At 35.0% G+C, this 65970-nt stretch overlaps 13 protein-coding genes across 25 annotated transcripts in view; 6 read left to right on the top strand and 7 right to left on the bottom strand.

Annotated features, from left to right (window-relative positions):
• LOC8288982 overlaps positions 1-3704 on the top strand; it is a 7165-nt gene extending 3461 nt beyond the window's left edge. For all 3 annotated transcript variants that reach the window (XM_002511329.4, XM_048373376.1, XM_015722138.3), the window contains 6 exons: positions 142-284; positions 409-578; positions 1050-1358; positions 1460-1515; positions 1840-2057; positions 2385-3704. In XM_002511329.4, coding sequence (XP_002511375.1) covers positions 142-284; positions 409-578; positions 1050-1358; positions 1460-1515; positions 1840-2057; positions 2385-3571 — 2083 coding nt within the window. In that variant the 3' untranslated portion in view covers positions 3572-3704. The remainder of the gene's footprint in view (positions 1-141; positions 285-408; positions 579-1049; positions 1359-1459; positions 1516-1839; positions 2058-2384) is intronic.
• Positions 3705-10029: 6325 nt separating this feature from the next.
• LOC8288984 (glutaredoxin) lies at positions 10030-11267 on the top strand. Of its 2 annotated transcripts, XM_002511331.4 has the most exons (5): positions 10031-10163; positions 10260-10394; positions 10623-10711; positions 10820-10918; positions 11025-11267. In XM_002511331.4, the coding sequence occupies exons 2-5, from the start codon at positions 10291-10293 to the stop codon at positions 11108-11110; spliced, it is 378 nt and encodes a 125-aa protein (XP_002511377.1). In that variant the 5' UTR covers positions 10031-10163; positions 10260-10290; the 3' UTR covers positions 11111-11267. The 2 variants fall into 2 exon arrangements, with proteins under 2 accessions (XP_025014345.1, XP_002511377.1); XM_025158577.2 differs by having other exon boundaries at positions 10030-10394.
• A 220-nt stretch (positions 11268-11487) lies between these two features.
• On the bottom strand, positions 11488-15550 carry LOC8288985 (anthranilate phosphoribosyltransferase, chloroplastic). 3 transcript variants are annotated; one of them, XM_048373016.1, is made up of 10 exons: positions 14862-15547; positions 14614-14757; positions 14338-14499; positions 14156-14239; positions 13004-13192; positions 12584-12674; positions 12448-12507; positions 12115-12233; positions 11859-11993; positions 11488-11767 (listed from the first exon to the last, which is right to left on the bottom strand). In XM_048373016.1, exons 1-10 carry the CDS (start codon positions 15123-15125, stop codon positions 11744-11746), a joined length of 1272 nt encoding a protein of 423 aa, XP_048228973.1. In that variant the 5' UTR covers positions 15126-15547; the 3' UTR covers positions 11488-11743. The 3 variants fall into 3 exon arrangements, 2 of the variants coding, with proteins under 2 accessions (XP_048228973.1, XP_048228972.1); XM_048373015.1 differs by having other exon boundaries at positions 11488-11770; positions 14862-15543; XR_007215522.1 differs by having other exon boundaries at positions 11760-11993; positions 12443-12507; positions 14862-15550.
• A 1200-nt stretch (positions 15551-16750) lies between these two features.
• Positions 16751-18791, bottom strand: LOC8288986. Its single transcript, XM_015724226.3, has 3 exons — positions 17804-18791; positions 17380-17433; positions 16751-17138 (listed from the first exon to the last, which is right to left on the bottom strand). The coding sequence occupies exons 1-3, from the start codon at positions 18789-18791 to the stop codon at positions 17089-17091; spliced, it is 1092 nt and encodes a 363-aa protein (XP_015579712.3). The 3' UTR covers positions 16751-17088.
• A 1030-nt stretch (positions 18792-19821) lies between these two features.
• Positions 19822-22487, top strand: LOC8288987. The gene is made up of 5 exons (XM_002511334.4): positions 19822-20145; positions 20608-20712; positions 21144-21399; positions 21588-21665; positions 21968-22487. The coding sequence occupies exons 1-5, from the start codon at positions 20107-20109 to the stop codon at positions 22093-22095; spliced, it is 606 nt and encodes a 201-aa protein (XP_002511380.1). The 5' UTR covers positions 19822-20106; the 3' UTR covers positions 22096-22487.
• A 294-nt stretch (positions 22488-22781) lies between these two features.
• Positions 22782-27067, bottom strand: LOC8288988 (U3 small nucleolar ribonucleoprotein protein MPP10). The gene is made up of 13 exons (XM_002511335.4): positions 26252-27067; positions 26113-26156; positions 25585-25681; positions 25332-25442; positions 25047-25184; positions 24365-24433; positions 24217-24258; positions 24024-24092; positions 23777-23848; positions 23630-23683; positions 23404-23545; positions 23200-23265; positions 22782-23107 (listed from the first exon to the last, which is right to left on the bottom strand). The coding sequence occupies exons 1-13, from the start codon at positions 26906-26908 to the stop codon at positions 23097-23099; spliced, it is 1572 nt and encodes a 523-aa protein (XP_002511381.2). The 5' UTR covers positions 26909-27067; the 3' UTR covers positions 22782-23096.
• A 205-nt stretch (positions 27068-27272) lies between these two features.
• Positions 27273-33223, top strand: LOC8288989. The gene is made up of 5 exons (XM_015724209.3): positions 27273-29136; positions 29868-30854; positions 31325-31550; positions 31937-32079; positions 32730-33223. Exons 1-5 carry the CDS (start codon positions 27652-27654, stop codon positions 33015-33017), a joined length of 3129 nt encoding a protein of 1042 aa, XP_015579695.1. The 5' UTR covers positions 27273-27651; the 3' UTR covers positions 33018-33223.
• Positions 33224-34605: 1382 nt separating this feature from the next.
• Positions 34606-40995, bottom strand: LOC8288990. Of its 6 annotated transcripts, none has more exons than XM_048372876.1 (10): positions 40706-40995; positions 37814-38741; positions 36635-37050; positions 36428-36461; positions 36076-36306; positions 35820-35909; positions 35609-35674; positions 35433-35524; positions 35295-35342; positions 34606-35057 (listed from the first exon to the last, which is right to left on the bottom strand). In XM_048372876.1, the coding sequence occupies exons 2-10, from the start codon at positions 37970-37972 to the stop codon at positions 34940-34942; spliced, it is 1254 nt and encodes a 417-aa protein (XP_048228833.1). In that variant the 5' UTR covers positions 37973-38741; positions 40706-40995; the 3' UTR covers positions 34606-34939. The 6 variants fall into 6 exon arrangements, with proteins under 6 accessions (XP_048228833.1, XP_015580616.2, XP_015580624.2 ...); XM_015725130.3 differs by having other exon boundaries at positions 37814-38727; XM_015725138.3 differs by lacking the exon at positions 37814-38741.
• Positions 40996-41138: 143 nt separating this feature from the next.
• Positions 41139-44573, bottom strand: LOC112535715. The gene is made up of 6 exons (XM_048372877.1): positions 43661-44573; positions 43411-43524; positions 43230-43310; positions 41986-42158; positions 41823-41919; positions 41139-41717 (listed from the first exon to the last, which is right to left on the bottom strand). The coding sequence occupies exons 1-6, from the start codon at positions 44009-44011 to the stop codon at positions 41607-41609; spliced, it is 927 nt and encodes a 308-aa protein (XP_048228834.1). The 5' UTR covers positions 44012-44573; the 3' UTR covers positions 41139-41606.
• A 2373-nt stretch (positions 44574-46946) lies between these two features.
• LOC8288992 (probable BOI-related E3 ubiquitin-protein ligase 3) lies at positions 46947-49904 on the top strand. 3 transcript variants are annotated; one of them, XM_015722319.3, is made up of 4 exons: positions 46947-47408; positions 47805-47914; positions 48401-48759; positions 49021-49904. In XM_015722319.3, exons 2-4 carry the CDS (start codon positions 47809-47811, stop codon positions 49546-49548), a joined length of 993 nt encoding a protein of 330 aa, XP_015577805.1. In that variant the 5' UTR covers positions 46947-47408; positions 47805-47808; the 3' UTR covers positions 49549-49904. The 3 variants fall into 3 exon arrangements, with proteins under 3 accessions (XP_015577805.1, XP_002511385.1, XP_015577809.1); XM_002511339.4 differs by lacking the exon at positions 46947-47408 and having other exon boundaries at positions 48372-48759; XM_015722323.3 differs by lacking the exon at positions 46947-47408 and having other exon boundaries at positions 48173-48759.
• Positions 49905-50719: 815 nt separating this feature from the next.
• LOC8288993 (phosphoenolpyruvate/phosphate translocator 1, chloroplastic) lies at positions 50720-55154 on the top strand. The gene is made up of 9 exons (XM_002511340.3): positions 50720-51307; positions 52484-52606; positions 52700-52852; positions 53093-53178; positions 53336-53420; positions 53560-53679; positions 53781-53849; positions 54539-54668; positions 54807-55154. Exons 1-9 carry the CDS (start codon positions 50897-50899, stop codon positions 54881-54883), a joined length of 1254 nt encoding a protein of 417 aa, XP_002511386.1. The 5' UTR covers positions 50720-50896; the 3' UTR covers positions 54884-55154.
• A 1556-nt stretch (positions 55155-56710) lies between these two features.
• Positions 56711-59144, bottom strand: LOC8288994 (transcription factor MYB98). The gene is made up of 3 exons (XM_002511341.3): positions 58244-59144; positions 57977-58103; positions 56711-57577 (listed from the first exon to the last, which is right to left on the bottom strand). The coding sequence occupies exons 1-3, from the start codon at positions 58867-58869 to the stop codon at positions 56963-56965; spliced, it is 1368 nt and encodes a 455-aa protein (XP_002511387.2). The 5' UTR covers positions 58870-59144; the 3' UTR covers positions 56711-56962.
• A 2133-nt stretch (positions 59145-61277) lies between these two features.
• On the bottom strand, positions 61278-64410 carry LOC8288995 (GDSL esterase/lipase At5g62930). Its single transcript, XM_002511342.4, has 6 exons — positions 64208-64410; positions 63944-64021; positions 63703-63843; positions 62741-62817; positions 62054-62218; positions 61278-61571 (listed from the first exon to the last, which is right to left on the bottom strand). Exons 1-6 carry the CDS (start codon positions 64337-64339, stop codon positions 61403-61405), a joined length of 762 nt encoding a protein of 253 aa, XP_002511388.2. The 5' UTR covers positions 64340-64410; the 3' UTR covers positions 61278-61402.
• Between the last annotated feature and the right edge of the window lie 1560 nt (positions 64411-65970).

The raw sequence follows: 65970 nt of genomic DNA, 5'->3' as shown, positions 1-65970 counted from the left end.
GTGCTACTCTCACACTCTTAGGGAAACTAAAAAATGTTAAATATTTCATTTCTGCACTTCATATTTAGGTGTTTCGAGGGAAAGAATATCTTATCATGTTTCTTTATGATATTTTGACATATTGATTTTAATTGATGCCAGCTTTCATGAAATAAGTAGGAGCAAATATATCGCACAGATACACGCCGATGGTGATATTATATCTGTTAATGTTCCTGAAAATGTAACTGGAGATGTTGCTGGAAACAACAATCTACCATCTAACATTCTACAAGTGAGACACTGTAAGGATCATGTTTTTCACTTTTTGCTTCTACTGATTTTAAGCTTTGTATGATGTAAAGTTTTTGAGGTGTTTTCCCTGGTTACTGGAGATTAGCTAATTAACATTTTATATTACACATTCAGATTCTGTACCTACAATATCTTCCGTAATTTCGGGTATTGCAACTGCTGTATTCCTGGCAGCATGTTTGGCTTCTGGCCTGCTCACTGTCTCCACAGCAAGCCTTCAGTCTGTTGGAGCATTTTCAAGATCAACTTCTCTGCTGACTTCGGATCCTACTAGGATTCTTGTTGTATGACACTTAGAACTTAAAAAAATTATCCCATTCAATTTTGCCTGGATACTTGGATCATAATTTAGAATTCTAATGCTTATAACATTTGGATAACTATAGTGATATTTAGAAATCTACTTTCTCCACTTTCTTGATAAAATCACATATCAGAAAGATCAACTGAAGCAGATGAATACACACTTCAATCATCTCCAGACTCCTTGACCTTTAAGAGTGCAAAATCTCGCATCGGAAATTCCATGTTTCAAGTTTCAGCATACACACGATTGTCTCTCTAAATGATATCATAAATGATGAAGTTTCAATTGATGTTAAGATTAAATGAAATTTTAATTGAAAGAAATTTCTGATATGTAAATGTATATCCTTCATTTAAGTCCTATCTCTACAAAATGTATTGATTAAAACTAATGAGTTTTCCATCATCATTGTAAGACTAAGAACATCTTATACTTTCCTTGTACACAGAGAATTGCATGCTACATTCAGGTTTTTGCACTTTCTAGATGGTTGGCCGTTACACTGCCGGTTGAATATTATGAGTTTGCAAGAGGTTTACAATGGAGCATTCCCTATTTCAGTCTCCCGTGGGAGACTGGGGGAATTCACCCTATCATGTTGGGCTCAAACTCCTCTACTGCTTCACATTCCTATATTTCCTATATTCATGATTCAGAAGAATCCCCGAGTGCGCAATTGGAAGAAGTGCATTCAGACATTGCCAGTGCTGTATATGGACTGCCACTCACTCCAATGGAGTACAGATCATTCTTTGAGGTCAGTATGCATTCTTTCTCTGACTCATATCTGGATGCTTTGGCTTTAAAAAGCTGTAGCATTTATTTTAAATGGTATAATTCATTGTCCCTTTTTTCCAGAGCCAAAATATGAAGCCGGAAGCAGAATATATTTATGATCCGCAGTATTCAAATGGGTGAGTAGTGGTTTTTCCTATTCCTTTCAAGTTACTCTTTGCCATAATGAATGACAAAATCTGATGACTAAAGGAAGATGACTTCGGAACAGCTAAATTATGGTAAATGGTCAAATGCCAGCAGAAATGCTACTTCAACCGCTAATTTCTGGGTGTTATTGCAGGAATAATTGCTACTATCTTGTGCAACTGCATACTGGTGGTTATGGCCACACAGTTCTATGTGGATGCTTAATACCTTGTTTTGTCTTTTCATTTGTTATTGATAAATTCCTTGGTTGAGCCTTCCAAGATTCTGGCATCTTATTCTTTTAACTCTTGTAGGTGGAGGGTTTTTGAGAGAAGCATGTTCTGGTTAGCTATAGTTGGTGGCAGTTTCTTACTGCTACACGCTCTACTACTCTTTATTCTCAAGTACAGGAAGAAAAGCTCTGAAAAACAGAGGGGGGCTTATGGGGCATTAATACTTCCAAGATTCGAGATTTTCCTCATAATTCTCGCATTGCCTTGTATTTCTGAGGCCTCTGCTGCTCTTGTTAGAGGTACTAATATATTTTCATTGCCTATGCAAAAAAGCACATCATAGCATGAAAGGGGACTTACAAAATGGTTGCCAACGACTTATTTACTAATGAAATAATGAATTTGATTAACTATGTGGCTTCTTTTTGGTGATTGACTAACTTGAAATATCTGAAGTCAGCAAAATGATCCATCGTTCAGTACATTTTTGATATGATGATGATTCATCATAACCAGTAGTTTATATACACATTATCAAAATTTTCTTTTTTAATAATTAATCTTTCATAGAACTTGAACTTGCAGATTATTTTACAGTTCAGCTCACATCATTTTTGTGGTTGAAGGTGGAACTCCATCAGGGACTGTTGTGGGCATCCTGCTGCTGGGTGTTGTGGGTTTTTTGGTTTTGGCCTTGTTCATGTTTCTCTCTGTTGGGATCACATTTGGGAAGCTACTTCAGTACAAGGAAGTCCATCAAGAAGGCCAGATATTTCATTGGTATCAAGACATCATCAGAATATCTTTAGGTCCAGGTAAAAGAGGCCAGTGGACATGGAAAAACCAAACTAAATCTTTTTATCTAACCATGTTTGGTGCTTTGTTTGAAGACCTACGAGGTCCCCCTAAATACATGCTCTCACAGATTTCTAGAGGTACTTCCAGCAAGCAAAGGGATCAGATCATTGCATCCGATGATGAAACAGAAGATGCTGAAGCGCCATGCATTCAGAAACTGTTTGGAGTACTTAGAATATACTACACACTGCTTGAAACGGTCAAGCGAGTTTCTTTAGGCATTGTTGCTGGTGCCTTCTTGAATAACTGGTCCTGCAAGACTCCGTCGCTTATCTTATTGTGCATCACCTCCTTTCAGCTCTTCTTCCTAGTTCTTAAGAAGCCTTTTATTAAGAAAAAGGTCCAACTGGTTGAAATCATCGCTATTTCCACACAAGTTGGTGTATTTGCTGCTTGTTTTGTGCTCTTGGAGAAGGATTTAACCACCAGGGATGAAACTATAGCTGGAATTTTCCTGATTGTGCTCTTCTTGATTGGATTCTTGGCACTAATGGTCAATGAATGGTATGCATTGTATAGGCAGACAAAGCGGCTGGACCCTACCGAGCAGTCTTTCTCGACAGGTTTAAAAACTGCATCAATAGGTTTTCTCTTGTTTTTCACTCCACAGAAAATGAGCGGAAACCTGGTCTGCAGACTATCACAGAATCCGCAGCAAGATAGAGAAACGGGAGGCGAGAGTGGTTCTTCTGCTGACAGAAATAAAAGCTCAGGAAGCGGGACCTCGAGTACGCCTGACAAACCATGGCAAAAACAGCTAAGAGAAATGGCAAAGGCAAGCTTTTCTACAGAAAATAGTGGAGCTCCAATTGACCCTTCAACCAGCCGCACTAAATGGAGTGGATTCTGGGCAGCCAAAAGCAGTGGTGAGTCATCAAATAATTCATCCTCAGATTTCAAGTTGAAACCAAGTCGGTTATACAAAGATTTAGAAGCCATTTTTGCATCCAAATGAAACACTATATATATTGCTACCGATTGTTCAACAGATATTGTATATGAAACCACTTATTCAGAATTTTCAGATGAACCTTTAAAAGGGCAATTGTGGCCGCTTTGTGGATAGCCGGCCATGAGATTGGATAACAGCTCAAGTCTTGTGCGAGTATGTAATTTTAGTCAATGTAGAGCTCAGAACATGCTGCCATTACCATCTGTAGCCTGCCATTCAATGCATAAGATGCAATTTAGAACATGTTTCTTTTTAAAAGCATTACGGAGGATATTTAAATTAATTTTATATAATTTTACTCGTTAAAAATAAGCTGGAATGTCCTTAACTCCATGAAATAGTTTAAAATATCACAATATTTAACTTTTACTTGATAATATTGTCAAGATCCAAGCTCATATATGGACTTTAATGGGGAAGATAAACTTGTGCAAGCTCGAGCATATATAATTTTAGTCAATGTAGAGCTCAGAACATGCTGCCATTACCATCTGTAGCCTGCCATTCAATGCACAAGATGCAATTGAGAACATGTTTCTTTTTAAAAGTATTGTGGAGGATACTTAAATTAATTTTATATAATTTTACTCGTTAAAAATAAGCTGGAATGTCCTTAACTCTATGAAATAATTTAAAATATCACAATGTTTAACTTTTACTCGATAATTCTGTCAAGGTCCAAGCTCATATATGGACTTTAATGGGGAAGATAAACCAAAAATGGATTTAAGAAGAAGAAGAAGAAGAAAGAGAAAGAGAGAATTTGAGAGAAAAAAGAGAAAAGAGAGAGAGAATATATGTATTAATCTGTTGCCCTTTACATTGCTATTATATTCCCCTCATATAGTTGATTAATTGAGCAAAAGACAAAATATCTAGCTGTCACAACAGTTGAATTTGTAACAGAAACAATGACTGAAAATAGAACGAAATAACAGAATTGCAAATAAAAAGGACACTGTCATTGAATCTTCAATTATTGCCTCATTCAATTCCTGAGATGGGGACCACAAGACTCTCAACATTCTTAACAAAATTCACCTCCTCAACCTCACCCTTCATACCAGCCAGTATCCTGACATTACCCTTTTGTTGCAGAATTTCCTTATCCTCAAGAAAGAATTTAGGAAATTGATTCTGCATAAACTCCAAATCTTTCCAAGTAGCATCCTCTGGTTGCATTTGAACCCATTGAACCAGCACTTGCTCTATTTGTAAATTTTTCCTTTTAATTGTTCTTCTTTGCAGAATAGCTTCAGGAAGAAGCTTGAATTGACCATTCTGGTGCACTGTTGGTAATTGGTTACTCACTATTGGTTCACTTCCAACATACCTTTTGAGCAAGGATACATGAAAAACAGGATGAATGAAAACTGAATCTGGTAACTCCAACTTGTAAGTTACTTCACCAATCTTTTGTAATACTTTGTAAGGTCCATAAAACTTAGCAGAAAGTTTAAGGCATCTCCTAGAAGCCACATATGTTTGTCTATAGGGCTGCAACTTAAGAAGCACCAAATCACCAATTTCAAAAGTTCTTTATGTCCTTTTGTTATCAGCAAATTGCTTGTATCGATTTCTGGCCTTCTGCAACAATTCTTTGATGGTTGCATTCATCTCCTGTTGGTGGTGAATGAATTCATCCACGGATGCCACAGAGGTTTGAATTGCAGGAATATCAAGTACTTGAGGGGGGTTTCTACCATGCAATGCTTGAAACAGTGACATGCCAAGAATTGAATGACAAGTTGAATTATACCATCACTCAGCAAGGTATAACCATTTGCACCAATTACCAAGCTTCTTTAAGGTCATACACCTAAGAAAATTCTCCAAGCACATGTTAACTCTTTCTGTTTGCCCATCACTTTGTGGGTGGTAGACAGTACTAAGATTAAGCTTCACATTTGTCAATTTAAACAATTCTTTCCAGAATAAACTTGTGAAGATCTTGTCTCTATCAGAAGTAATGTCCTTAGGCAACCCATGTAGTTTATATACATTGTTTAAAAATAGTTATGCCACCTTCTCAGCCGTGAAAGGGTGTGTGAGTGGAATGAAATGAGCATACTTTATGAACCTATCAACTACCACCAAAATAGTGTTCTTACCTTCAGATTAATGAAGTCCATGGAAATGGAACTCCAAGCTGCATTTGGAATTGGTAGGGATTGAAGGAGGCCAGGAGACTGACATTCTCGACCTCGTATCTTTGGCATATATCACATTTCATAACCCATTTGTAAGCATCATCCTTCATGTTTGGCCAATAGAAATGACTCTTAAGCCTGGAATAAGTGCCTCTAATTCCTGGGTGACCTCCCACAGATGAATCATGCACTGCTTGTAAGATTCTAATTCTCAATTCTAGGTCATCGCCAATAACAATTCTTCCTTTATACCTCAGTAATCCATTAGTAAAAGAAAAGGTGGCTTGGCTGTAGCATTGATTAGTAAAGCCTCAATAATGACTTGAGTGAAATCACCAGCCTTGTAGCTATCAATTACCTTTTGAGCCCATTGAGGATTAACCACAGAAATTTGATTGTAACAGCTCTCCATGTTGCTCTATGGCTAACCCTTCCTAGATAATGCATCAGCTACCTTATTCTCTACCTCTTTTCTATAGAGAATACTGTTATCAAGCCCCAATAACTTGGACAGACCCTTTTGTTGCACATGAGTGTGCAATTTTTGCTGAAGTAGGAACTTAATACTCTCTTGGTCTGTTTTAATTATGAAATGAGCATTACCTAAGTAATGCCTCCACTTAGTCACTGCAAAAAGAATTGCCATTAATTCCTTCTCACATACAGAAGCTTTCAGCTGTTTTTGACTTAAGGCCTTGCTTATGAAAGCCAAAGGTCTTTAATCTTGCATCAACACTGCTCCAATTCCCTTGCCGCTTGCGTCAGTCTCTAGAACAAATGGCCTTATAAAATCTAGTAAGGCTAATACTGGTGCTTGACACATTGTGGACTTCAAGGTTTAAAAAGCCTCTGTTGCCTTATCACTTTATATGAATGCATTCTTCTTCAATATTCAGTCAACGACTTGCTAATGACCCTATATCCTCTTATAAATGTCCTGTAATAGCTTGTGAGACCTAAGAACCCTTGCAGCGATTTGATATCTTTTGGTATTAGTTAGTCTTTCATAGCTTCTATCTTGCTTTTCATCAGTACTAACTCCCTCTTAGAAAATGACATACCCTAAATATTCCACCTTGTGTTGAGTAAAAGAGCACTTGGATTGCTTGACAAATAATTGATGTTGTTTGAGAACCTGCAAAACTGTTCTCAAATGATGAACATGGTCCTCCAGAGTTGGACTGTAAATAAGAATATCATAAAAGAAGACCAACATAAATCTTCTCAAATAAGGTTGAAATATATGTTTCATTAATGCCTGAAATGTTGCTGGGGCATTGGTAAGCCCAAATGGCATCACCAAAAACTCATAATGGCTTTGATGAGTTTTGAAGGTTGTTTTGTGCACATCTACAAGCTTAACTCTAATTTGATGATAACCTGCTCTCAAATCCAGCTTAGTGAAATATCTAGACCCCTTGAGCTCATCCAGGAGGTCCTCCATAATAGGAATAGGAAACTTATCTTTGACAGTAACGTTGTTAAGCTGTCTATAGTTAACACAGAACCTCCAAGTTCCATCTATTTTCTTGACAAGCAACACCGTAGAGGCAAATGGATTGGTACTATGTTGAATTATACCTGTCTTAAGCATCTCAGAAACCTGCCTCTCAATCTCAGATTTCTAAAAATGAGGATACCTGTATGGTCTGATATTCACTAGCTCCGCTTATGGTTTTAAGAAAATTGAGTGATCATGGCTTCTCATAGGAGGAAGGGAACTAGGCTCTTTAAATACTTCATCAAACTCTTCAAGTAACCCTGAAATCTCATCTGGAACTTCATTGGATTCTCTAATGGCATGATACTGACCAAGGCTGCCCAAATTATCCACTGCATCAAATGGTAAGGAAGTGCAAGTGACAACAAAAATGTTACCCGCTACATTGCCCACCCTTTCTTAATCATCTTTTGCAATTTCTTGCAGGTAATGGACTTCAAAGCAGCCTTTTCTGGCGTTCCAATCAACTCCACTTGTTGTGCCCCAAGTTTAAAGGACATCTTCATATTGGCAAAGTTAAAGATCATTGGGCTGTGAAGCTTCATCCAATAAACACCTAACACCATGTCATGACCTCCTAACTTAAGAACCCTAAAATTGAAATCAATTTCATGTTCTTGCATTTTCCACCTAAATTGCTCACAAGTGTATCTACTAATCATGTTTTGCCCATTTGCAACACTCACCCACAGTGTTTTTGCCTTTATAGAAGGATACCCAATAGACCTCACCAACCTGGAATCCACAAAGCTGTAAGTGCTGCCACTATATATGAGTATTACCACCTTTTTATCGTTGACTTCACCCTTAATCTTAAGTGAATTAGCAGCCTCAGTCCCTTTGATTGCATGCAAAGAAATCTCTACACTATCTGAGATCTCCTTTGATGGTTCTTCCTCGGAACTATCTTCCACCACCTCCTCTTCATTTGTACCAGTGATTGCATTCAGTTGCTTTGGCTTACATACATGCCCTGCAAAAAATTTATCCCCACACCTATGAGAGAGTCCAAAATTTCTTCTAGTAATGAAGGTATTTTTGTCAATGGCACTACCGGGGTTAGTAGAAGTATTTTCAGGTTTCAGGGGATATTTAGGATATGGGTTTGGAGTAGAGCTGATAGTATTTGTCTGCTGTTTAAGCACAGCAACAGTGGTAGCCCTTGTGTTCCTAATGCTCTTTTGTTTCTTAAACATGGCCTGAATGGAAAGCTCTTGCAACTTTGCCTGCTCACAAGCTTGCATCAAGGAATTAGGCTTAAATAATTTTACCAAGGGTCTCAATTCCTTATTAAGTCCACTTATGAAACTAGACACAAAATAATGCTCATCCAAACCATGGGTGATATTTGAGCATTAGGGATTTCAACTCCTCAAACTTCTCCTGGTATTCAATCAAAGTCTCCTTTTGTTTAATCTTGTTAAATTCCTCTACTACATCTTCCACAGTTAACTCCCCAAACCTCTTGCATAACTCTTCTAAAAAATCAATCCAAGAACTTTTAGGATGTTGTGCCTGCCACCCTTGGAACCATATATCAGCCTTCTCTCCCAGGTAAAGAGAAGTCAAATCAATCTTATGGTCCTCTGGAATTGAAAACAACTGAAAATACCTTTCACACTTCCTAATCCATAGTCTTGGATTAGTTCCTTCAAACTGTGTAAGCTTTATCTTAGGCATCCTACTCCCATATTTCATAAAACTAGAGCTATTCCCTTATCAACTCCAAAAGAATGGCTAAGATTAGGTGCAGGTGGAGGTAAAACTCCTTTACCTGAATAATTATTAGAACGAGAAATGCTAATGACTTTCTGGGTGGTTGGTGGTTTGCTGATGTTTAGAGTAGACTATGGTGGAAGAGATAGAGGTGGGGGCCTGGAAGTATTGCCTGGATTGAATGACTTCATCATTTCCATCATCTGTGCCATTTGTTGCTGCATAGCTTGTAGAACATTGCTTTGTTCCTGAAACTTCACCTCATGAATTTTCAGGTGGTCAGAAATCTCAGATCTAAGATTCTCCCCATATTGATCCAGACGAGTAACCTGTTCCTCGACAGTCTAGAGCTGAGTAGCCACAATTGCAAGTGCCTTACTTTTTCTTGCCATTTATCTAATGGAAACTAAAGTTATTTCCTCAGAACTTGACTGCTCTGATACCACATTGTCAAGGTCCAAATTCATATATGGACTTTAATAGGGAAGATAAACTAGAAGCAGATTTAAGAAGAAGAAAAAGAAGAAAGAGAAAGAGAGAATTTGAGAGAAAAAAGAGAAAAGATAGAATATATATATTAATAAGCTGCTCTTTACATTGTCATTACATTCCCCTCATATAGTTGATTAATTGAGTAAAAAACAAAATATCTAGCTGTCACAGCAGCTGAATTTGTATCAAAAACAAATACTGAAAATAGAACGAAATAATAGAATTGCAAATAAAACCAGCAATGCCATTAAATCTTCAATTATTGCCTCATTCAATTCCTCGTGTGGGGAGCACAATACTATGAACATTCCTAACAGAATCCACCTCCTCAATATGTGTGAACTTCGGAATATACATCCCTCAAAAACAAAGATATTATACATTTGATTCTTCCCTGAAAAGAAAGAAAAGAAAAAGAAGACGAAGATTTTTCAGTCAAATGGGTCGCCAAATCAATACCAATAATTTCATTTTCTTTCCTCTTGGCAATTGCTGGTGATGTCAGTAACTGTGCCTGTACGGATTGCTTTGTTGTATTCAATATTCATTGCCGTGTTGCCAGAAAAGAAAAATAAAAAAAGGATCGATCCGAATTTTTGACCTTTACTCCTTGTTTGACCAGGGATACAATAGGTCAAAAACCTGGTAAAGGAATAACAAAGATCTCCTCATTTGGGACATCATTGGTATCTGGTTCTTTCCAGTCATAAAAGGAGATAGCAACTTGTAGCCACCTGTGAGTAGCCTTTATCTGCCACCAAAAACCGAACACAAGACACCTGTTTGCTCCTCATATCTCGGCAACCTTTATCTGCTTTCTGTTTTCTTGCAGGGTGTAATAAAATAGAAGACATAGGAGGAAAATGGGTTCTCTTTTTAGTTCTACCAAAAAGACTAAAGAAGAAATTGAAATGGCACTTAACAAAGCCAAAGACCTCTCTAACTCTGCTCCTGTTGTCGTTTTCAGGTTTGCCCAAATTCTCTCATGTTTGTTTTTTTAATTCTTCCTTCAATTATCAGTTACTGTTCATGGATTTACTACAGAGTTTTGATTAAAGCAACAAGCTGTGAGTAAGTTTGCTGAAATTTGATAATATAAAACAAAAAAAATCCAATCTTTATCTTTACCTTTCCTCATATATCTACTCCAGTGGCTTTTTTTTTAAAAAAAAAAGTGTTGTTGTCTTGATTGCAGCAAAACCTACTGTGGGTATTGCAATAGGGTGAAGCAGCTGCTGACACAGCTAGGAGCAAATTTCAAGATTATTGAACTGAATGAGGAGGGTAAGAAAGATTCTATATACTCTTGTCAATACAAATCTTTTTATTGTTGCAAAATCTATGATTTCACGTGCAACTTTTAAGGTAAATTTTTGTGGTTTTGAATTGAAGCTGATGGAGACGATATTCAAGCAGCTTTAGCCCAGTGGACTGGCCTAAGGACTGTTCCTAATGTGTTTATTGGTGGTAAACACATTGGTGGCTGCGACAGTAAGTGCCTTTCTTTATTTAACCCTTCTTTCTCTTTTTCCCTTTTCTGTTTTTCTCTGACAGTTTTCATGGCTGCTTACTGATTCTATCTCTTTTTATGTTGAAGGCACGCTGGATAAGTACCAAAAGGGGGAGCTGTTGCCTCTTCTCAATGATGCTGGCGCTATTGCTAACAACTCTGCTCAGCTGTGAATGGCCTCAACTGTCAACTATGGATGGTCATGTGGAACTAGAAAGACGAAAATAAAAGGTGTCCCGCATGTTGTGCAAGGAACAAATAGTTCATAAGAAAACATATGTTTTTCCTGTTATATGTTGATCTTAATAAATATTATGATTTGAATTTCAATCCCATACGTGTTAAATTTGAATTTTTGATGTGGTTCTTGCTCTAGAGTGAGTCTCCAGTATTCAACATTGACGATGCCTTTGTAAGGTGAACGCCACCAAATAAATTTGAGCAATTAATAGTAAGTAAATTCCAGCAGAAAGAGTTTCTACCATAAAGTTGCAAATGATGTATTTTTGGGGTATAAAATTCTGTGCTTGTTACCGCCAACTACAACACCTGGTAAAACACCGTTCAAGAGTCGGATTGAGAGGACGATTATTCAAAACATTACATTGCAGTTTGATATTTCTTTCCACTAAAAATTAGTTACAAGCCAGTTGTTTAAACTTTGAGCTGTCTTAACACTTGTGCCACCAGGTGAAATACAAAGTCATTCTTCTTTTTGATCTGTTCCTTGTAGAATTGCCAACTGCGCTGTCAGGCTTATTTTTCGCATGTATAAACTCTTATGATCAAGTACAATTTCAAGCTGTCTAGACGAGCACTTCACCTTTCATCTTCTGCCGTCAAACAAAATGGGTGAGAAAATGTTGGTGAAGATCAATTCCAACAGCAATGCCAAAGAATTCAAGATAAAGTTGCACTTACATTTGAAATGTTTATCCACGAATCGATTGTCTTCATAGCTTTTCCAGACAATTGTGTCTCACGAGCCATACCTACTCCTTCAGCTAGAGTACTCGCACAACCACTTACCAAGAGAGCTGCTGCTGCATTTAGAATCTGTTGTAGTATTCTTGCATTAGAACTTAATTCACAAGATTACAAATACAACCCACAAACCATGCAACTGGAAAAGAAAACAAAGTAAGAAAAAAAAAAAAAAAGTGGTGAAGAAACTCACCAAAGCATCGGCAATGGACCCTTTCTCCCCTGACAGAACCCGTTTTAGTATTTGTGCATTATAGTCTGGACCTCCACCACGCAAGCTCTCTAAAGTGCAGCGGGGAATGCCAAACTCCACTGTCCAGTAAACATTTATATGTATAATATAATCAGTAATGTAAATGATCACCATCCATGATTGTGCATAATTAAGCACTCTTTAAGTAGGAATGATGTGTTCCAAGATTCAGTTTTTTCATGACTACTCCATTTGAGTGCTAGTTCTGTCAAATAAAATCATGTCTTCAAAGAAAGAGATGAAACAAAGGACAAGTCAAAGAGAAGACCTTACATGGATCAAATGAAAATTTCTCAATCTTTTCTGGTGTGATGTCTAGAACTATCCCTGGTCCTGTAATAAAAATGGAATCATCAAGTCTTAACAGTTAAAAGATTAAAAGTTTCTATACAGCAGAAAGCAGTCATACCTAGGGGACTCATTTCATCTAAGCCCTCTGAGTGAACAACTAATGCTCTTTTCATCCCAAATCGTTGCAATGCTTTCGCCATTTTGTAGACCTATCCTAGGAACAAAAGAATCCTCTTTAAGAAATTATTTGCCAAGAATAAAGATCTGTAAAGACGTGCAAGTTACTTGGAAAGGAACAACCACAAAAATTTCGTGTTAAGTTGATGTTGCTCTTCCAGCATCTTCACAAAAATCTTGTGTTAAGGATTGATGTACTATATTTTACTCTATTGATGTTTCTTTCCTTTTCCTGGGTAGTGTATTATCCCTACTTCCGATTTTATCTGAATAAGCTCTCCTTTTTCTGTTTGACATTTTTGTGAAAAGATGATGACATATCATATTTACCATTGCTGAGGTTCATGGTACAGGCACTTACTAAGTCTTCCTTGTATACACCAACAACTCCAAAAGGCACACGTGCAGGATTCAACATAGGGCCCAATATATTGAATACTGTCTTTACTTTTAGTTTTTTCCTCACAGCGCTGACAATCTTCATTGCTGGATGGTACTTTGGTGACATCATAAAGCCAATTCCTGCTTCATTCACACACCTTGATACCCCCTGATTTCATTTCAAAAAAACAGAGAGACAACAAACTAGATCAGTATATTTACAATATCATTTAAATGGATTTGCGAACCTGCAGTCTGACTGTCACCTAACTTATGATCTAAAACGGTAATTCATTTAGAGATCCGCAATAAATGAAAAACCAAAATGGTACCACTTCTAGAGTCAAAGAACACTTCTACTACCTAGTAAATTTTAAGGAATGAGGAACTAATATTAAAAGTCTAGGAAAAAATGCATTCTTTTACCTCTAGTTTAGATTGAATTCCAAGAGAAGTGTATACCAAATTAACTAGAACCTTCCAATACCTACCTTTTAGTTAAGAGATTCAATATCAAGAACACAATCCTATCCACAGTTCAGAAACATAAATTATAAGAAATGGGCAAGAAAAATGCTTAAACTGTAGCAAAAAATGGTAGATTACCAATAATAGTTCTTATACACGGACCAGTTATTGGTTCAAGCAAGTGATGATTGTTAAATTTTGACATTGTATTGGAAAGTGTAACTAAATACTCAGAGATAGTTCAAGAGTTTCAGACAGCCAAAAAATTTTAACCCTATACTATCATATAGGATCTAGCACATGGAAGAAAACACCAAGCTTTCCCACTAAAAGAATTTGTATGCATGTGATTAACCCCTTAAGGTCTGAAGAATATGCTTTAAATTGATAGGTGTTTCTAGGTTTTGGCACGAGGATGGAAAACCTTTCACCTTTTTACTAGATAACAGCAAGGATTAGTAGCTCGGTAGAGTAAATAATCACAATGTGTCCACAGTTTAGGACCGCAGAGTCATGAACCTCCATTTAATCACTTTAACATGAGTTCCTCACACCAGAAAAAAAACTGTTTGAATAAGTATACAATGACATTGCAAAGCAAAGCACTATAATAAAAGTAGTATCAACTGCAGGTATTAATGACTTTCATTCATAATGGACCTACCTCTGGGTCCAGGTCAATTACTACCCCCAATGCTTCCAGTACATCAGCACTTCCACATGCAGAAGAACTTGAACGATTCCCTTGCTGAAGCAAACCGCAAAATAAAATAAGTTAGTAATGTAAATTATACAACAAGACAATGGTACAGACATTTATTATGCTACTTTAGAAAAAGTTCAGACCTTGGCAACTTTTGCACCACAAGCAGCAGCAAGTATTGATGCCCCTGTGGAAATGTTCACCGTATTAGCTCCATCGCCACCAGTTCCAACAATATCAACTGCATCAACTAACCCCTCAACTTTTCTAGCATGTTTAATCATTGCCCTCGCCAATCCCACAATCTGTTACAACTTGATTCTTTATCATAACATAATTCATGCCAACAATAAAATATTTCATACGAAATAGTTGGTATAAAACTACAATGACATAAACTAAAAACAAGAAAAACTTACTTCTTCAAAAGTCTCTCCTTTGGCTCTGAGCAAAACAAGAAAAGCACTGATCAATGCCTCATTAACATCATCTAATAAATAATCAAGTGATGCTTCTGCTTCAGATTCTGATAAATCCACCCGATTAATCAAAGACTCTATCAACTATCACAAAAAAAAAAAAAAAAAACCCAAAAATCAAAATTAAAAGAAACATAAATTAGAAAAAGAAAAACCCAGAAAGAGAAAAATAAATTCAGGAGTCAGACCTCATTAAATGCAGTAAAAGAAGGTGCCGACGAGTTTTGACAAGCACTGGGAGATAGAGCAGTGACAAAAAGATCGGTACTTTTTTTACCTCTTCCATACCTGTAGTGGGTTAACTGCTTAGCATTTGCACAATAAATTTCTGTTGCCAAAAAAACACAGTTATCTTCTCGAAGATTGTAAATTGGTTTAGTGGGTCTGCGAGTTAATGAACCAGAGACAGGAATTACTGGCTGAAATGAAGATAAACAGAATTTTAAAGCCATCTTTGCGACAACACCCAAAAATCAAATCTTCAAAAGTAAATAAATAAAACGAGAACAAGAACAAGAACAATAAACAAACTCTCTACACTTTGCAAAAAAGAAATAGTGAGAGAGAAAGAGAGAGAGATTCTAGAGGAAGTGAAAACTGAGAAGAAGAGAGAAAGGAAAGATTTTTATAATAGGAGGTTGTTGGGTTGGGCTGGGTTTGACCTGTGCATTACCATATGAAGAAGGAGGAGGGGGAAGAAGAAGAAGCTGGTGAATTATGCAAGTAGACTAGTCAGGCATTGGAGTGGAATTCAGAACTCTATCATGCCAATTATGATTTGGGTAATAATGATCATAATCTGAAGCACTTTCTAGTTTTATTCAGTTAAGAAAATTTCTAAGTTTTGTTAGATAAATTTAAAATCTCACTATGCAAATTTGATATTTCGAAAATAATTAGGTATAAATAAATAATTGAAAGAAACAATTTACTAATGCAATTTGCATAATCATACAGTAATTCATTTTCAGGCCCTAGGAAAGAATTTTAGATCTTTGACATTGCCTGTAAATGAATAAAGATCTAAATTTTGGGCAGTAAAAGATTATGCTCTTAATGACAGTAATCAGTAAATCAATAAATAAAATTGTTATGAAAACTCACCACAATATCATCTCTTAATTTTTCTGATTCTTTTGTTATATATATTCTATTAAATAAACAAAAACAATAAAAAAGAGGGATGGTGATTTGTCTACTCTTTCCCATTTGTGTTTTTATTTTTTTTTTTTAATTTCAATAATTTCTAAATTTCTAAATGTGATTGTTTTTCAATAAATTTTAACTTCAATAATGATAATTTTTTTAAAAAAATTCAAAAATTTTCTTTAATTTTTATATTTTATTATTATGATATTTATTTATTTTTTAAAATTTTTATTGATAGCCCTCTTATCAGAATTTTATCATTTTTTTATATGAAGCTTTATGGTCTTCTTTAATATAAGTTTTGATAATATTAAATAAAAAAATCAATCATAATCATATAAAAATAAAAAAGATGACATCACGTGAAGCATATTTAATAAGAAAATCTTTCAAAATATGATTAAAAACTTATGGTGAAAATATTTTTACTTTCTATTCTTGTATTCTTTTATCATTCTTATGATGATTTACAAACTTATTTCATTCTTTTATAATTTTTTAATATTTTTATATATATTACAATGATCTTTAATTTGTATAATTTCCAATGTTAATATATTTTTTGGCTAAATATATATTCATACCTATAAACTTTGGCTATTTAATTAGTTTAATATTTGAATTTTTGATTTAATTTAATAAACACTTAAATTTATTTTTGTGATATTTTAATAGTATTAAACAAAGATGTTTAAATATTATTAGAAAAATAAAATTTAAGTTTATATTAAGTTAAATAAAAAGTTAAGGTTGTTTAAATATTAGAAAGTAAAATTTATATATTTATTACATTAAATTGAAAATTAAAGTGTTAAACTGAAGTAATCGATATAAGTTCTGGGTATGAATATGTATTCATTTTGAGATTTCAATAACATAATTTGATTTGGTAATTGATACTATCATCTGTCAAACTGCAGGTACTAACCCAATTGAAGTGCATTTTCCCCAAGGACATTCAAGATATTCATTAAGTTGGCCAAGTGCTAAAAGAGCATTAATGCTACATTTCACAAAGAATATACAAAATGAGGTACGAAACTTAAGAGGAAGATTTTAACCAACACAATTATAAGAAAGTAGCAATTGATAAATAAAATATATAAGACGAAAATATTTTTGTATTCTGTATGTCTGCTTTCTTCTTGTTCAATAACAAGTTTTCTCCTTCAAAAACTTTCTCTTGTATTGTATCTCTCCTCATTTTGTTTCAATTGGGCAGTTGAGAGACTTTCCATGAGTTGATATTGGTGGCTCTTTCCTATCTCAATATCTAGTACTGGCAGCCATCGATGCAAAGATGCTGATCAAAGTTCCTGCAAATTAGTATAGAAAACAAAATAATTTAACTAATGACCAAATTTAATTTGATATTTTATATATATATATATATTAAAAATGTGGTTTAGAGTATAAATTTGGATTGATGTTTGTATTAAAGCCAAATTGTCGACTTCTAACCATCAAGAGATTAGGTAAGTAGGTTTATCATCAATGAAGTAGTATCAGTACCAATAGATTAGGTAAACAGATTGATTAAGAGAAAATCATCTATACCTGCTACTGTGCCCACCCTGTTCCATGTTCTGCTTCTTGTTTGTGATGCACTAACTGCACATGATCATTTTCATTCACACGATGCAACAACAAGATAAAACCAAACGCAAATGCCAGCATCAATAATCATGTCTAAAGCTGATGATTGTATGTATAGCAAGAGGAAGGTAATAGTAATACTGGCATGCATGATATAAGGCCTAGTTTAAACAAATAAATCTATCCAGAACTGGGTCTCATATTTCCAATCTCATAATATACAATTCTCTTTCTCATGAACAAAATAAGTACTGTATTATAGTTCAAAATCTAAATGGCCTTTTTCATTTATAACATATGGTTCTCTCTGTATTAGCAATGCAGTTGGAAAAAGAAGCAAAATAAATTAGAGAAACAGAATATTATCCCAGAAGTATAATGTTACCTGAGTCACAGTTTGATGTGGAATTGAAATTCCCACACATGCACAGCTGCTTAACCCCATCAGTACCGTACCCGCAAGTTCCACCAGTTGCCTCGCATGCTCTACAGAATTCCTCATTTCCTTGAACAGAATATTTCACACGTATCCCGTAAGACCATTCACCTGGGCCGTCAACTCTTAATGGTGCAAGACTATACGCACTGCTATATCCTTCACATTCAAGCTTACTCAGATTTATTGCTTTAATTGCCTCAAATGCCACTGCGCAACACTCCGGCGGGCCGGACCCAAATGTCGAGCCCACACGCCTGTGCCCTACGAGACTCCAGGCTGGGCACCCATAGTACTCCTCGCAACCCATTCCTGAAACGTTTCGACAAGGCAAGTGCTTCCCCGGGAAACCTTGGAAGAGCGGTGATTGAGCTGAGCAACCAATTAGCATGAACACATTATCGGATGTTGGATTGAAGTAGGGTGACTGCCAGGGCTCGACGGAGAAGCCGTTGCCTTTGCCGCCAAGAACAATGGTGTCACATGTCGACAAGTGTGGCTCGTGTAGGGTAAGTGATTGATAAGCATAGTCTATTTCTAATACACGATATGACCCTGAACTTATATGAAACATTAACACATCATTCATGCAAAATAACAGGTCTCTAAAGCCAGGATGACCGCAGCCATTTTGGAGGGAAAAAGGGTAGTCTATAGTAATGTTTCCACAATAAGATCGGCATGAATTTACATGGATGTTAGATGAAGATATATGGACGATTAATGCTGAAAAGATTGCAGCAATGATCAAGAAGATTGCAGTCATGGCTGTGACTGAGCTAGAGAGATCAAGAAAGCGAGAGAAACTGTGACAGAAGGGAAAGAAGGGTTTGTTTGTTTTGGTGAAGTGGCCGGGAGAGAGATAATGATACTTTGCTTGGACAGTGGGGAAAATATTTATTGTTGTTGTATTGATTTTCAGAGACTTTATGCACATGTAGCTGTTGAGGAATCTTAAGGGGTTTGCTTATTTTTTTTCTGAAAGAACTGATTTGAACTTTTGATGGGCAGCTGGCTTTTTGATGGTCTGCTACTGCTGTATATTTATTTGCTTTAGTTTGCTTTTCTGAAAGAACCTGCAGAGTGATTAGTGTGGACATGAAATGATTTTGGTGGGTCTGCTTTATAATCAAGATCCATTTCTTGCTTGCACTTGACCATAATAGTGGAAGTGGAATTGATCCAAATTTTTTGGTTCAAAACAAGAGAAAGAAAAACCTAGTTCTTCACATTTCATTTATTCCCTTACATTCTCTTTTCTTTTTCTCAACTTTTAAGTTAATAACACAAATAAAGTGAACGAGAACCGATTATATGATTCCTGGGTATTTTGCTCGAAGTGAAGACCTGCTAACCGATGATGAGTTCTTCATTATTAGGTCCAATAAAATGTACTTCATAGTATATGCTAAGTCATGCAATGACACTTATTTGACGCATCCATATACGATACAGAAGCAGTTCAATTTTTTTTGCATTATTAACATTTAGACCGAAACAAAAAGTCATAATGCTTTGATCATTATATTAGAAAAGATGTTTTGAATTTAAATCTTTCCTTAATATTTTTTGTTTTTAATTTTATCCCCTTAATTGTTCGTTTAGGGAGGTTCTCTTATTTTATTATATATTCTATGACATCTTGATTTTAAATTATTTAATAATTAATCTAATGACATCAGCACATGATGCTAATAATTTATTTTTTTAATCTTTACATTTGAAGTTTTATATTTAAACACAAGCTTACAATTTTTACAAGCTTTTGACTTCTAACTTTATGCTAACAATAAACAGATTAATTTGTTTAAATTTAGTAACTTAACAGATTAATTTACAAGCGGCTGCTTTGCTTGAAGCCCACAATTACGGAGAAAATATTAACTAATCAATAATTTCGAGTTAAGAACTAATCTTAATTAGGGCAATTAAACGACGGCGTACTTATAAGGTGCTGTCTACGACCCAAACGCACAAGCGCGTGATTCGATATCGGCGAAAGTCAGAAGAGAGGGTAAGTGGGTAAAAGAGCAAAGAGATAGTAAGGGTACATCGGTCTTTTCGAAGTTCACTAGCCAGCTCCCCGGGAACGCACAGCCATGGCGGTTCTTTAACCGCACCACATCAATTACGTTTCCGTTTGGTTGCTGAGAGACTGAAAGAAAGTTCAAAACTTTGAGTAGGCGTTACAATCTCTTGTTCGGTATAGAGGAATTACTCGTTTGAGAAGTTATAATCGAGTTGTTTGATCAATGGAAACAGCTGAGAAATCTCAAGAAACTGTCTCCAATGTAAGATACAAACAAACGGTCACGCTTTCTATCTATATTTAACACATAGTTTCACTTGAATTGATTAGTTGTACTTGTTTTTTACTATTGTGTCTAAAAAGATGCCACTGATTCTGTTTTAGCTGCAATTTGATTATTTGGTGCATTTAGTAGGTTGGAGTTTTTTTTTGTTTTTTTTCCGCAGGATCTTAAAAAAATCAAAGAGTTGGGGTCATTAACATTTCAAGCTCTTTTTTTCATCAAATTTTCTTTTTAATGACATTTTCTTTGGTTATTACCTATTGCTATCCAGCTTACAACAGTGTACATTCACAAGTATATAACTTGATAATCTTTCTCTGTAAAAAGATTCATGATCATTGATCATTCGGAATGCAGTGCTTGTCTGTCAAGTTAAAATCTTAATTTTTTCTTTCTCTTGCTTACCTGGGTTTTTCCTTTTTAATAATTTTATTCTATTAGGAAACACCAAAATTGGCTGGAACTGTGAACTGGGGCACGGCAACAGTCATTGGTGTGTTTGCAGGCATGTTATATGGTGGTAGCAAGGAGGCAGCTGCATCAGTTGTAAGTTCTTCTTTATTAGAACAGTAGCACTGCAGTTATGTGGTCATTGTGATTGTTTAGATAGCTTTTCACTGAGACATCCATCCATGATTATTTTCTTGCTCTAACAGAAATATTAAAATAGAGACCTGATTTGAATTGTGGATATCCATTTGGGAAAAAGGAGAAAGAATGGGGAAATGAAACTGTTAATATTAACTTGGATTGAGATATGCTTGACTTTTTTTTTTCTTTTTAATCTCTATGACTAAGAGAATTTTATGGTTACACCTGTAATGCGAGATGATAAGAGACATTGGTGCATTGTTATGTTAAAGAATGCAAATGAAACATGTTGATAGCAGTTTTTTTGGTAATGCAAATAGGTATCGTTGTTTATATATGCAAGTAAATTTTGAAACTTTCAAGAACTGACTTCATCATTACGACAGAGTAAGGATGCAGAAGTAATGTTGAAGCTTGGGAGCACTCCGGACAAGCGAGAGCAGTACCGATTGATGAGAGATGCAATGGAGAAGAGGTTTATCAGAGTCACTCGTGGTTCAATAGTTGGTGGAGTGCGTCTTGGAATGTTCACTGCTGCATTTTATGGTTTACAAAATCTACTGGCTGAGAAACGGGGTATTCATGATGTTTTCAATATTGTAGGTGCTGGTTCTGCGACTGCCGCTACATTTGGTGTAATTTGTAATAACTCTTGTCCTCTAAGGCTTCCTTCAGTTTCTAATGTTGGGAATTTAGTTACTAAATTGTTCAATTGAATGGTTTCATGTGGTGAAAAGATGGTTTATTTCTTTTGATTTCAGCTTATTGTTAGTAAAGGATTAACTGATATATACAGCCTTTTTTTTTTCTTTATTAAAATTGCATATTAGTGCCTGGATCTCTTCGATGGCGTGTAAGAAATGTGCTACTTGGATCAGTTATGGGTGCAGCGTTCTGTTTTCCTCTTGGTAATGTATCACATTTGCGTTTTTCATTTGCTATGTTGTTTTAGTTTAAAGTAAAATGAAATTTTTGTTCTCTATATGCTCTTCAAATAACTGCTATTAGGTAGTTACTTCTTGTGAATCCCAACTTGTGGTGGATTGTTCTCTAGGTTTTGAATCCCATTATATTACTATTACATGTTATGTTATTCTGAAATGGAGAGCATTTATGCTTTAATTGACAAGTTTAAAGATGAGTTTGGAAAGATTACTCCTACAGTGATTTCGGAGGGAAACTTCTAATATAGTTATGGATCTTGTGACAGGTTGGATCCAACTGAAGCTTATAGAGAAAGCAAACAAGGAAAATCCTGATTCAGGTACAATGGGAGAAGGAAAGAGTGGTGTTGGTGCTGCAATTGAGAGGCTCGAGGGAAACTTAAAAGCTGAGTAGATACAAATACTTTGTTGGCATGACCTCATTGGTGTCCCAGTGGGAGGTTGTCAGTTTCAAGAGAAGAAATTCTTTCGGGTATCAAACAAGATGGACTACCTTTGCCACACACCTGATTCTTTTTCCTCTCTAGATAAGAGTTGAATTTAGCTATACTTAAGAAATTCTTGTAGGTTCTTTCTTGAGCATTTTTAAATCTTTCATTCATAGGAAAACAATATTTAGCTTTAGCATCTAACGGGTGAATTTTCTAGGGAATCTTACTTTCGCAAAACGAATGCCTAGCTGATGTTTTTGGATGTGTTTGGTAGAATACAAATTGAAATGGCAACTGAAAGGGCAAAATAATTATTTTGAATGTGATAATATATAATTTATGGTTTAACTGAGAATGAATTTCTGTTCTTTTGCTATGTTTTCCAGTTATCAAAGCGAACCCATGTTAACCATTCATATCAGGCAATAATCACGTTGACATTCTCTGTTATATTAATCGGACTCCATTATTTGGGCGCTTGTAAAACATACATAAAAAAATTAATGTCATCGACCGGAAACCTCATTTGATGCTTAGACCAGGGTTTGGTACAGATTTTAAGAAGGGGTTCTGCTGCATTCACCTGCCAGTGTCTCTCTCAATTCATCCTCGCTTCAAGTACGGAACCATGAATTCTAGAGCTACAAGATTAAAAGAATAGGAATAATACTTTGATTTCTAGTCCATCAAATATCCCGCATATTTCATTTAACTAATTTTAATTTTACACCAAAATTTCAAACCAAAAGGCGAAGGCAGCTTTAGCATAATTCAAACCTCTCATCCTTGGTAGTAAGTGTTTTTCTCTCGCTGCTTTTTAACTTCCATAAGCAGCATGAATTCAAGTGAGGACAATTTCATCAAGTAAAAAGAGGCTCTATGTTTCTTCTTTTGTCCCTGCTCCATTTGGCAGTCATAAACTTGAAACCTGTTCCTTGGCAATGAATGTTTTGGGAAAAACTCATTACTCCTTGCCTGCAAATTAATGAAGAGTTTATGGTGAGGGACTCTCAAATTTGATTCAGATCAAGAAAATAAACCACCAATGAGTGCAGATGAGAGGTTACCATCATTGTGATCTGGCAAGGTGGTGTTGTCCCGTGCTCTCTTAGCCATCCGTTTTACTCCTTCAGCTGTCATACCAAAAAACTGTTAACATCACTGGAAAGCTACCTCTTAATTGGTATACCATTCTTGACAGTCAGTAACCAATATATAGATCAACTAGAAAAAGTCTCTGAAACACTACTGGTTATCCTATCAAAGCTCACCCTTAAATTTTCTTTTCTTCTTAGCCCTCCTTCTCTTCCTCTCTGCCTGTGTAAGTTCTGCTTCTTCTTTAATATCCCCTTTGCCGGAGAAAACTTCCTCAGGAGCCAGCATGGCTGCATCTGAAACCGCCATTGGTGCAATCTACCCATGAAAGATATCATGTGTATCAGCAAGTCTTAATTCACAAGCAAGTTTAGACTAAAGACAATAAGTAAACCTTCTTACCTCTTCCATAGCAAGAGCAGGAACATTTACTTGTATAGACATGTCCTCTATAACCTATTCAAGTTCATGTGTAATAAATTAGTTTTAAAAATAAAAAATTTCTTGATATTCCTTCTTTAATCTTACTGTAGTGATTGAGATGCGTACTGGTTTTGGAGCAAAGTGGAAGTGAGATAGAGCATCCAACTTCAAGCACAGTTTTTTAAACAGAATGCTTGCCTAGCAAAGGAAAAGTAACGGGTAAATCAAAGATATTATTCAATCCAATTACACAGATGCACAAGGAATGGCTTTGGCATGGATGCTACAGAGTCCATTCAACTATATGACAATTAGCACTGAAAACAGTAAGAGATTATTATTACAGATATAGAATACAACATAAACAGTTTACCTCCTTCTTCTGTTCATCCGAGAAAGATATTGGAGCAGCAGCTGGATTTGTCTTCTGAACATATTCTTCCTGTAAATAAGTGTATAAAATTCAGTATTAACAAAATCAGAAGAGAAAAGCCAAACTTCCATAGGATAAATAAAATGATAGGATCCAGTCTGCAGAATTAGCCATGATCTAGTGATAGACAAACCTCGTAAACTTCAGCAAGACCCTTCTTGCTCTTATTCTCATCCTGCATAGTTTAAGAAGAATGCAGCTTGCGTTACTAATTATGTATGATAACAGAAGTTATAACATGAACTTAGAAAAATTACCCCTTTCACCAGCATTATGCTTACCATTTCTTTTACTTCTCTTGGTGCTGTAGAGGGTAAACTAGGAAGCTTTTGAATATCATCAAATCGTCCCTAGAAACATCACAGAATTTGCTAGTTAGAAAGTTCAGAGACAGAGAGAGCAAAATTAATTCTCAATAATCTACAGTGACCAAGGACAGTGCACAATGAGAAAATGAAATCTCAAACAGCAAGCAGCCTGGAAGCATGAACTAAATAGACCAAAAGACTCAACTCCAAAATTTTCCATAAGACTTCCAATATTGTTAGTTACAGAAGAAAGAAATGAATATCCAAAAGCAAGCACAGGCGATAATAAACCAATCTCTTCAGCATTTTGTACATGTTTCCTCCATTAAATCCCTCAAAAGTTAACTGTTACATGTGACTGCAGCATTCAAGGATAGAAACAATAACTAAATTATGTAATATAAGGATCTCCCTCAACAATAAATTTTATTAACTACAATTTTTACCTTCTAGTTGGATGTGGTACTTGTGTTTGCCTATTAGTGCTCCAAAAACACATAAAAGGCATCACGATCAAGCATTAACAGCCAATCAATTTAAACATGATTCATACATCCAAGAGATTTTTGGAATTACAAATCCAAAATAAAGGTAATAATGTGGCACTGACAATTAATATAATTGAGAAATTCATCCAGTAGAATATGAAGATTACCTCAGCGATCCTGCTCTTAATCATATCTTCAAGTGATGCAGTAACCTCCTCTGTGATCACAGGGGCAGGCCTTACATTATGCTCAAAATCCAAATCAACTTCTAAGGCACTGTTCTTGGGCCTGTCAGCAGCTGTCACCTGTTGCCAATGACCATAAGAAAAAAAATCAAACCGCTAATGCATAGATTTGATCTATGTCAATAAACTAACTCAATGGCAATGCACAGATGACATAACCACAGAAGTGATTTTCTGAGATGCATAATGCAGAGATAACAAAGTCACCTCTCCACGCATTGTCCAAGTTTTTGGCTCCAAATTTGCTTTCTCCATCTGCTCTATCTCAGACTTAAGCTTCTCACGTTGCTTTTGATGGGTAGAAAGATCACCTTCTTTCTGTAAGAGAACAGACAGCCATGCGAGAGTTACATCTTACATCTCTACATGTGTGTGCTTTTTAATCATAAGATTAAGCTGCCAGGACACTCGAAAGATTTTATTCAATATAACTAGGTACTTTTTAAAAAAAAAATACTACCTCAACTTCTGAGCCTGAGTCTTCATCAGATCCATCATCCAAATTGGATTTCCTTTTTGAGTCTGTCTTCTTTTTAGCGCCAAAAAAGTCTTCATATCTAAATATCAGAGACACATGAGTACCAACAAATTAGAAATGTAATCCAACTTGCAAAAGAATAAGGTATATACAATGTAACGACAAAGTGTAAGAGCCATGACAAACAATTTGACCTGTGATTCTCCAATAGCTTTTCCAAACCAGTTTTATAACATCAAGTTACACCAAAAAAAGATGATAACATTAGCCATAATTTAATACCCTGGCAGCAGCCATGCAACTGGTTGATGGTGGCCTCTTATTGCAGAAAGGGTGATTTCCATTTTTTACATTGTAAAAAGTGATCATGCTAAAGAAAATAGGAATCACTTTGGTTCTCAAGTATGATAATATACTTGTAAACTAACGTGTAACTTCACCTATACTACCAGAAATCATATTGTATCAGAAAATAAACTGCATATAGAAAGAAAATTGACTAATGACAACCTAGCATTGCCCAACTCCTCAGCATCTTCATCTTCATCATCAAGCTGCAATAAGAAAGAGGGAAAAAGATATACAATTAAATCCAAAAGCAAAGTCTTCCATCTATAATTGCAAATGCAACTACCTACGCATACATCACCTTATCATCCTCATCATCACTCTCATCCTCCTCCTCATCCTCATCATCTTCTTCCTTGTCAGAATCATTAAATATTTTTTGCTTCTTCTTCTTAATATTCATAGAATCCAAACCATACTCCCTAGCTTCATCCTCTTCCAAATACTCCTCTAATTCCTTAATTTTCAAAAACTTATCTTCTATCCCTCCTTCTCTTTCCACGTTCTCTTCCTCCTCGTCATCATCATTATCATCACCATCCTCATCATCTTCAAAATCTTCCATGTCTGCGTCCTCATCATCATCCTCCTCAAACTCATGAAGTTCTTTGCTTTCCTTATTTTCCCCTTCTTCTCCAACCTCACTCTCTTTCTTCTCAATCACTAACTTGATTTCCTCTGGATTCTTCTCCAAGTTCCTAACTTGATGGCGAATGCTAGATAGTAAAGGCTGCGTTAAAAGGTCTATTTGCTGCCAAATCTGCTCTGCGTCAAAACCCTCAACTAAAAGCTTATCGAAAGGAGATTTAGGCGCGTGGGGTTTCAGGCAAGAGAAGAGGTGTTGCGATGCCGCACGCGATGTTTGAGATAGCGTAGCCGATGGAGTGAGCCACAGTGGAGGTTCTGCCGATTTTAGGCTGTGCAGGGCGTCCATCCCTGCTTTGCTCGCTTCCGACATTGTTCAATTTCAATTTGATCGGTCTCTGCGAGTTCCCTTTTTCTTTTTTCTTCTTCTTTTTCTTTATTAAAATAAAAGTTCCGGTTTTTGGGTGTTAGGGTTTAAGCTTCTGTCCGTGGGGGAGGTTTAGCATTTATGGGTTTGCAAGTACACTAATTGGAAATGCGTACAGCAAAACGCTATGAAGACGACAAACGGCATTCCTCAACTAGACACAAAGAACGATGGGTCGTTGAAATGTAAAACTTGAAACGATAAGAAAAATCACGAAACGGCATTAAGAAATAACGTGCACATCCAATGAAGGGAAAAAAGAAAAAGTTGAGATACTAAAATACGCAAGTAACCAACCATTCGCATGGTCTTTTGAGAGCAGAACAGAAAGAACAACCGTTGAATTTAACAGTTAGAGAACAAAAAGCAAAAAAGAGGACAACAATATAGTCCCATAAGAAACAACATTAACATTTTCCTTAACATTTACACCCATTTTCCTAATCCTAATTCTTACAACAACGAACTGTAACAAAAGTTTCTATCTTTCTTACCACCAGATTTAGTTTAAAGAAAAAAAAGAATGCATCTTTCACTCTAATTTCACCTCAACAAAACCCTATTTCTTTTTCTTTTTTTAAACAAAAAGAAACATCAGGCGAGTGGCTATCCGAATTGATTTTGGGATCATCAGTTATTTCTAAAAGCTATAATTTTTACCCCTTTTTATTGGCAATAACAATAATCAGATGATCAATGGAGAAGGACCCGCCTCTCCCGATCCATTCGATTCATTTACGCCAAAGACTACCGACGATGTATCGCCTGGATCGCTATCGCGGTACTCCTCCTGCGGAGGAGAATCAGAGTTTGAGAGGTATTGTAGTGCGAACTCGGTCATGGGAACGCCTAGCTTTTGTAGCTCGTTCGGGCCTGCTAATGATCGTATAGAGTCTGAGTTTGGGTCTTTGAAGAGTTTGGAGAATTTTAGTTTGGGAGGTAGGTTAAAGTTTGATAGGAACTCGGAAGAGCATAAACTTTCTGATTCTTTGATTTTGGAAGATGTGATGACAAACAGTGGGGATGGCGAGTTCGGATTGCGTGATGGTGAAAGGAATTTTGGAGAACCTAGTGGAATAGATACTAGGCAAGAGAGTTTTAATCCAGTTGGAGATGGGGATAATGGTGGCTTATGCGGGTTGGGTTTGGATTTTGATGGGAGCGAGCTGGAGGAAGATGGAAGTTCATCTAGGCATGAGCATTTTGAAGATGTCGATGATGATTCTATGTATGGTTGTGGTTCTGATGATGAGAACAGGAAGAATATCTATACTCACAGGAATATAGGGTATAACAAAGAAGAAGCATTTGAGAATGAAGCTCAGAATCCACTGCTTATTAATTCTTCCGTAGCCTTTGGTTCAGATGATTGGGATGATTTTGAGCAGGAGCAGGAGACGATGTTGGGAGGTACTCTTGTTTCTTTGACTTCGGACCAATTTCAGGAGCATAAAGAACCGGATTTTGAAACTGAACGAGGCCTCTTTAAATCCAAATCCACGTCATCTGCAGGGTTACTGGTTGTTAACAATGTGTCCAGGGACCCTGGGGGCATCAGGCAGGTTGAAGGCGATGAACTTAGTTTTCGAAATTCTGAACTCAAGCAAGTTGAAGAAGTGAGAGATATGCCTGTAGCTATTTGTCAGGTCCAGGGAACTCATGAAGTAGCCAGGGATGGTAGAATTATTTCAACCAGATTGTCTAGATTAGAGCAAGAAGATGTAAGAGACATTTCTGTTGCCTGCAATATAGTGCAAGGTGCTATTGATACAGCAGATTGTTGGAAGAGTTGTTCTAATAGTGATTTATGTGGGATGGAGTTGGATCCTTTTGAAGAAAAAAATCCCATGGGGTTAGAATGGAACATCTTGGATTACAGTCTGGAAAGGGAGTTTCTGTGTGTGAAATCTGAGGAGACCATTGGTGTTGATGACAGGAAAATTTTAGAAAATCAAGAGACTGGGGATGTAGAGGTGGAACTTGATCCCCTTAATGAGGCAGCAAAACAAATTTGTTCTTCTCCAACTGACTTCTTTGAGAATATAAGTGCAGAGTTCGTTGAAGACTCCAAACTGGATTCAACTCAATTGTCACATGAAAGTAACAGGAGCAGATCATTGAAAATTACTCCTACTTCTGTTGATCTTTTGGAAGAGCATCCCGCACCAATTAAGGTCAGTCTCTATTAGTAACTAAGTGATAGACTTTTACTGCTCATGGATTTGTGTCTTCCCTTAATCTCTTGATAAGCAATGTTTACTCTACAAATTTCAGAAGCTTGTCATTACAAAACTAGATTTTTTTAAGTAATGTGCTAGATTATGTTCCCTTAAGTTTATTATGTGTAAAATATTCAAAAGAATCGCTGTGATAATTTGTGTTCTGTTGATTAGAAGATCTGGAATGACCAATTCTTGCAGAAAGCTCTAGCATCCAGAGCTAGTATTTTGGTGTGCACTTGTACTCTTAAATACCTATACTGTTATAATCCTTAATATCTTGAAACTTTTCAAGGGCGATGTGGCGTAGAAATACATCTGTGAACTCCATTAAAATAACAACACATTGACAGATCTGTGAAATTCGCAGGATAAGGCATGATTTAGCAAAGTGTCAATTTCTTGACAGACTCAATAAGATATTATTGGAACTTTTATCATTACATTAAATTTAGTTTCTTCTTTGAACTGATGCCATTATCTTGGTCACCTAAGGTATCACCTATATTTTACAGTATAACGTGTTGTTTGCAAATGCACTGTTATGTTGGTTGTAGAAGTAATGTTTTCTTTCTGCAGATCTAGTATTCTGGTTACACGTCCTTTCACAATGAATGTTTAGTTTTTTTTATTATTTTAGCTTTTTGGTTGCATGCTGAATGTTGGCTATCCACCTCTTTTGGCAGGCAGAAAAAGTTGAGGTTCATGAATTTTATGATGAGATTGTCAATGAAATGGAAGAAATTTTACTTGACTCTAGCGAGTCTCCTGGTGCCAGGTTTCCTCAGGGCAATCACATGTCTCAACCACAGCTATCTCTGCCTTTAAGAGATGGTGGATCTACTGCTTCCACTTCTGGTACGGATGATGCTTTCTCACTAATCTCACGGCCACTGAGAATTGATAGGATCGAAGTAGTTGGTGCCAAGCAGAAGAAAGGAGATATCTCACTTAGTGAAAGATTGGTTGGAGTGAAGGAATATACTGTATACAGAATAAGAGTGTGGAGCGGCAAGGATCACTGGGAGGTTGAGCGTAGGTATCGTGATTTCTATACACTCTATCGCCGGCTGAAATCATTATTTACTGACCAGGGTTGGACTCTTCCTTTTCCCTGGTTCTCTGTAGAAAAGGAATCTAGAAAAATATTTGGGAATGCATCTCCAGATGTTGTTTCTGAGAGAAGTGTTCTTATTCAGGAGTGCCTGCGTGCGATTATCCATTCGGGATATTTTTCAAGCCCCCCAAGTGCATTGCTTTGGTTTTTATGTCCTCAAGGTTCAGTTCCTAGTTCCCCTGCATCACAAATACCTGTGCCTTGGTCTAATAGACAACCTGAAGCTGGAAATATCTCCAATTTAGGGAAAACAATATCACTTATTGTTGAAATTAGGCCTTATAAATCTATGAAACAATTGCTAGAAGCACAACATTATACTTGTGTTGGATGCCACAAACATTTTGATGATGGGATGACACTAGTGCAAGACTTTGTACAAGCACTCGGATGGGGAAAGCCTAGACTCTGCGAATATACTGGTCAGTTATTTTGTTCTTCATGCCATACAAATGAAACTGCAGTTTTGCCAGCAAAGGTTCTACACTATTGGGATTTTACACCATATCCGGTCTCTCAATTGGCCAAGTCATACCTGGATTCCATATATGAGCAGGTAATTTAAGAATTGACGTGTTGTCTTTTGTGATGGATTCAGATTGTACTAACAGGTGAGAAAATTAAGTGACTAAGAAAGAGAAAGTATTCTGACATACCATAGTAGGAACAAAAAGTGGAGGTACCCAGCTGTCATTAGGCTTGCTTGCATTAATTTAATAATTCTAACTTCAGTTTAACTGATTTTAAAGTTAATATTTCTATCTTTTTTTCAGTCATGATTGGTTAGCTTATTGCGGACTTATAAGATTGGACTTTCTGTTATTCCAGGAATTCATGATATGTCTATGTCGGGAAGCTAAATTTTCATTGGTTAATTTTCTTGTTTCTGCAGTAAAAGTGATTGGCATATGCACATATTATGGATTATGCACTGATGTACATATATTAGATTCTTTGGAAGTTTACAATTCATTCTTCGTTTTTATCCGAGGTCATGTGATGATATGTAGTAATTTTGTGCTGCAGCCCATGCTTTGTGTTAGTGCAGTTAATCCTTTCCTATTCTCAAAAATCCCAGCCCTTCACCATATTATGAATGTCAGGAAGAAAATAGGAACTATGCTTCCATATGTCCGCTGCCCGTTTCGCAGGACCATCAACAAGGGACTTGGATCTCGTAGATATCTTCTTGAAAGCAATGACTTTTTTGCTCTCAAAGACCTTATTGATCTTTCAAAAGGGGCTTTTGCAGGTTAGTATCTGGTCATGAGCTAATCATTAAAGCTTCTGCTCTCCTGTTGAATCCATTTATAGCATTTTGACATATTTTACATATTTTACTACGCTTGAATTTTTTGCTAATGGACCTCAAATGTGGTTTATAGTAAAGTTTAAAAGGTGGTTATACGCTATCATTCTTTGCTTTTACATATGTCGCTGGTGGTAAATACCAACTTTTATCTATTATCTGCATGGTAGGACTTGATTTTCTCCTAATACAGTTTCTCTATTTGTGTCTGGTGAATATTGCATTCTTGTCAGATGAAGTATTTTAAAGTCTTGGAAGTTGCATTTTATTAGCTCAGCTCTCTGTGTATGCATGCGTTAACCCCTATTATTCCTGCTCAATTATTGTAGCACTGCCTGTGATGGTGGAGATGGTCTCCAGTAAAATTTTGGAGCATATAGCTGATCAATGCCTTATATGCTGTGATGTGGGAGTTCCCTGCAGTGCTCGCCAAGCTTGTGATGATCCATCCTCACTCATTTTCCCTTTTCAGGTGGAAATTAATATGTAGACTTGCATGCTTTTTTTGAAATCCATTGGAGAGAAAGGGTTAACATTTAGTGATGTGCAATTGCTCAGGACAATAGTTGCCTAATTATAGAGCTATCTTGTTAGTTGGTATACTTGAGTGTCGGTAGAACTAAAGAGAACTTCACTAGAATATAAGATATGAAAATCTAAAAAATAATTGAAAAGAACGCTGCAGAAGTGTATACACGATTTAGATTCCTTTGTCATATTCATGCTATGCCACATGGTTTCCACAGCAACATCATGAAACATTATAAGAACATCATGGAGTTTGGCCAAACCATGCAGCACATGTTGCAGGTGGCAATAGTGAACATGAAACTGAAATGGCAGTTTGTGTTGGGGCCTATTGTGTTTTGAGTCATTATCATGTCGACCCTTATGACATGAAATTAATCGTATTGTGTTGACATGTCAACCTTTTGTTGTGTCGTCACCCGATAAATAAATGAGTCATTGGGTTTAGAATTTTGACAATCTAGCTTATCTATTCATGCTCGGGTTGACTCAAATTTTATACACAACACAAATTGCCATACCTGACACACGTGCACATTTTTCTCTTGAAGTTTTACGTGCTATATCCTGATGGTTAAAACAAAACCGAAACAGGAAGGTGAGATTGAAAGGTGTAAATCTTGTGGATCTGTATTCCACAAGCCTTGCTTTAGAAAGCTCACAAGCTGTTCTTGCGGGGCACTTATTGGAGAAGACAAGATGGTTGGAGCCTCTAATAGGCTGAGTCGTAAGGCTAGTGACTTCTTGGGAAGAAGTTCAAGTTCTGGTTTGTCTATGGGGTTGATCTCCGGGCTGTTTTCAAGGGTAAAGCCTGAGAAGGAAAAGGATCATAGGGACGACACTGTCATTTTAATGGGTTCTTTGCCTAGCACTAGTATTTGATCACCTGAAATTGCAATGTACAATATATACATGTATATTGTCTTGATAACGGTAGAGTTCATCTATAGCACCTTTAGGTGCCTACACCATTGTAGCAAAGAATTTTGAGACTGAGCGAGGGTGTTTTTTTTCCTCATCATTTGTTGGGAGCATTCTTTGTAAATAAATGATACAATGACATTGATAAATAGTGTTGCTTTGCGCCATTTCCCCTTCATGATTTATAAACTTGCTTGAAGCACCAACTGCCTTATAAATACAATGTCATCTGTGTTTGTACTAATTTTCCCATTTTTAGGTCTCTTTGGTACTGAGTTTGAAACTGATTTTATCACCCTTTGATTAATTGGAGGGACGTGAGAAGAAAGGAAAAGAAATTAGAAAAACGTTTCCTGTTTGGGAGTTAAAATAAGGAAGAGAATGAAGAAAATGGAGTGGAATGTAGCAACTATAATTTCCTTTCAAATTAGAGAGAAAGTCTGGGAAATACTAATCATGGAATTACTAATAGATCCTTTCCTTTTTAAAAAATTTAAAGTGTCTTTAAGATGAAACTAGAAACATGCACCTAAGAGAAACTGTATTTCTCTCTTGTTTTTGAAAAGCAACCGAACATACAGAAGAGAAATATATATTTTCATTGCTTTTTTCTTTTCCTTTCTCCTCTTTTCTTCTCATTTTCCTCCTTTTATTTCTCTTCCTTTCCCTTGTGCAACTAAGTGCACCAAACAAGCTGTAAAACACGCTATATTTTAGTTTGAAGAAATTATTTTGCAGTTCTAGTAACAATAGATTTCAATAATTTGTGTCTGTTTCTCAATTACACAAGTCACAACAATTCTTATTTGCAATGTGAATATTGATTGATAAAAGAGAAACTTAGCAGACCATCTAAATCAACTTTGCTTAGGCAAGAATTTTATGTATAGAATTGGTGTTCAAAATTTAAGCAAGCAGGCAACTTTCTTTTATGGCTGATGGGTCCTGAAGGAACATTTAAAGCAGTTAAAATCCCCCAGAAAAGAGGATATAACAACTTATAAAAAAGAAAAAAAGCAGTCGGTGATGAAATGTCATGATATTTATTTTATATTATGCTTTTCCTGAACCAGAATTTGTTGAAGTGAAAAGATGTTATTCGTCTTTGACCTGTTCTTTTTCTATTTTTCTTTTTGTTTTTCCATGGATCATGTATAAATACTCACCATACCATATTATAATATACATGCTTTCTGAATATGAATATGCCTTTACATTGTAATGATTAAAATTCAGAGCAGCCTAATTGAATGAGATATGTTCAGCCACCATACTAAAGTAGCAGATCACATTTTCTTTTTCTTGAGAGGGAAAGAATCTTGGCATGGAATCACTAATCCTCCCGCCCACCATCAGCTCTAGAGTTGCTTCTAGACTCTTGAAATTATGAGTTCAAATCCCAGTTGGATCCTCATTGGGAAAAGAAAAACAGAAAAACAAAAGAACCCTTGTTGCTGTCTATCCAGTAAAGAACTCTGCATAATTGACTTCACTGCAATCTTCCAACAAGGAGAAAAATATATGAAACAGAAGTAAAATTCGAAGGGGAGACAGGAATTAGAAATTTTTTATAAATTCTTCCCAGTATCTTTATATAATTACAAATTACAAATCTGCTAACACTGGGTATACAAGATAAGATCGCTGCTTTCCTGTTTGACCATTTTGTATCTTCCAAAACTTGCTAACTGATTGATCTTTTTGCATCAGTTTTTCTTTTTTTAGCAAAAAAAAAAAAAAAAACAAAGAATGCTAACAGTTTCTTGTGTTAATTCTGGTATTTTGTTTTCCAGTATCCTATTTCTGCAACTTCCTATGCTGATAATTCACATTTTCTTCGAGATGTTGAAACTAGCTTGGCCCCTTAAGTTTTATAACTCCAGCTACCTTCGGCATTGATAGGAGTCAGGGAACCATCTGGAGAATAGAGTGTGTTTCAGCTTTATAATAAAAGTGAAAACACCATAGCATGCGATATGCATCCCTGCTACAATGAAGTACCTTCAATTTCCATTTCAGACAACGAAATGCGTCAGTATTACTTGCTTACAGCATTAAGTACGAAATTAGTACTTGATGAGAATGATACTGCAAAATTCAACTTAGCAATTTTGATAGTGATTCTTGTGGATAAACAGATTCCCTTTTCATTTTATTTTGTTGTTTCTTATTTTTCAAATTGAATGCAAGTCTGAAGAATGTTTCTAACTTTGAAAGGAGATGGCTAAGAGTTTGTACCATAAAGGTGCATATGTAGATGACAAGTCAAGGAATGGATAAGGCCACCTGTTGAGACAGCAAAATAAAATTAGTATTGCATAACCATGAGCAAACCTCTAATTCTTTCTCAGAATGAAAAGAGGAAATGATTTTTACCAGATTTTGACAAAAACATGGAGAATCCACTGAAATAGGACATATACTATTGTCCATATGAAGAAATATGCAATCCGAAACCAGGGAAAACGCTGCAAAAAGAAGAACTTGGAAATTAAAGGAAATTCATGAAAAGGGTTGGAAATGTTGTTGCAGCTAAGCAAAAGCAGACTTACCAGGCTATTCAAGGCAGTATCGCCAAGCAGGAAAATAGCATTCATCGAATGCATACTTATAACCAACTGTCATGTAAAAGAACATATACATTGTTTAGCTAAGAAAGACCCATCAAGTTTACAGCTTTTTCTATTGCTAAAATTAGTAGAGAATTGTATGACTTGGTTTTTAATTCTCAAAAGCAGCTTGAAGTAGTAAAATGAGACTTACAGCAGTTAGGTGGTAATCCTTGAGTGCAAGAAATGGAACGATCACGAACCAAAATACACAATCTGTGAGCATAACAGCCCCTGCATTCATCTGTTTCAATACAAGCAAACGTCAATTCTATACACAAAGCTATGTTATCAATGATGTACTAACACTTTAACGCAGAGAACAGAACTGCGAAAAATTAGCTTATAGAACTTGCTTATTGTATTAGACATGGAAGGGGACAAAAGCTTTGGCCAACTGACTGGTTTACCTGAAAAGCTATTTGAAAGACATAAACCCATTTCCCTGCTGGTTTCCGCATGTCAAGTTGCTCATTGGAGTTTGCACTCGTCTTTCCTATGGAAGAGGCATTAGAACTTTCTCCAGCTGCAGGAGTAGCACAATTTCCTTGCTCTGAATCTACCTCTACGTTACCAACTCTATCCCCACCTACTCTTCTGTGATGTTGGTAACATCCACGCATTGAGAGAAATGATCCAATCTGCAAATGATAATCAAATCATTAAGGAAATAACAGAAACAGGATACTTAATAAGAAACAAAAGAAAAAGAGGGAGATCATGAAGCGTTTTGAAAAGGCCCTTTGAAGGCTTAACACTTACCCCAAAGTAGATAGTGACTAAAGTAAAAGTCCACCTGTTCAGAACCAAGAAACAGCATTGACCAATTAGTTCAAATGATATCAATTAATTTGATCGATAACATTGCTGTTTGAAATGAAAAAAGCTTGCGTTTATATTATCTCTCTCATTTCATCCTAATACAAATTTAACCAAGTATGAGGCGCATCAAGAAAAATGACAACTTACTGAGTATAGTAGTAAAAAATGCTGCCTCCATCCACAAAAGCAGCAACAATCAACAGCACCAAAAGCACAAAGAAAGCAGAAACTCTAAAAGCTAGCAACCACGCAGGGTGTATTCCTTTCAGGCATGGTCTCCAAGTTTCATCGTCATACAAATCTGCTTCTGTCTCTATCTTGTTCTCTCCACAATCTCGTTCCACTTTGTGAAAGTTTTCATTTTTCCATATAAGAAGTGATGCAATAATCGTAGAAATTAAGACCCAAATGGCACAAAGGAAGAACCTCCAATTTAGCCAGTAATTGGCTATGGTTGTATCAGCAGTCATGGATGGATGCCAAGTATCTTTGGTGGATCCTGTTATAAAACTCATTTTTGTCACTTCTACTTCTCTGATTTTGCACTTACTACGTTTGATGATCTGGTGATGGTAGATAGAATAATTTCCAAATTATCACAAATGGAAGAAAATGAAGATGAACTTGGATGAACTCAAAGATGAATGAAATGAAAAGCTATAACCAACAAAAGAATGGATAAGAACAGTGCAAGAAATGGAATTTTCTTATAAGAAACTGTGGTTTACCATGACCATTTTAGCAATGATTCCCAGATGGGTAAAGAATGAACAGTTGCAGAGCAATTAAGGAAGGTAAAAGAGAGAAAAAAAAATAAAATTCGCATGAAATGCTAATGAAACAATTTCCATAAAAGCAAGTGAAACTTGTAAGAAGGAGAACAGCTTTAACAAGATTCAAGCTTTAAGGAATAATCTTGCAAAAACTCCCAAATGCCAGGGAACTCGATGAATGAAATAAGAAGAACAAATTGGTTTACAAGTGATCAAACTCAAATGCTCTAATCTACAATCAAATACCAAAAAACATTTTTGAATTCAGATATTTATGAAAACTTATAGAAGTTTAAAGAAAAGTACTTTAGGAACAAGTACCCATTAGTTATATTGGTGCTCGAAAGAAGAAAAAACATCAACATCACAAGAAACAGAGAGAAGGCATCCCAAGTTGATTTTGACCTCATTAATGGCGCAAAACAAACAAGAGATTCCAAACTTTAGGTGGGTTCTTGCAGAGAAAGAAAAAGAAAATTCTAAACTATTATATTGAAAATCTTCCAGAAAAGAAACAGCTAAATCCCAATGAAAGGAAAGGTAGAATACTTACAAGGGAAAGCAAAGACAATGTGGTGGTGTGACAAGAGCCTCCTACTACTAGGAGATGCTTTGCTTCTATTCTTTGGATGAGAAAATAGGAAAACATAAAAAGGGTAGTGTGCTTTGAGCACAAGCTTCTTTCTTTTTCACTTACAATCTCGAGAAACATAAATTAAAATCTTGAAAATAGACCAGACACACACTCTTTCTCTTTCTATCTCTTCAGTCCCAATCTATATGCATGCAAATAAAGAAATCTTTAGTACATGCAAGTTTTTGTCACCTTTTCTTGGAATATTACCAGCTTTATTTGTAGTCTTTTCAAATTTATATGATATAATTTTTGGATATTGTGTTGTCTTTTAGCCTATTATTAGTTTTTTAATTTTCTGGGGAAGGGGGGGAATTCAAGAATAATGGTTCTGGTGTGTTATGTGTGTGTATGTGTGCTGCTGCTGCTGCTAAAGAAGGAAGGAATAAAGTATAAAGGAAAAACTGAAAATTTTTGTACAAAATAGATAGACCCCATGTCGCCAATCTTTGACTAATGATTTTAAGCCATTGATCAGTTCCTTTTTCATGATTCATCAATTAACACAAAACAAAGACATTGTTGGGGTGATTGTTGGCAAGATTGATCAGTTTAATCATGTATGCGTTGTGATTCACAAATCATGATGTTTTTAAAATCCTTTTTTAGCTTTCAGTTGAAGCATGAGATTGGTGATGCTGGTCCTCATGTGGGGTCCTACAAAAAAATGACTCCTTTCCTTTGACTTCGCCTGTCACCTTAAATTGGTCACAGCTTCTTCCACAACAAGCTATCTGATATAGCAAAAGTACTGCTGTAAATCTGACACGTGGCTTCTACGTATTGGTGGTCATGCAGTGACAGGGCAACATGGGCCCAGAAAGGAATCTATGCTGGTAAGATAGAACTGGAAGTCGCATCAGAAAGAGAATAAAACGTGAAGCACAGGATTATGTTGAGTGATAAACCAGGGTGTTTTTAACAATTGATTCACCCGGCCGTGACGCGTATCACCTCTACTCTTTTTTACCGACGTTCATGGCTTTTCTGCCTTTATATATTTCTCTCCATATAAATAAATATTTACTGTTACTGTTACTGCGAAAATAATACTATAAAGAAGAAAAGGCCAAAGAAAAAGAGAAGTAACGGAAAGCAAAGACAAGAAAAAGAAAAGAAATGAGTCAGCATTTGTTTAGTGATGTTTTTACTTTTGGAAATTAATATGTATTTGAAAAATGAATATGAATTAATGTATAATGTTATATTTACAAGTTCTCATTTATTGTATATGCATGCTCTATCTTGTCTTCATCATGGACTGATTCCAATACTAAAAAAATCCATTCTTCTTTTGGACAAGTCAAATACCATACAAGTGATCATTAATTATTATTTTTTCTCTTTTTAATGCAATTTTTATTGGATATTTTTGTTAACTGCAGTTTTTGTTACAGTTCTATATTTAGCCTATTTTTATGTTACAACAAGTAACTGTTAAAACTGTCCAACTGGATCATGTCAATTCATATTATATTGTGTTCAATTGTTGGATGAAGAATACATAATATTATGTGTGTTTTTTTTTCTTTAGATAATAATATGTGTCTTAAATCTTATTATTATTCACTTATGAGTAATTAGAATAGTAAAGAAAATACCCACAAAAGATCCCACTAATGTTTTAAGGGGAGAATAATTATTATTCAAAAAACCATAATATAATAACTTCTTGAAATTGTTTTGTTTCTTTAACGTAAAAGAGGAGGCGAGTTGAATCAGAAAAGAAAAATGGTGAGGTGACAGGAGGGCTGCAATGCATCCTGAAAAGGATGTTTTTTTTCTTTTCTTTTTAGGACAATTGTCAAGAGACAACAAAGCATGACGACAAGTTAATATAAAGCTTGGTCACCAAGCAAGAACATGTTACAAAACTTGAGCCACGATACGAGCAGACCCAAGAAAATTGGGTTGAGACACCCTACAAGTAATTATTTGTAATGGTCGCTACTTCCAACCTTAATTTGCAACATCATAGTTTAGATAATAATAATAATAATAATAATAATTGAAAGATGAGTATGGTTTTGGCCCTACTAGATCCAGGAATCAACGTCTCCTGTCTACCTCATATTTATCATATCATAATTTCTAATTTGGGGCATAATTGTAGGAAAATAGTTTATATATGAATACCGTATGAATCGGGCTCACTCTGTGTTTTGTCAGCAACAGATTGATACAGTTGTTGTGACAGTGCTTAAATATTCTATTGCTGTAATAGCACAATTTTCTTGATTAGTTGTGGTGTTTATAGTGTCTCCATCTATCAGCTCAACAAAACATAAAGAATTTGCAAATTCCATACAAGAGAATGGTGCCTAAAATCCTTGAGCATCAGAATAATAAGCCAAGAAAAGCATCCATTTTAAAAAGGAGTGGAGTGGAATTTTAAAATCTTTACCAAAATCGATCATTGGTTCTTAAAGAATAGATGTACCACAATGGATAATGTGGAGAGAGTATTATAGGTTATAGAGGTCATGTTCTGGAGAAGATATTGGACAGTGGATGTGCTACAAACAGATTAAAGGGAATCTGCCTCTACTTATAGGGATTAAAGGGGTCTAAAAATCAAGGAGAAACTAGGAAAACACCACAAGAATTCTTACTAGCTTGGCAATATGCGAGAGCTATTCTTATGCAAGAGCTAGCTAGGATATGCATAATCTATATTAATTTGCACCCTGCAAGTAATAAAGCATTTCCAAACATATGACACAACCAACAAGTATGATACCAACTCTCCACTATGAACTGTTAATTCTTAAACTCAGAATATAAATACTTCAAAAGGCTAGAATTTGATACCTTCCATGCTTAGCGACTAATGAAGAGGAAATCCCGAGTTGGCTCTATATCCCTTTCAAGCATTGCACTGAGACTTACCAGTAAAGTATCTATAAATAGAATGCAACTTGGATACTTGAGAATTGAGAAATTGCGTGGTATAGACGGTTGCATGTCTTGTTTCCACCATTTAAGCAGTGAAACACGCAGAAGCAACAGAAAACAAAAAGAAAAAGAGAGCTGATGCTTAAGCAACGCAGGGTCCTGGGACAAGAAACGTGTGCGACTCCTGTCTGCATGGAAATTGTGGGGATTCTTCAAATGAGATGCCACTTCGGGCCAAAAAATGCTTTTAAAACAACATTTCCGAGCTGCTTCTTCAGCAGTTGTTGATAGATTTCGAATTGATTAGCCTCCAGATACGTCTCAAAACTAGGGTCAGACCACTTACACGTAACATAATATTGCATGCTATTCACAAATAAGCTTAAACCTCACAAATACATGTAATAGTTTAGACTTTCTAGTAATTATGTCTTTACATGGGAAGAACTACCGCAGTCATCTCCTTCTCTTGGACTGCATTCACTCTCTCCGTTTGTCCATCGGTTTGGGGATGAAAGCTTGTGGAGAAGTTAAGCTCGGACCCCATAAGCTTGAACAATTCCATCCAAATTCTTCCCATGTCTCTAATCATCTCTACTAACTGATCCTTCCACAATTTGCTACATACAATTGAATTGCTAACCTTCTAGACAAGAAATTTACGAGAATACTAGTCTGTATTCCCCAATAATTATGATGACCTTTACATCTGTGCACAACAAGAATACAGTTTCCTAACCCTCAATTTGATAATGGCACAATGCATGAGACAGTTGAAGTTCCTACAAAAAGTGTCACTTTCATCGTACTTCACATATCAAAAAGTGTCACTTTCATCTGCTAGTATTGATAGAGAAAATGGTGCAATAGCCACGTTGAAAGTCGATGATCCTACTCTATCAATATGTTTCATTTCAAAGTCACCTTCCTGCAATTGTATGAGACAAGTTAAATAAGAGCATGGATATGAGTAACAAATTCTCAAAAACTGACAGCTCTTCATGGGATGAAAGAGCAAGAAACCACTACTCACCATTCTGCCACTGGGTGTAGATAATGGGCAAGCAGATGAGTATTCAAATCCTGTCCTAGGAAGTATAACTGGCTGTTCACCTATAACTCCAATTCCCCTGCAATATGATAAAAGATATGGAATTAAATTTGGACATTAAAGAAAAACAAATTTGACAACTCACCAAACATTTTCAGCTCTTCCATTGGCATCAGAGATAATCCAATGTCTTCTAAGAAGTTGAACAGGACGATCTGAGTTATTGGTGATTCTTATTCTGTATGCAAAGAAGTACTGCCCCTTTGAAGGCTGACTTCGCCCGTCAATGTATACACTCCTAACTTGGACCCTGATCCCCTGAAATAGATCACATTTGGTCAACTGATGCAATAAATCAATATATGCAAATTTCTGCCACTGTCTTAACCGATGCCACATATTCCTAGCTTCCCTGATCCCTTTTAGGTAACATTCTGCAATATTTTCATGGTCTGTCTATAAGGCTGAACATCTAAGAAAATATGTGGCAGAGAAAGCAAACCAGATCTGAGTCTTAAAAGAAGCAGTAACCTTATATACACCTTTCCCATTTATTTCATCGATTTTAAAACTATTTCCTTGATGTTGAATGTCTAATTTCCAAAAACCGCTACTAGGGAGCATGCTCCAGAAAAGAAAGCACTTCGAGAAGGGAAAGCTCTCTTTTAATAAATGCTAAAAAATTGTTTCTAAAGTAATCTTTCAAAATCAGAGATCCAAACAGCTGCTATCCTGAAACAATACAATGATTTCACACCTCACAAGCGATGACAATGGACTAGGAAAAAAGGCCTTGTTTGGAACAACTCATGTGCAAGAGTTCAGTTAAATTAAATTCTTATACATCATGTCATTTTTTACATAATTTCATCTCTTTAAATACACCTTGTTTTTCTCAAGTTGAGAGGATTGAATTCCACGAACTATAAGGTTATTAAAAACACGAGAATTGAATTTAAATTCTTGAGAATTTGAAGTCCTTAAGACCTATAAATCTCAGAATTTTTATATCCTAAGATTGTGAATTTTTAAAAAAAAATTATTTTTAACACTCCGTTGCCTACATTTTAAGTTTTGAATTTATACTATCCTTATTATATTAAAATCTTATTTTTATGAATTTAAGAAACAATTTTCATTTGCAAATTACCTAAACACGAGGAAGTTTAATTCTTTCTAGTAGGAGACTTCCAGATTATTATTTTTCTTATAACTGATTACTCATGGAATCTAAATTTTCATCTTGCATCATGAAAAGAAGAACAAGATATTATAGAAGTCTTACGTTCCACTTCTAGCAAAAAATCTGACCCAAAATATAATTTAATCGCAATGAATTCTTGGATAACGAGAAATTTGTAGGCTTTCTGAAAAGGATTGTAGGCATACCAAGGTTGTGGCATCACTTGAACATTTCAAGAGAGAATGTGGTGCAATTTCCTTTAGTTCGTCGCGATATCTGACTGCATCCTATTCAAGAAATACCAGAGACTAAATAAAACAATAACTTAAGTCTCTAAATTATCAAAAAAGAATTATGCAAGCACATTCAAGAAACAAGCCTTTATACCTCAAACCGCTCTTCATTGATGGCCTCTTTGAGCAACCTACGTATCCGAAGAACCGGTTCCTCTTCTTCAAAAGATCTCAATGAGTCACGAATTCTTGCAGCTTCTTCATAGTCCTAAGCACCACAAAACAACTAACTCATTATCTTGTTTAAAATAAATCATACACAGGAATTCAACTCTTGACATGGTTTCTTAGGTTGAAAGAATTGAATTCTACGTGCAAAAATTGACTAAATTAATTATAATAACCTCAGATTGGGCAGCAACTTCCATTTGCTGTTTCAAGAAAGCGTAAGTTTGAGTCCGAGACGCAAAGGAACTCGAATTATAATCCGAACCCGAGCCGGAACTTGAACTCGAACTTGCTCCACTTCCGCCATTCCCGTTTCTCTCAACGGAACATGCTACGATCCGACAACTATTACTATTATTATTACTAAAATTCCTAAAATAAGAAGGAGAAACTCCAAGATTGATCACCAACTGTTGGTGTTGTTGTATTCTTCTATCGAAACCGGAGCTCCGAACCGGAAAACAAGTCCTCCTGCCCGTATTGAAATCTGTAAACACTTTAATACTACTGGACGCCAACGAATGCATTTTCCTTTTCCGATTTGAAATTATTTCGGAAAATCACCGATGGGATCAGATTAGGTCCAAATTAAGAAGCGAATGGGAGATTTAATAAGTGTGCATCTGTGACTGCGAGCGAATATAGGTGGTAATTAGTAACTGTATCTATTTTCTGGTGCGTGAAATTACTGGATTAGAGAGGGTGGAATGGCAGTCTCGACGGTTGAGATACTTTGATAGGAGGGGTAGAAATGGGATTTCGTGCGAGAATTAACGATCTTTTGGACGGAGGATTTAAATTGGTGGAGGGGAATCTATTGGATTGCTATAAATGGAGTCTGGGGTGGAGAGGCGAGCCGTCGTTGCATTGACCAGATATTTTTGTTGCTTTTTATGGGAGACAAAGGTTACACGTGTTGCTTTATATTTTCATTCGATTTGTTTCTTTTTTTTTTTTTTTTTTGGAAAATCTTTGCTCGGTTGGGGAGTTTGTAACTTCTTATAGCTGTTATGGAAATGAATCAATTTGTGCAATATTTGACTAAAAATCAAATTAACCTTATCTTTTTTCTATTTAAAGAAAAAAGATAAAACAATGAATAAAGATGGCGTTTTTTAATCTAAATATATACACTTTGATTAATTTATTTTATTATTATAATATTTTCCCAAAATAAAATGAAAAGAAATTAACACACTGTGTTCCATACACTGGCAATTAATTAAAAATAAGTAGAAAATATAGTGTGGGTAGAACCTAATTAAACTGGTGGATCTAAATAAAGAAATAACTATAAGAAAAGATCAACCACAATAGAGTTTTATGACATCACTCTATATAAGAAGATTGTCATGGAGTGACTAAATTGATATACAGAGATACGAGGAAGTGTTAATACCACTTTTAGTTGCTATATAATTTTTAATTTTTTTTTAAATTATTAATTTATAAATAAGTAAAATTAAATACTGGTATATAAATTATTAATTAATTAATTTATTATTATTAACTATTTATAATTAATTAATTAATTAATATAAATATAATAAATAATATCATATATTATTATATAATTTATTTATCTATGAATGACGTGATAAATTAAATTTATTTATTATTTACTATTTTTTTTTTCAAACGACATAAATGTCCGATCATTAATTAAATACTCTTAATTATTTTAAACCGAGTTTAAACTATTTTTAAAAAACTGTAAATATTGCTTCCATTATTTTGGTAGGATTTAATGGATTAAAAATTAAATAATGACAGTCCTTGAGATTTTGCAAGGAGAGGATTATGTCTCTCCACTTTGATGTGATACATTTGGGTAAGAGTGGCGGTAGCAAATTTCAAAAGAGAGCCGGTAAGTCCATTATTTTTGATGCGATGCTTTTTTTCATCGTACACTTTGCACGGTAGCAAAATGGCAGGGAAATTGGTAAGACAATTTTTATTTAGAGTGCAGTAATAGTTTAAATGCTTACTAAACAGCTGGTCGTTTCGTATTCTACTCAATTGTTATTCAGAGGAAGTGTACTTCTTCATGGCATTTTTTTTGATGACTTGTCGATGGACAACCCAGCTCGTTTTTCCAAGTGCTGTCTGAGATGAGCACCAACCAAACAACATATCACGTCGGTATTCAGACTTCTTGCTACATGTGCTATAAAACGACACATTGCTGATTCAATCAACATCGTTTTCTCATGCACCTAACAGGTATTGGTATTCGGTGGTTTAATTATGGGACAACGGACAGCACCGTATGGCTATCATGCTAAATTGTGTGCTCGCTGCAGGGCCATAATTAGGTTGGCTTTGGATGAATTTTGACATTACTAGACGAGACTAATAAATAAAACGCACCAGTAGCCGATGGTACGATCTCGCCCACCAAATTGTAACTCAGAAAATAAGAAAATATAAACTTTCTTTAGCTGTGATACTCAAGCTACGCAGACGCATCCATACAGTCCCGGTTACTTCTTTTTATAAAACTTGTAAAATCATGTTCATTAGTAGAGTCTTTTCAAATTGCCGTAGTATCCTGGAACTACCTCCAAAGCTTGAAGACGAGCACCAAATAAGTCTCCATGGGCGTACCTTAATTAAAACCACCAAAAGAAAATAAAAAATATGACTGAGTGGAAGAGAATAAAAGAATATCATAATAATAACCTAAAGAAAGAAAGAAAAGTAAAAGAATGACCTCCATCAGTGGCATTAACTGAGAAAATGGAACACCTTTTGAGAGAGGGAGGGAGAGAAAGAGAGAACCCAGACCCAGTTAGGTGCTCAGTATGATATTAAGATTTTATTTTATCTTTTGGTTTATGCGCATTTATAATCTATATTGAAACCAAGAGAAACCAAATCTTGTTAAGGCTTCAACAAAAAGATCCCTAAACATTGCATACCTTAAGAAATATCGCTTATCATCTCCATGAAATTTACAAACACTCCAAAAACAGCCTTTTCCTATTGAAATTTTATCACTAACAGAAATTTTCTAAAAGAAATGGAAAGACATTCATATCAAAATTGGCTCAGTTATTGACTGCAGGGGTTATGTTAATGAAAAGAAGCCACTAAAAGAATGAAGCTATATTACAGGAAAAATGAAAACTGCAATTTAAAGTTTTGTTTTTTTAATGCATTTTTTTTTTTTTTTATCTCCATAACTTTAACATTTGACATAAAAGAATAAGTAAGAAAAAACAAAACAACTACAATTTTTACCGATGAGAATAAAGAATTTGATATTTTCTAAATATTGAATGAATAAATAGACTTCTAGATCCATAAAAGTCTATCTTAAATTGAGATTAGAACTAATTATAAATATTAGATATAGACAAGTATATTGTCTATGCATAGATTTATTCATCTTAAATTATGTCTACTAATTGCCTTAAATCTTAATTTATTTATCAAGGCTAAACTAAGAAAAGGAAAGAAATGTATATTATTTGTTAGATGATAATTAAATTAAAAAGAAAAAGAGAAAGAAAAAGAAAAAGAGAGGGGAATCATTTGAGGATGAAGAAGTTAGAGGTAAGAAAACGAAAAGTAAAGGGTGAGGAGGTTGGACCTTGAGAGTGATGAAGATTACAATACCAAATACCAATACCAACACTACCTCCACCAACAACAATGCCAACCACACCAACAACAATAACATTAACAATCACAACTCCCCGTACCAATGGAATCCTCCGTTTTCTTATTTGCCTCTATTACGCTTCCCTTTTCCCATTTCATCATCACCATCACCATCACCATCACCATCCTCCTCCTCATCATCTCTCCCAATAATACTAAAAACCGCATCCAAGTTGCTTTCTTTTCTCTATTACCATTTCCTCCCTCTCATTCTCTCTCCCCAGATCGTCCTTTTTCCAATTTCTAGCTGATTTTAAGGTGATTTTAATTCGTGGGTTGCTCTGGTTTTGATTAAAAGTTTGGTTCTTTTAGAACATATCTTGTGTTTGTCCCTTCAATTTCCTTTACCATGTGATTCTCTTCGTTTGCCATTTAGATTTTACATTTTGTTGCATTCTCCAAATACTTGTGAACCTTTATTAGCTTACTTATATCTTCGAGCATACTTTATTTGATTGTTCTGTTCTCTGAAAGAAATGGATTTCTCTAAGGGATTTTGTTTACAATGTGCACTATCAAACAGTTTTTAATTGTATCATCTTATTTACTTGCCTGGGATTACTTTAAATCGCAAGGACTTATTCATGTTGATTAAGAGATGGAGTCTAAGTTGTATTTTCTCTTTTTTTTTTTTTTTTTTTTGTTTTCATATAGGATCATGTTTGGAGGTAATAACAGCAATTCTGTGTTTCCAATTTCCTTTGGAGAAAACCACTTCCAGGGTGAAGTTAATGCATTTCCTCAGCTGCAGTTATTTGGAGAGAGTGAGTTTTCTAAACCAATCCCAATTCATAGAGTTGCATAGGCTTAAAATGGTACTTGTAAAATGTGTAACATTATTGCATTTGTCTTCTGAACGGGCATTTGTTCTATCATTCACCAAAAACGAAAAGAAAAGAAAATTCAAAAGCGTATGTTATGCTTAGCGTATTGAGAGCTTAACAAAACCAATATGATGGTTTATCCATCTAAGATGGAATTTGGGCTTGAAAATGATATTAAGTACATGTTTCCTTTGACAGACAGCAACTAGTTCAAGAGAATGACAGAGGGAAATGCCGAGTTTATGGGAATTTTTTTGGGGTTACCCCATCCCTTGTCAATTTTATTGTAGCAGCAATGTATAGTTAAGACTTGTTAAAGTGCACTTCTTGTCTATGTTCACTTTGCTCATTCCGTTGTTTGTTTCCCCTTCTCTTGAATATATTATGGTTGGCTTAGTTTCATAGTGATGCTGCAATCTCTCACAGACCCAGTTGGATGCATTGGAGGTCCCATAAATTACTTAGGAAATGAGCGCACAACTACCATTGAGAGGCCTGCTAAAAGAGGAAGGGAGTCGGAAATTATTTCCGAAAAGCAAAAGCATCAAATATCTTCGGATGGTAATTGCTGCCAATTTGAAGCTGGTCAATTTGGAATCATTCTGAATCCTAATCCTGTATCAATTGGACTGAAACTGTCATACGAGGAAGAAGAGCATAACGCTTCTGTCACCTGTGCAAGTGATAATAAGGCAGCTGTCAGTCCTATGTTGGCTATAGGCATCAGTCTTAAGGCTGAGATTGATCGCCAACAACAAGAGTTTGATCACCAAGTCAGACTTCAGGTATTGTTTCAGTGTTATATATCAACTATGGTACACTTCTGAATACCTCATGTAATTTCTTCTACATATCCAGTAAAGGTAGTTCTGAAAAGGTTTTCTATCATTTTAGTTTTTCTTGAAACTCATCATTTGTAGAATCATTGAATTCTGGATTTTTACTGTTTGTCGGCCACAGGAAGTTTGCAGTAGCCTTAAGAGCTTCTGCAGGCTTTTAAATTTTACAATCATTGCCTGGTGCTTACCTGGATTCTTTCTGTACAGGAAGACAATATGAGAAAGGGTATGAGGGAATTGGGAGAAAGACAAACAATTTCTTTCTTAAGTGCCATAGAAACGGGAATTGGCAAGAAGCTACATGAAAAAGAAGTTGAAATACAAAACATGAATCGCAGGAACAATGAACTAGTGGAAAGAATAAAGCAAATCAGCACAGAAGTTCAGTCATGGCAATGTAGAGCAAAGTACAATGAATCTGTAGTTAATGCTTTGAAGAGTAATCTGAAGCAGGTCTTGGCACAGGGTGTCATCCAAAGAAAGGAAGGCTGCGGGGACAGTGAGGTAGATAGCGCAGCCTCTTATGCTTACGAGAACCACTGGAGCATCCTGGAAGCAAATTCAGTAACCTTTAAAAGGCAGATGGTTTGTAGAGCTTGCAAGACAAAGGAAGCCTCTATCCTGTTACTGCCATGCAGACACTTGTGCCTGTGTAAAGATTGTGCAGGGTCCGTAGATGCTTGCCCAATCTGCCAGATTTTGAAAACTGCAGGTGTTGAAGTATTTACATCATAACTATGCGAGTAACCTTTAAGATGGAAGGGATGGGTATAAATTAATGATCACTGGTTCCTATGATGTTGTGCATGAACATACGAATGAGCTTGATCTCATTTACTTGCCATGGTGTTATATTTTGTTACCTCTTTCGTGGGAAGAACTTGCTGTAAAACTGACAGAGAAAAAATTGGAAGATGCGGAGGAATTGTAATTAATAGTGAGAATTTTTTTCATATGATCTGTAAGCAGCGTGTTTTCATCAATTTTTTGACGTCTTGCATAATTCAGTTGGAAGGAAATGGGTGGTGGGATCTGTTTTTAGCTCTTGAACATTTACTTTATTATTGGATCAGCAGACATTCTCTTCTCAACATCAAAAGAATGCATGTGCTTGCTGGTCAAATTTTTCGAAAGGCAGATGTTTTGAGTTAGCAATAAACTATTCGATGGTTTGGTGGAAGGAAAACTTTCTAAAAGAAAAAAAAAAAAAAAGAAGAAAAATCTCCAAGTTTAAAGGGAATTATTTCAGTATTTAATTATCAAAAGAAAAAAAACAAACTGACTGGAAATCTCCATGCATATTCACTAATCCAACAGGCATAAGCATTAAAGAAGGTTTATTAAATCTCAATTATTATTGCTAATGCAAGATATAATAAAATCATATTGAAAATTGGATTCCTTTGAATCTTTGCACATGCTCTATGATATCACGTGATTGAGATTTAAGAAGAAGAAGAAGAAGAAGAAGAAGAAGAAGAAATTAGGTAAAAGTCCAATATGGGTTGCTAGAAATGTAATTAATCCAAGTTGGCAGACATTTCCTTTCGTCAGATCCACACTTCCCTTTCCATCCACCAACGGGTCAAGTCACATTTCTATTTTATCCCTTTCATAAAGCACCTCTTTTGGGCCTCTTTTTCTTCTTTGTTTTTTTTCAAATGATAATAATACTAATAATAAAATAATTTAATTTTTTTTTATCTGTTTAGATACGCTAAAAATGAAATAATATATATTTTAATAAAAAAGTTAAAAATTAAAATATTAGTAATCAATATTCAAGCGTAATATATCGGCCTTTACCGAATCAATTTTCATAAAATAATAATAAAGATTGACAGAACCATATGAATATGCGACAAATGGTTGAAGAATATACATATACATTGTGTATTGTTAACCAAGGCAGCGCCTACTCTTAATACCAAACCTCAGAGCGAGTCAGGCCTCACTGGGCGGACTCTCCAACGCCCACCAAACTTATTGACCCTCTCTTTCTCTCCCTCTATTTCTGTACCCAAATTGACAAAAACAATTAAAAGCTCTGTTCTTTTTGGATCTTAAAGAGAAACCAAAAAAAATGCAGAGCGCAGCCTTCACTCTCTCGTCCCCTTCATGTCCATCTCTACCCCTACTCAAGCCTCGTAGCAGCAGGCCTCTCATTAACCCTAGATTCGATCCTATTAGTATTCGCGCTTCTTCCTCTTCTTCATTAAAACGGCAGGATCTTGATACCCCTCATAACAATGTCGTTTTCCCTCGCCGATCCTGGTCTTTGTCTTCTGCCTCCTCTTCTCCCTCTCTCCTCAGGCCTTGGAATCCGCTTGTCTCCGACCGTGAAACGGAGCGTTTTCAGGTTAAGGCGACTGCTGTACCGGAAAGTGCGGGTGAGAGTGAGAAGTCTAGTAGCATGATTAAAACTCTCGAGCTCGGATTATTGTTTGGCCTTTGGTATCTTTTTAATATTTACTTCAACATTTACAACAAACAGGTTCGTTTATTTTCTTTTTCCATAAAAAAAAAAAGGAAATTTAATCATTTCTTTGAAATGAAAATACTAGATCGGTTTGGAAATGAATGATTTGTCAAAAAAGTGTTTATTCTATTGAAAGTATGATTTGCCTTTGTTACAGTGTATGTTTGACTCTAGATTATTTAGAGAGTAAAGTTTCTTCTAAAAGTATATGTAAAACATTATATGAAAAAAAAAATATAAGCACCAGTTGAAATTTAGGTGGTCTGGTTTGGCATGCTTGTTGTGCTTTTTTTTTTTTTTTTTTAAGAGAAAAAGAGGATAGTCTTAGCAATCAAATTAGACTGATACATTGACTGTGAGGTCATTAACTATATTTTTATTAGTTGATATTAGTCAATATTATATGATTAATCTGCATTGATATAGTGGTAACAAAGCTAGCTGAAAAAGTAAAACCCGAGGACCAATTCAAATTTGAAAAACCTGAGTCTTCTGTTTTGGTTTTCCTTTCAAGAAACATAATTCTAGGACATAATATATGCATTTAACAAACTGAATTTTAGCCTTTCATTATGTTATTCAATTAGAACAACAGAATGATATATTCTTTATTATGATATCATAAAAATGAATTTCTCCTACGCAAGGTGCCATTGATAGAATTTTAGTTTAACTTGATTATTATATATTGAATATGATTCATTAACAACAAAAGGAAGACTAATTAATCAATCTTGTAATAATACTGTTTTATAGATAATTGAGGTTCAATCTAGAAAAAATAAAAGGCAAGATACATTTTTAAGCCCTTGAACTTTTCAGTTTTATTTAATTAAGCCTCTTACTTTTTATTTTGTTTTATTAAAGCCTCGTACCTTACCTTTGGGTCCCTAATGAAAGCAAAAATAAAAATATGAGGCTCAATAGAACAAACAAAATCTCATGAAATATATGTAAGAAGTCCTTAATCCAAGCAAAAATAAAAGTACAAGGACTTCATAGAACTAAATAAAAATTCAGGGGCTCAATAGAACAATTCTGAAAAGTTTAGGGGCTTACTAATGGGTTTTGCCAAAATTAAAAGAAACACCATTGTTTAATTAACCAAACTGTATCATGCCTATGCCGTTGTGTATAATTGCATTAGATTAAAAGGAACGTGCTGTAAATTGCCATTGCTCCTTTTTACAGGTTCTGAAGGTTTTCCCAAATCCAGTAACTATCACTTTAGCACAGTTTGCTGTTGGGACAGTGCTTGTTACTCTTATGTGGACTTTCAATCTTTACAAAAGGCCAAAAATTACTCTTGCTCAGGTATTAGATCTATCCCATAACTATTGTGGATAACAGCTTTGTCATTAGACTGGAATAAGGTTGAGGCTTATCATTACAATTTCTTTTTGACAGCTTGCTGCAATCCTGCCATTGGCATTTGTTCACACTCTAGGCAATCTTTTCACTAATATGAGTCTTGGTAAAGTGGCTGTTTCATTTACTCACACAATCAAAGCCATGGAACCTTTCTTCTCAGTAATTCTGTCCGCTATGTTTCTCGGTGAGGTGAGAACTTCATTTTGGCTTATTCAGTTTCATTGCATTTCCTTTCTAGGTTGGAGTTATTATGCAAATTTATCTATGCGAGTAACCTTTGCTAGTGTTGCAAAAATTTTCTGCTTGAAGCAGATTCATAACTAGCTGGCGACATGAGCATTGAAAATAGTTCAAGATTCTGTAGCTTTAATGTTGTCAAAATGATAATTTAGTTGCTTAACTCCTTTTACTTTCATTTTGTTTTTACAGATGCCTACTATATGGGTGGTTGGTTCCCTTGTACCAATTATGGGCGGTGTAGCACTTGCATCAGCCACTGAGGCCTCTTTCAACTGGTACGAATTATTTTATGGATGTGTATAATTATGGTACTGTAACTCGAAACAATTTTGGCTTGTAGTTGTTTTTTGGAGGATTTTACTAATAAGATTTCATCTCTTTTCATTATTCTAAATCATGATATGTGATTTTAATTTTATGTTTCTGAATAAGGGCTGGGTTTTGGAGTGCAATGGCTTCCAATTTGACCAACCAATCTCGTAATGTCCTAAGCAAAAAGGTCATGGTTAAGAAAGAGGTAATCCCTGCTTGTCTAGATTCATAACTTTTCTTTATTGAAAGTTGCAGGTGCCAATGTCTCTTCATATACCCCGACCCTTAAAATTCAGATTAATATTTTCTCTATGGCTAATGATTTTTGGTTTCTTCATTAACAGGATTCCATAGACAACATTACTTTGTTCTCAATAATAACAATTATGTCCTTTTTCTTGTTAACCCCTGTGGCTCTCATCATGGAGGGTGTAAAGTTTACTCCTGCATACCTCCAGTCTGCTGTGAGTTTTCTCTACAGAGCTAATTCACAGAAGTTTTGTGTTTTCATAGAAACCATATTTGAATTGTAAGCCATTATTGAATGTTTATTGTTTGTGGACAGGGATTGAATGTTAAAGAGGTGTATATTAGGTCTCTTCTTGCTGCACTCTGCTTCCATGCCTATCAGCAGGTATTTCTTTTCCCCAAACATACATCTACTATTTTTCATGTCCTCTTCTTGCTTTTTCTACCTTGTAGCTCTTGTGTTGGACATCTGATAATAATTTCTATTATTTGAATATTTAGCTTCATCATTAGAACTTTGTCTTCTTGAAACGTGGAAATCTTAGGTTTTCTTGTGACGCGCTAAATTTGCTTTTGAAACTTTGTGCAACATGATTGCTTTCATTTCATAATAAATTTTACTTTGCCTCCAGTATTTTGGTGTGTGCATGTTTCTCATCTTTCTCATCTATAAAGATAAAACTGACAACCCCTTAGTTTTTCAGTTTCTCTCAAGTTTAGTTTGTTTATAGCATGATGACATTGACCTTTTATTCTAATCTCATAGATCTTGCTTTAAGCTATTTTTGTAATTTCAATACATGGTTGCTCTTTAACTTGTTGGAGTCTTGGATATCAGTTCATGACAACACTTAATTGATCAAATTTATGATGTGTAAATAATTTGAGAATAAACTTGGAACATGGCTTTGTAACTATGAGAAAAAACACACAAAACCTGAAGAGGCGAGGCATTGAAAAAAATTGCTCAGCACAATTGTAAATCAATTTATATTTTTTGCAGATTGTCATTCTTCTTTCAAATACATGGTCTATTATGAACTATGCTGACATAGCATGAGTTAAATTGTGCAGGTTTCATACATGATATTGCAGAGGGTATCCCCTGTTACCCACTCTGTGGGCAATTGTGTGAAGCGTGTGGTGGTCATTGTGAGCTCTGTCCTCTTCTTCCGGACACCTGTCTCGCCTATAAATTCTCTCGGTAAATTCACTTAAAGATCCATATTTTCTACTTGAAAACATTAATTAGGTGTCCGGCGTGGTTTGCTTGCTCGTTAGTTTTATCTTAATACTGTCACCTTTTTTCTGTGCTTGAATTTGTTATCCTAAATCGGTGCAGGCACGGGGATCGCCCTTGCTGGAGTTTTTCTGTATTCAAGAGTGAAGCGCATTAAGCCAAAGCCAAAGACAGCTTGAAGTTATTCGGAGAAATTTTGCTTTTAAATTGGATTATTAGATGATAATAGCATTGAGAACTTGTTTGTAGGTCAAGCCAGGAACTCGAACATGTAACCTTTTTTTTTTTCTTTCTTCTTTTTGGGGTTTTATACTCTTTGGTTTGTCCATTTACTCCACTGGGATGATTTGATCTGTAGTGGCCCCTGGCTAAAAAAAATTTATCCATTGCAAATGTGGTGATGAGAAAATTCTGTTAAAGGGAAAAAAATAATGTTTATCGTTCCACGAACTTGATTTTTCTTTTGATAAATTGATTATATGAAGGCATTATGAGAGGTGCACATGATAAGTCGTTGGGTGGGGCCTTGTTGGATTGGGATGTTACAGTGTCAACTGTCAAATGGGAAAAAGTCAGTGGTGGCGATAGGTGAATTGGATTTTTTGGCCTGGCGGCTGCCTCTGTCCTGCAATTTGCAGATTCTGTTCTTTTAGGGTTCACTTAGTTGTCTGTCTCGACACAAAATTATAAATAAACTAAACTGAGAAGAAGAGAATGTACTTTTTTTTTTTTGTTTCTTTTACAACCTTTCTTTTGTTTCTTTTACAAACTTGATATTTTTAAAAAGATTTAATTTGTGACCATAATCAATACTAAAATTCCCCCCCATTTATAAATTCAATTCAGATATCAAGGTGAAAACAAATGTTCAGACAATAATCTTTAAATTCTCTGACACATTTATCGGCTTTTATTCTTATTGTTTATGTTGGCTTTTTTTTTTTCTCGAGAGTTGTTAATCTCGATCCATGCTAGTTTTGAAACCATTCAATTTGAATTAATATTTTTTTCATCATAATTATTGTGGTATGGGAAAGTTTATTTACGAAAATATATGTCTTGCAAAAAATGGACCACATATAAAATCGGGTCCAGTTATAATTATTCACATTGGCTCTGTAATAATAAGATCCGCTAAGCCTTATTTGGCCACTCCGGAAGCAATTGTCCATGGCTATTATAGAGAAATTCTTTACGAAAGAGATACAGTAGTTACATTTATATATGAAAAATCAAGATCTGGACTCAGGATCTTCCAAAAGTAAAACAAGTGTTAAAAGTGCGTTCAATTGATTCAATATCGATAAACCTAGAAAAGAGAGTTGGGGTTAAATAGAGTATAAACCAAGAATTCTTAGAATTCCTTGGGGATTCTTCCAAAAGTAAAACAAGTGTTACAAGTGCGTTCAATTGATTCAATATCGATAAACCTAGAAAAGAGAGTTGGGGTTGAATAGAGTATAAACCAAGAATTCTTAGAATCCCTTGGGGATTCTTGATTGGTGCTGAGCTAATTATAGTACAAAGTTATATCTCTTTGATTAATCCAAAAGATTTATCGATCTCAGAGGGTGCAGATTCATAATAGGCATAAGAAAATTATTGTATCTCAAATGACATCAAAAGTATTGGTTTCAAAAGACGAATGTCTAATATTTTTTATCTACATAACTATTTGGATTGTTGCGAGCGGAATGAACGGAATGTGCTTTAAAAGAAGCCATCTGTTGTCGAGCCATATTGTTGGGAATAATGACTTTCCTGCCAATAATTTTTTTAAATAATAAATATAAAAAGGAATCCATTAGTAATTCTCTTTTTTTCTTTTTTTCTTTTGAAGAATGTAATTCTCTTCTTGAATTAAATAAATAAAATATCTGACAATAATATTAAAAAGATTTAATTTGTGACCAAAATCAATACTAAAGCGTTTGTGCATTTATAAATTCAGATATCAATTGAAGGTGAAATAAATGTTCAGACAATAACTTTTAAATTCCCTAACACATTTATTGGCTTTTTTTCTTATTATTTATGTTGCCTTTTTTTTTTCTTTGGTTCATATATTGCCTAGGTTTTGCTTGCCATTAGCTTACTTAACCATTTACTTTGGAATAATAACACGTAATGCAATCAAGTTTTTTTTTTTCTTCTTTCAAGAGCTTAATCTTCTCTTTGTATATAATTTGAAAACGTAAACTTATAGTAATATCTACCCAAAATGTATATGATCCTGATGCATGGCTCTGATACAGCCTTTACATTTTGGCTTGAGAGATCATCTCTACTAAATCCAGCTCCTTCTTCACTTCAAAATCCATCATCAATGGAGTCATATCATCCTCTACTGCCATATTTATCTCAAAGCTTTTCTCATCAACTACATGATTATGATGATGATCACAAGGTATCCCATCAAGAAGAGAATCAAAGCTGCAGCCTTCTTGAAACATAATCTTCTCATCAAAATCAAAATCTGCTACCTCATTGAAAACATAATTTGGAACCAACCTATCATTTTGGACAAATTCCAAGGCCACCTGGGGCTGGTTGTTTTGTGCTAATTTCATTGTATTATTAAGATCTGAAGCAATAGCATGGTCAGTCGCACAGCTTTTCCCTTGATTATATGATCTTCCAGGGCAAGGGTCCAAGTTCAAGCTCTTGATATAATCTTGAAGGAGTGACCCTCTGGGGTACTTAGATCTGCACTTTCTCTTTGAATATTGCCTCCTTTTTGTTGCATTCCAGTGATTTTTGATTGAGTTTTCAGTTCTTCCTGGCAACCTTTTAGCAATTTCTGCCCATTTGTTTCCAATCTCTGCGTGGGCTTTTATGAGTACCTTATCCTCCTCTTCACTCCATACATCCTTCTGCTCAAAGAAAAGAAAAATCAAGAAAAATGAACTGGCATCGTTATCATCTTTATACCAATCTTTATGTGCCAAGTCATATTTATTTGTCATGCATGCATGATTCTTGTTAAACCCCATTATTCTTTAACCAACAGATTTTGTTTCTACTTGCTTTTTGGCTGATGTTTCAGAAAAAATGGGTCCAAAGCTGCAGATAATATGATTGGGGCATAACTTCAAACAAGTAACAATCTCTGTTTACATATGATTAATATGCACCTACAAGAAAGCGCACTAGCTATATGCCATATGGTTATGAACAATACACACATGTGAGATTCTAGTTAAGCTTTTCTTAATGGCAGCAAAAAGATGAACCTAAACCCAAAAAGACAAAAGGAAAAAGGAGATGCTAACTTTGATATCAGGCCTAAGATGGTTGTGCCATCTCTCTCTACACTGTTTTCCAATCCTTCCAGGCAACATCTGAGCAATATGAGACCATTTTCTAATTCCATACTGTTCAACCAGCTGAGACAGTAGCCTGTGTACGTATACAAACCAATGAAACATGCATATAGACATAAATAAGCATAAAAATTATATATAAATTTTATCACGAGTACAAATCCAAGAAAAAGAAAAAAAACCAACATGCATAAGTCAGAATCAGAGCTTCCATACCTATCTTCATCAATTGTCCATTGCCCTTTCACTACATTATTCTTCTTGCGAGCTTTCCACGTCTTCCTTGTTGAAGCCGAAACCCTATTATTCTTATTAACACCAACATTCTTGGGGTACTCATGATTATTAGCAGTGACTGACGATACTTCATCTGGTACAACAAAACTTATAGGCTTCATTTCTTGAAGATTCAAGGACATATGACCTTGAACCTTATTTGATCCCACCATATCAATCGGAGAAAGATGTAATAAGTGACCTCCATTTTGGAAATTGTCCATGACCTGACCATGCCCACCACTGCCAATATTATTAATATCTGCAAGTGGCTTGCACTCATAGTCATATAAATCCATGTTCGTTGTGGACCCATATGGAAAAGCATCAAAAGAATCAAAATTTGACCCAGTTTGAACCTCAAACATTGGATTTAAAGATGACCCATTTGCATGAAACTGATCGAAATTGTGAAAATCTTGAAGAAAACCACCTTTTGATGATGATGAAGGTGCAGCTTCAAAGAAAAATCCATTTTTCATGAATGGTTTGTTCGAGTAATTACCAGATAGAAACATTGATTGGGTCACAGATTTTTCAATGAGCTTATGATCATCAAGCTCCATAAGAGAAAAACCTTTTATTTGGGAGGGGGGGTTTGTGGGTTAAAGGTTCAGACTTGGGAGTATTAGAAGATAGCAACCACCTTTGTGTTGCTTAATAGGAGAGGCTGAGAAGGCATTTATGACAGGGGTTGATCATGACCTTTGATTAGTAATGATCCAATGGTCAGTAGTGCTTTCCATTGCTCAACACTAGTGACTATTAAGCTTCTCTAGTTGAGACTTTGGATACTAATTCTTTACTGTTAAACTTTTATGGTATTTTTTTTTCTTTTTGGGTAAGTTTACAGAAATGAAAAATCAAAACATGGTTAATAAGCTAGTCAAACAGGTGGACACAAAGAGAACAGAATCTACTCCTACCTGTTGTGTAAATACATTTAAATTGCTTACATGGCATGATAATAATGGCTCAATTTTAATTTTCAAGTTGTTGAATACATTTATTTTTCCAATGAATAAATGCCATGTCAAATATTGCTTAGTTTGTGCAAGAGCAGATTTGGTAGACCCTTTTGGACAACAAAGATTTTGCAAGAAGTGGGTAAAAGCTGCATAGCACTTGAAATGACAATTTTGCCTTAATTATCACTCATATAGTGAGAGAGATTATTAATTTATGCAATTAGCTCGAGGGCATTGAAACTGTTATTAATAGGATTTAAGATGATGAGGGTAAAGTGGTAATTAAACATATTGATTCCACATTTTTGAGTTCTGTTGTTATATTTCTAGGCAATTTAGTTCTTTGTAATTCAATTAGTAAATGCCTACTCTCTTCACAAATGACCTTTTTTTCTTTTTGTTCTTAATTTGTGGAGTGAAGTAAAGAACTAAGGATGGAAAAAAATGGTATAAAATAATGTAATGCTTTATATCTTTTTGAAGATGTAGTCTGCAATAGAGAAAGAGAATTCATATGACCAGTTCCAATTAACTAAATTTAAAACTAAGTTGGTTTGAAAGTTTAAATCTGTTAATAGAAATTAGTAGAGTTGAAGCCACATATAGTTACCATATATAGACAAAGGAAAGGAAATTTGCATATACATGGTAAATACCTCCTAAACCCACTGTTTTTATTGTTTTTTAGTTATAAACAAGAGAAAGAATGAGTTTGCTCAACTTACCACCATGCCTAATTTGTAAATGTATATAAACCCATTATTAATATTGAGGTAAAAAGAAAAATTTCTCTTATAAATTGTTTGTAAATGAATAGATGAATAAAAAATAAGCTAGCTACTGTTAAGTGACTAACAAGAGGCCAATTATCAGTTTGTGTAAAGGTAGTTGACTGGTTGAGGCACACATAGACAGGCAGATTTTGCTAATTTACTCAGAATTAAAGAATTTCCCGCATTAAATGAGAATTAGTTGTTTGTAACTGTAATTAATTAAAATTCTCAGACATTAATTCTGTCTCCCTCTCTCTCTCTCAGTTCACATTGATGTCAAATTCAACTTCAAGACAGTCATTATAAACAAAGTTGGCGTAAAGGAGCAAAATTAAAGCATGTTTTAATTCCATTATTATACTAACAAATTAACTCTTAATGGAGGTCAAGGTAACGCTGATAAAATTCCATTTAATATCAGGTGTATTTGGATACCATTAATACAGGATTTAATAACAAATATATATAAATAAAATATAAATAAAATTATACTAAATTAAATAATATATATATCTGAAATAAAAAATGAGTTTTTTTTTTTTAAAAGCTAATTAGCATATAGATATCCCCAAATATGTAGGTGAATTTGTTACGACTTAATCGACTAAGTTAGAATCCTGAAATCAGATGACAGTGAATATAGTTTCATTTGTAAGAAAAATATATTTCTTATTCTTGTGGTTTCCTAATCCTTTTAAAACCAAGACCTCCAAGTTATGATGATTTTGGAGCTTACAACTTTATGATTGTGATCCGAAATCCTAACTGGAATTGAAGTAATCCTTGTCACACACTACATATGGCTGATAAACCTAGAGAATGAACTTTTTATCTGTGGCCACCAGTGCATTTGCTAAAGTTTCACAGGCCAAATTGATTTGGGGTATAGATATATGTTCCAGCACAAAGTCCCATTGTTTAGTGAATATCCAGCTGCTTAAATGTGGAAAGATAGATAATTTCAGTGTTGGTTTCACCAGAAAGTGCCGCGGAAAGAATCTTCTTAGCCGTATCAGCAGAAGGTGTTCTTCTGCTGCAACTATTTACTATATCTGAAGGGAAAGAAATAGAGTGACTTTTCAACAAGGCACTCCAGATTAGGAATACTATTTTCCTCGGATTTTGTAACAGCAGCACTTGGCCCCAATTGTCTATATACTGGGTTTATGCGTGGATTCAGTTTTTTATTTGCAATTGTTATTATAATCTTTTTAAAGCATAAGGAGCAAAATGTTGAAAAAAAGAAGAAGAAAATATACATATCAAGCCTCGACTTGATTGTACAGAAACATAAATTTTTCGGACCACATTGTAAAAAGGACCTAACTCAATTTGCAAAAGAGAAATTCCTCTATATGCTATAGGCATCGCTGTTGGAAAGCTTTTCCAGGGTTCTTTCCATCAATTTCTGAGTGGTGCGGAAAATCAAATGGCATTTCTGCAGCAGAGAGCCATGCTTCACTGAATACTCGGATAACTTCTCGACTTACCACTGCATTACCTTCTGGTGTCAGGTGCAATCCATCACTGTAAATAATATGCGAGTTAGCCTTTCAACCAGCTAAATGTTGATTTAACAGTTATATTATCACAGCAACAGCAATATGATCTGTTTCAAAGACAGTCAGTAATCAATATAATAACAGGGCGTGATGCAATTTGGCCAAGTATGATTTGCTCTAGAAATGAAAACTAGAATGCAATTGCTGCAGCAAAATTCTGTTTTATGACCAGTGTACAAAGAATCCAAATCTATTACATTTTAATATTTGAATGCTGAAATTCTATGAAAATAAAATCTACTTTTAAGTGTGATACCTATGATATACTTACCATTGAATTATGTTCAACAACTAACCGTTCAAGAAAATGAAAATTCTCAAATCTCAATGACTATGTGTGAATAGAATTCTTTTAATTGGATCGCTAGATCGCCCCATCTCCATTCTATTTCAAAGTGAATAAATTGTATTATTAGTGAAAATCTGGAAAAGACAGCTATATATCACCTCAGAAATTTTTTCTGCCAGCCCTCCTTTTCCTGCATCTTGGACCATATATCAATGGAGTAAATACCTAGTTCCTTTGCTAACTCAACACATTGCCTTGCATAAACTCCTGCCATTTCGTTTGTCCTTTCTGGCAGTTCCATAGCTTTTTCGCCATATGAAGATCTGCAGACCATGTTCACAAGCTTATTCCAACACTTGACCATATCATCAACTTGGCCTACCAAACTCATAATTCCTGAATTAGAGGCCTAGATTAATATTACTCTTCATCTCAAATGATACGAGAATTTTGCATGACTTGGATTAGGCCACAGATAACAAATCATTCTACAAGAAAGAAAGGGAAATGAAACAACTAAAAATTAATATAATTTTATCTGCAACAAGGAACTATGCCGAATGGATTCATCTCAGAATTTGCTTACTTTTGGAAGGATATACGATTTGTTGATTATCACATCTTTGGCTGAATTAATGAAATTACAGATGCTGATATACAAGACTAGCCACTTACCATAACAGCACTGTAGATGCCAAATTAACTAAAACCCAATCTCCCCAAAAGAAAAGGCATAAAGCCTGCTCTCTCCCTCCATGACTCTGTATGTTCTAAATTTGGTCTCTGTCTACATATTTTGTATGCTTATGACTATCAGTATAATAAGAAAGAATAAATAATCATACCTGGCAAACGCAAAACGCCCTTCTTCATCAATTGGAGGTGGAGTAATAAGCACAACTAATACAGTAGGCGAGCACTCCTGCAACCAAATTCCATAATAGAATAAAAAATGGGTCTATCAGTTGAAAATATATCAAGTGAATAAAAACTGTAGGGACTAGGACTGGAGCAAGGAACAGAGTGTCAAACTGGAAGATGCTTGTGTGCAGAATCACAAACACTATTACAGGAAGTTTCATGAATCGTTAATGGAAAAAATAAATATACCACTTATTCTTATTATCCATCAAATCTTAGCACCTGTATTGTTATTATAATAAAAGGAGCCAACTATAATCTCCAATGGAGTTCTAACATATTAGACATAATTGTGCTGCACCTGGTTTCAAAAACTCAAGTTTTCTTTAGGTCTTCCAATTTAAAGAATTAGCAGAAACACAATTAGGAATGAAGAGCACGTAGGGTCAGGGATTCTACTATTGGGATACAATATTTTGTTGTGCTGGTGGTTAGCTGATACCAAAAGCATGGCAAGTTGGAAGTGAAGTGGCAGTTGGGGTCCTTCCAAGAGCTGGTGACAAGTTGGGCTGGTGGTGGATATTCTAAGATGGCAAGGTATAATAGATTGGTAGGCGGGAAATAACTTGAGTTTGGCACTAGATAAGGCAAACGGATGTATGTTACAGAGAAGATGCTACCATACTGAGAATGGCCACAGCGGAGATCGATAAGAAATGATAAGTGATACGGGTTCTGAAATGTTGTGCCTGTGAGGGTGTTAGATTATCAAAAACATCAATGATGGGAGAAGGAAACTTAGCAGATCCCTAGAGAACAGTATTCCATCAAACCAACTTATATACTATTTTTCACTTGTATATATTATCAAGATCAATGAGATAATAAGTCTTAGATCAAATCAAATATCTAGCATAGCCATTAACGAAATAGCAAGCATAAAAACCTTCACATGCTGCACAATTTTCCTTAAATTCTCCTTGTATTCCTCAACAGGGACATGTTGCCTGTCACTAGTTCTCCCTTTAAGAGCAGCATCATTAGCCCCAAAGAATACAGTGACAGCAGCTAGAGGTTTAGCCAATCCCTACACATACAAATACAGATAGCAATAGGCCAACTAAGAATTCCAAAATCACAAACAAAAAAAGGACTGATAAAAAAATTTAAAACCCAAAAAGACTCACAAGAGGGAAAAGGTGATGCAACAAGAATAGAGCCCATCTAGTGTTGTAACCACCATAGCCACGAACTAACACATCAGCCTATTAACATTACAAGATAAAGATTGATAAATGGAATTGAGTAAATTCAAGAATTGGGAAATCAATAAGGAAATGCTGGACCTTTGGAAAGATAATTAAAAAAATCAAGATTGATAAAATAGAATTGAGCAAAATCATAGAACTGGGAAATAAATGAGGAAATGTTGGATCTTTGAAAAGATATACCTTGCGGGAATAAGTGTCAGCAAGAGAAGCACCCCAGCCACCTGATTTAAAAGATTGCTCTGTAATTGAATCTCCAAATAACACTATTTGTGGCCTCATTCTTTTTTCTCTGTAAGGTAAATCTTTTAGCATATGCTGCTGCAGTGTGAGAGAGACACAGAGTAGCAGTGAAATTTGAGCGACAAGTGGTTGGTTTTGTTAGTTGGTCGGTGGCGTGACTTAAACGTGCAGCTTTTGTGCTTTGGAATCTAGATTTTAAACGCGCTCGTTTTTGTCAAAAAATTACAATTTTCCTGGATTCTAACCCTATTAACATTTTTGTCCTTTCTGAAAAATTGAAGATAAATATAAGTTTTAATTATATCATCTATTACTTCTTTTATTAATTTTTAATTTTAATCAACCAACAAGTTCAATTAATTTATTGCACTTAATTTTGATTATCAAACTCAACTAAATTGAAGTTAATTTATTTAATTTTTGAATAATTTAATTATCACAACTAATAAAAATAGTTAAATAATATTTTCTAACCAAGTTTCTTTTACCTCATCAGGATAAAAAAACTTGAACATTTAAAAAAATACTAATACCGTTTCATTTTTCCACTAGCTTCTTTTCTATTTTAAGTTATATTTTAGTTCATTGTATTTTACATTTTATGATGTTGATAAGTATATAAGAATATAATAATGTTTTTGAATTTAAAATTTTATTGAATATTTATGTATTCTAGTTTTGTATTATAAAAAATTATAAGGAATGGTTCAATTATTCTAAAGTATGTTATTTTATTACTTTGAGATAAATTGATATTGGTATTAAGTTAATTAATTATTAAAATAAATTGACACTGCTAAAAATGAACATTCGAATAAATAATATTTATATTAAATTAAATATCATAAATTTTTTAAAATTATTATTTTATTATTTAATTTAAGATTATGAATGATTTAAAAAATATTATTTGGTTTATGATACATTATGAGTAAATATCTTATAAATTAAATTATTTTCTTATAATTTAATAAAAATATTTATAAAATTTAATATTTAATATTAGATTTAAAGATAAATTATTTTGTATGGTTTAAATTCTTCTGACCATGTTCAATACAAAAAACTAATGTAATGAGATAATAGTTAAGGGAATTAAATTTAGGAATTATATAGTTTCATTTTCAAATATGAAGGATGAAAATGTTAATATAGTTAAAATACAGAAGAAATCATGATTTGCTCGATACAGGGATGGCCGAAACTCCTCGGAGAGCTTTAAGCTAAGAGCCGGGGTCTTTCTTCTTTGAAACTCGAATAGCTAGTCGAGTTAGCCCTTTTGGATTATAACGAAGCGGTCGTAGCAATTCATTGCCATAGGATAGAGAAGAAGAATAGAGAGAAATTAGAAAGCCATGAAAGATAAGAAAGATAAGTGTTTATTCCTTGCACAACTTGATTTACAAGAGAGACGATCCCTCCTTTATATAGGAGGGAAACGTCGAGATAAACTTACAACTACTCTTGCCACTGGCAGACTACTATGCTTAATGCATGCGCATTAGAAAGGAATATATTCCTTTTCATAAAGAAGAAAACATGTGACATAAAAAGGCGGAAAACATGTGACATAAAAAGCCAAAATATCTACTTTAAGTACAATAATATAGAGCATCTTCTTAGTGGAGCATCTTGCTTTTGTGAGTGCTTATCCGATCCTCACCAACACGCTTATTGGTGGGTCCATGTTCGAGCTCACTTAT

The sequence above is a fragment of the Ricinus communis genome, chromosome 4 (assembly GCF_019578655.1).
Source record: "Ricinus communis isolate WT05 ecotype wild-type chromosome 4, ASM1957865v1, whole genome shotgun sequence".
NCBI classification, from domain to species: domain Eukaryota; kingdom Viridiplantae; phylum Streptophyta; class Magnoliopsida; order Malpighiales; family Euphorbiaceae; genus Ricinus; species Ricinus communis.
This window is presented reverse-complemented; position numbering and strand designations above follow the sequence as displayed.

Coding starts and splice junctions, on each gene's coding strand:
- LOC8288984 (XM_025158577.2), top strand. CDS start 10,291: ATGGGTTCTCTTTTTAGTTCTACCAAAAAGACTAAAGAAGAAATTGAA. Junction 10,395..10,622: donor GCTCCTGTTGTCGTTTTCAG/GTTTGCCCAAAT, acceptor TCTTGATTGCAG/CAAAACCTACTGTGGGTATT. Junction 10,919..11,024: donor ACACATTGGTGGCTGCGACA/GTAAGTGCCTTT, acceptor TTTATGTTGAAG/GCACGCTGGATAAGTACCAA.
- LOC8288987 (XM_002511334.4), top strand. CDS start 20,107: ATGGAAACAGCTGAGAAATCTCAAGAAACTGTCTCCAAT. Junction 20,713..21,143: donor AGGAGGCAGCTGCATCAGTT/GTAAGTTCTTCT, acceptor TCATTACGACAG/AGTAAGGATGCAGAAGTAAT. Junction 21,400..21,587: donor CGCTACATTTGGTGTAATTT/GTAATAACTCTT, acceptor ATTGCATATTAG/TGCCTGGATCTCTTCGATGG.
- LOC8288989 (XM_015724209.3), top strand. CDS start 27,652: ATGATCAATGGAGAAGGACCCGCCTCTCCCGATCCATTCGATTCATTT. Junction 29,137..29,867: donor AGCATCCCGCACCAATTAAG/GTCAGTCTCTAT, acceptor CTCTTTTGGCAG/GCAGAAAAAGTTGAGGTTCA. Junction 32,080..32,729: donor CACTCATTTTCCCTTTTCAG/GTGGAAATTAAT, acceptor AAACCGAAACAG/GAAGGTGAGATTGAAAGGTG.
- LOC8288994 (XM_002511341.3), bottom strand. CDS start 58,869: ATGGAGCTTGATGATCATAAGCTCATTGAAAAATCTGTGACCCAATCA. Junction 58,104..58,243: donor TGGACAATTGATGAAGATAG/GTATGGAAGCTC, acceptor ATACGTACACAG/GCTACTGTCTCAGCTGGTTG. Junction 57,578..57,976: donor ATCTTAGGCCTGATATCAAA/GTTAGCATCTCC, acceptor TTCTTTGAGCAG/AAGGATGTATGGAGTGAAGA.
- LOC8288988 (XM_002511335.4), bottom strand. CDS start 26,908: ATGTCGGAAGCGAGCAAAGCAGGGATGGACGCCCTGCACAGCCTAAAA. Junction 26,157..26,251: donor GTGATGATGAGGATGATAAG/GTGATGTATGCG, acceptor TTCTTATTGCAG/CTTGATGATGAAGATGAAGA. Junction 25,185..25,331: donor CTTGGACAATGCGTGGAGAG/GTGACTTTGTTA, acceptor CATTGGCAACAG/GTGACAGCTGCTGACAGGCC.
- LOC8288993 (XM_002511340.3), top strand. CDS start 50,897: ATGCAGAGCGCAGCCTTCACTCTCTCGTCCCCTTCATGTCCATCTCTA. Junction 52,607..52,699: donor CAAAAATTACTCTTGCTCAG/GTATTAGATCTA, acceptor TCTTTTTGACAG/CTTGCTGCAATCCTGCCATT. Junction 53,421..53,559: donor AGGTCATGGTTAAGAAAGAG/GTAATCCCTGCT, acceptor CTTCATTAACAG/GATTCCATAGACAACATTAC.
- LOC8288985 (XM_048373015.1), bottom strand. CDS start 15,125: ATGGCTTTAAAATTCTGTTTATCTTCATTTCAGCCAGTAATTCCTGTC. Junction 14,758..14,861: donor CTTTTACTGCATTTAATGAG/GTCTGACTCCTG, acceptor TTTTTGTGATAG/TTGATAGAGTCTTTGATTAA. Junction 12,234..12,447: donor GAAATTTTCATTTGATCCAT/GTAAGGTCTTCT, acceptor TTTACTGGACAG/TGGAGTTTGGCATTCCCCGC.
- LOC8288990 (XM_048372876.1), bottom strand. CDS start 37,972: ATGTTTCTCGAGATTGTAAGTGAAAAAGAAAGAAGCTTGTGCTCAAAG. Junction 37,051..37,813: donor CATTGTCTTTGCTTTCCCTT/GTAAGTATTCTA, acceptor TACCATCACCAG/ATCATCAAACGTAGTAAGTG. Junction 35,525..35,608: donor ATACTGCCTTGAATAGCCTG/GTAAGTCTGCTT, acceptor TTCTTTTTGCAG/CGTTTTCCCTGGTTTCGGAT.
- LOC8288992 (XM_015722319.3), top strand. CDS start 47,809: ATGTTTGGAGGTAATAACAGCAATTCTGTGTTTCCAATTTCCTTTGGA. Junction 47,915..48,400: donor GCTGCAGTTATTTGGAGAGA/GTGAGTTTTCTA, acceptor AATCTCTCACAG/ACCCAGTTGGATGCATTGGA. Junction 48,760..49,020: donor ATCACCAAGTCAGACTTCAG/GTATTGTTTCAG, acceptor CTTTCTGTACAG/GAAGACAATATGAGAAAGGG.
- LOC8288995 (XM_002511342.4), bottom strand. CDS start 64,339: ATGCTAAAAGATTTACCTTACAGAGAAAAAAGAATGAGGCCACAAATA. Junction 64,022..64,207: donor CTGACACTTATTCCCGCAAG/GTATATCTTTTC, acceptor TAATGTTAATAG/GCTGATGTGTTAGTTCGTGG. Junction 62,818..63,702: donor AAATTGTGCAGCATGTGAAG/GTTTTTATGCTT, acceptor ATTTGGTTGCAG/GAGTGCTCGCCTACTGTATT.
- LOC8288986 (XM_015724226.3), bottom strand. CDS start 18,791: ATGTGCATAAAGTCTCTGAAAATCAATACAACAACAATAAATATTTTC. Junction 17,434..17,803: donor CACATCAAACTGTGACTCAG/GTAACATTATAC, acceptor GATCATGTGCAG/TTAGTGCATCACAAACAAGA. Junction 17,139..17,379: donor CAGGGTGGGCACAGTAGCAG/GTATAGATGATT, acceptor ACTAATTTGCAG/GAACTTTGATCAGCATCTTT.
- LOC112535715 (XM_048372877.1), bottom strand. CDS start 44,011: ATGCATTCGTTGGCGTCCAGTAGTATTAAAGTGTTTACAGATTTCAAT. Junction 42,159..43,229: donor CAAGTGATGCCACAACCTTG/GTATGCCTACAA, acceptor GATCTATTTCAG/GGGATCAGGGTCCAAGTTAG. Junction 41,718..41,822: donor CTACACCCAGTGGCAGAATG/GTGAGTAGTGGT, acceptor ATACAATTGCAG/GAAGGTGACTTTGAAATGAA.